At 47.5% G+C, this 67,838-nt stretch overlaps 4 protein-coding genes across 4 annotated transcripts; all 4 read left to right on the top strand.

Moving 5' to 3' along the window:
* The first annotated feature begins 339 nt into the window (after positions 1-339).
* On the top strand, positions 340-4,240 carry LOC102087790 (olfactory receptor 14A16). The gene is made up of 2 exons (XM_065070029.1): positions 340-605; positions 2,881-4,240. Exon 2 carries the CDS (start codon positions 2,895-2,897, stop codon positions 3,861-3,863), a length of 969 nt encoding a protein of 322 aa, XP_064926101.1. The 5' UTR covers positions 340-605; positions 2,881-2,894; the 3' UTR covers positions 3,864-4,240.
* Positions 4,241-30,822: 26,582 nt separating this feature from the next.
* On the top strand, positions 30,823-31,728 carry LOC135579955 (olfactory receptor 10AG1-like). The gene has a single exon (XM_065070009.1). The coding sequence runs from the start codon at positions 30,910-30,912 to the stop codon at positions 31,726-31,728; it is 819 nt and encodes a 272-aa protein (XP_064926081.1). The 5' UTR covers positions 30,823-30,909.
* Positions 31,729-44,877: 13,149 nt separating this feature from the next.
* On the top strand, positions 44,878-46,398 carry LOC135579981 (olfactory receptor 14J1-like). The gene has a single exon (XM_065070031.1). It carries the CDS (start codon positions 45,134-45,136, stop codon positions 46,067-46,069), a length of 936 nt encoding a protein of 311 aa, XP_064926103.1. The 5' UTR covers positions 44,878-45,133; the 3' UTR covers positions 46,070-46,398.
* Positions 46,399-53,208: 6,810 nt separating this feature from the next.
* Positions 53,209-54,419, top strand: LOC135579982 (olfactory receptor 6M1-like). Its single transcript, XM_065070032.1, has one exon. It carries the CDS (start codon positions 53,315-53,317, stop codon positions 54,296-54,298), a length of 984 nt encoding a protein of 327 aa, XP_064926104.1. The 5' UTR covers positions 53,209-53,314; the 3' UTR covers positions 54,299-54,419.
* The last annotated feature ends 13,419 nt before the right edge of the window (positions 54,420-67,838 follow it).

Raw genomic sequence — 67,838 nt, forward strand, 5'->3', positions numbered from 1 at the left:
CTTTTCAAGCCCCAGGACTACAAACCCAGGATAAGATGCTTCGATTGACTCAGATGAATTCCTTCTCTCAGCAGAGGTAAAGATATGGCCAAGAGAAAGTGATTCTTGGACCTAACTCATTTTCTGATAGGAGAAGTTCCACTGTTTCCCAGTGTTCTCCCCCACCAACCCCCACCCCGCTGACAAAAGGAACATCAGTGATAACTTCATCCAGTTTCAGAGCAGGTTCCTCTGGAGCCCCAGGGACACCTCAGGGGAGCACAGAAGGAACAGAGAAAGGGACATCATGGGCTGCTCCTGTGCTGCTGAGCTGGGCTGGGCTCCTGGCACAGAGGGAGCTCATGGCAGCGGCAGCGCTGCAGAGAGACAGCTCTGCCCAGGAGCAGCTCCTCTGCACACGCAGCAGGGATGAGGGCTCTGCCTGCAGCACCGAGGGGAGAGGAGCCAGAGACAGAGAGGGGAAAGGCAACGTGGGGTGGGAGGATGCTGAGAACTCACTGGAAATGAAATCTTCACAGGTATTAATTCTGTGGCTGGAAGGCATTTCATCTGCAAATCATGGTAGGATCTCCTAAAGCTGGCAGATTGCAGAGCCTACAAGAGACGTAAGTACAACTCTCAGAGATTCTCTGATGTAGAGGAGGAGGATGTGCTGTAAAGCGGCCATTGTCATCTGCACCTTCAGAGGGACAGGGCATGATGGCTGCCTTCTCCCAAGGATAGCTGCAGGGGTGTAAATGTAAATGTGTACCCAGGGGTGCCCAGGGCTGTCCTGCACAGCAGGGTCCCTGCACCCCAGGGCTGTGCCGGGACAGGGACTCTGCCACCTGCCAGGGTCAGCGCTCAGCCTGCCGGGGGAGATCCCCACGGTGCTGTGGGGAGAAGCTCTGGGTGGAAGGAGGGACCCCTGGCAGGGCAGGGTCCTTCTGCTGTTAAGAGGGTGCTGCGTGGGTCAAGGTTGCTCACAGCTTAAGATCACCCCAGAGTATTTACTATAGGAGGTTTCAAAGAAAAATCTATGCAGGGATTACTATGAAGATAAGGAGCTCTAGAGACTCTGTCGTTTCAGGAGGGTTGGGATTGGGGTTGGAAGAGGCTGGGGATAAAAGAATACATAGAAAAGGAGCTCTCTAGTTTTAAGAAGTCACTGAGACTCCTGAACTGCAATTCCGAGTGATCAATATGTTTGCCAGAAGCCTTGTAACCTCCCTTCAGCCACTCCTCTGCCTGTGGCCTGCACCAGCATCACATTTGCTGGACACATCCAGCTTAGTCTGACCTGTGTTTTCTTCTAACCTGCAAACAAGAAGATGTGCCCAGGCACTGTCCTGTAAACAGGCAGGTGTCGGTAGAGCCAGAGTGAGGGCACAGAGGGTGGGATGGGTTCTGTGAGCATTGACATGCAAAAGACATGGGACAGGGAAACATCTCCAAGGAGGAAAATCTCCAGACAGCAGGAATGTGATATGGGAAGGAAAGGAATTAAACCCAGAAATGTTGTTGGAGGAAGAATTCTGAAAACTCCCTTTGATCCCCTGCAGTGCAGACCCCTCCTCTGAGCAGCCCCCTCGCCCCCTCTACCCCCAGCAAAGTCTCTGCCCTCAGGGCCGGGGCTCCAAGGCATGAAGCAGCTCCTGTGCAGCCAGAGCTCCAGTTCCTCTGCAGAGCACAGGGGCTGAGAGCAGCTGCCTGGCAAGGTTGGTGTCTGGAAGGTGGCTGCACAGCTGGGGAAGGGTGACGCTGTCTGAGTGCCCGGCTGCCTCTGCCCTGGCCTCTCTCACACCCACCCTCACTGCATTTTCCTTCTTGCTCCACTGCTCTGTGTTCTGTTGCTGTGATCCTGTTCTTGCTGTCAGGCTCTCTGGGGATGGCAGTTTCAGCTGCAGAGTCACAGCCTGATCTTGTGGGTCCTTTCCTGCAGGTGTGTCCATGGGAACCCGTGTCCCAGCTTTCCTCTGACCTGTGGGGCTGTGGGAAATGCAGTCTGTGGGGCTGGGGAATGAGCTGAATCTCCCTGAATTAAATGCCATCATTAAGACAGTTTGCTGTCTCCTTGAAGTTTCCTTCTAAGCTGTGAGCTTCACTCCAGGATGAAAGCCCATCCTACAGCATCTTTGTGTTATCTGAATTCCCCACACATAAGCACAGAGATGCTATGATGGACAAAACACTGTTGCGTTTGTGAAATGAGCTGAATGTGGGATGCTGAGACCTTAAGGAAAGGGTGAGATATATCATGGTCTGAGGTGGTTTCCTCTTCTCTCAGCAGTGCCTGGTGGCTTTTCAGGGTAACATGGGGGTGTGATCAGCCTCCATCTCAGAAAGGTGCAAGCCCAGAGCAGCTGGGAGCAATACGGAGGGACAAACCAGCTTCCCTCACTCTGCACTAAGCCACAGGCATCCTCTTGCCTCGCAGGACTTGCTCTGTTCTCCCTGAGTGCAACAGAAATGCTGAGGGTTTCTGACACCTAAGAACACTCTCCTGGGTGGGAGGGCAGAAGGAGCCATAAGAAAGCAAAACCCCTCAAAGTGCCTGCCTTGCCATCTCAGCTCCTTATCACTGAAGTGCAGATGTTGACAAGCCATCTGCATGATGAGTCGTTCCATCTGACAAGGTTGAACCCCAGGACTGGCTGCTGCTCCCCCGTTCCCATGCCCCCTGCTGCAGAGCAGGGCTGACTCCTCGGCAGCCAGCGGGCACAGGCCCTGCTCCTCACGGCACCTCCAGCCAGCACCACCCAGGGCTCAGACACGGAGCTGAAGGAAGGTCTGGAAAAGGACAAGGGGGTGTGGAGCAGGGGGAGGGTGCATGAGAAATGGCTTTGATTTTGTTCAGAGAAGTATCCTGTAACTTGTCACTGTCTTTTCCTCCTGTGACAGTGCCCCATGCTCAAATGTGGAAAATGTCCAACAGCAGCTCCTTGACAGAGTTCCTCCTCCTGGCATTCACAGACACACGGGAGCTGCAGCTCTTGCACTTCTGGCTCTTCCTGGGCATCTACCTGGCTGCCCTCCTGAGCAACGGCCTCATCATCACCACCATAGCCTGTGACCAGCACCTCCACACCCCCATGTACTTCTTCCTGCTCAACCTCTCCATGCTCGACCTGGGCTCCATCTCTACCACTGTCCCCAAGTCCATGGCCAATTCCCTCTGGGACACCTGGGCTATCTCCTATGCAGGATGTGCTGCACAGGTCTTTTTTTATTTTTTCTCTGCTACAGCAGAATTTTCTCTTCTCACCATCATGGCCTATGACCGCTACATTGCCATCTGCAAACCCCTGCACTACGGGACCCTCCTGGGCAGCAGAGCTTGTGTGCACATGGCAGCAGCTGCCTGGGCCACTGGGTTTCTCAATGCTCTGCTGCACACGGCCAATACGTTTTCACTGCCACTGTGCACGAGCAATGCTGTGGACCAGTTCTTCTGTGAAGTCCCCCAGATCCTCAAGCTCTCCTGCTCAGACTCCTACCTCAGGGAGTTTGGGCTTCTTCTGGTTAGTATCTCAGTAATATTAATCTCTTTTGTTTTCATAGTGGTGTCCTATGTGCAGATCTTCAGGGCCGTGCTGAGGATCCCCTCTGAGCAGGGACGGCACAAAGCCTTTTCCACGTGCCTCCCTCACCTGGCTGTGATCTCCCTAGATATCATCACTGGCACGTTTACCTACCTGAAGCCCCCCTCCGTCTCTTCCCCATCCCTGAACCTGGTGGTTTCTGTTCTGTACTCAGTGGTGCCTCCAGCAGTGAACCCCCTCATCTACAGCATGAGGAACCAGGAGCTCAAGGATGCCCTGAGGAAACTAATAGCTGGATGCTTTTCAAAAGCAATAAACTGCCCATCTTCTGCACATCACTGATGGTATAACTCATGACAGTCTCTCTTTTGTATATCTTGTAGTTGTAGATTACTGTTTGTAGCTGGGGAGAGGGTTGTTTGGTTTTGCTTTTTTTTTTTAAATGTGATGATATTGTCCACGAAAAAAAGTCATTATCCATCTGACTTTTAATTCAACATCTACATTTATAGTTTGAGTCACAGACTGTGTAAATGAGAAGTCGTGCTCTCTGTGCATATAAACAAAATAAAGGACCCTGCAGTGAATTGTTTGTCTGAGATCCTTCCTCTGAGACCTTTGTGAAACTGAATACAAAGATCCCAGCACAGAAGCTCTGCCAGGGAGCACCAGCCTTGTTCTCTCTTGGTTTGTTCTCTTTCCCCTTCCCCACTCTCCTTCTCAGCCCTAGTGTCGGTGTAAGGCCTGAGTGCTCCTGAGGCTTGGTCACAGTCCTGTGGTGTGGCAGTCCCATGTGTGCAGGCAGGGACAGGCAATGGGCATTTCTGTAACAGAACTGGATTCCATATCAGTGACCTGGTGCTGTGACCCCCCCATTTTGGGCTGAAGCCGAGGTGGGGGGAAGCAATGGAAGGAACTGGCCCAAGTCATGTGGCCACGAACTGACCAATAGGGGTATTCCATCCCATTCACGATTTCGTGTATATAAAAGCAGAGCACGTGGACTAGCTTGCTCTCTTTCTTTGCATCGGCTGCTTAGTAGGTTGGTTCTTTTTCATCGGACCGCTTTCCTTCATTCTGCTGTTCCTGCAAGCGGAGATCTCGTGCTGTTTCCAGTTCAACTGTGGGATCTTGCTGGAATTCAGGACTGGTTTTACAATATTTGTTTCTGTGTTATTTTTCTCTGTGTTCGTTTTCCTAGTCTTAGTAAACATTTTCAAGTTTCCCAATTCTCTTTTCCTTTACTTTTCTCTTTTCCTTTACTTTTCTCTTTTCCTGTTCTCCCGAAATCCTAGTGAGAAGGAGGGGGAAGGAGAGAGGGGGGGGCGGCCTGAAGGGGGAAGGGGGATAAAGGGTGAAGGGAAACCATCTGTCACGGTTTTGATTGTCCCCCCACGATCAAACCACGACAATCAGCATCTCTATCAGCAAGAGGGTCTCTTTGCACAGTGTCTGAAGGTTCTTCCAAAGTTGTTCTAAAGAACATGCCTAAGAAATAGACTCTCAAGAGGCTCATTGCTTTGCTTTTTACTCTGTGGGCTCAGTGTGATGACATTAGGGTCCCAGTGCACTTTTCGTGACACTTAGGGCTGGTTCAGGTGTTGCTTGTTGGTAGCCAGCACCCATGCAGATGGTGAACAAGTCTGAGTCACTCTGAGCACCCTCCATAGCCAGCTTGAGTGGAGGTGGTCAGTGGCAGTGGCCACCGTCAGTTGGGTCTGCCTCCCAGCGTGACCAGTATGACCCTGCAGAGTCACCACAGTCCACACACCACAGCCCACTTGAGCTACAGAGCAAAATCTCCAACTTCAGGGCTGTGGGGGACATGGGGAGAGGATGCAGGAATGGCTGGCCAGGCCAGTCCAGGTGCACTCTGTGGGGAGAAGGGATGTCCCAGGAGAAGAGCAGGGCACAGTGTGTGTGCAAGAAAGACATGGAAATAGCCTGTCATGCTGCTGGGTACCAGCTTGGGGCTGTTCTCTCTTGGAACCACCATTTTGATCGTTGTCTTCTCACCACAGCTGGGAGACCTATATGGAAGGACACTAGGTCAGAAGTCCAGGTGTGCACCCAGATGAGATGTGAGCATGCACATCCTATGTGGGGGAACATGTCCTATAATAAGCACAAATGCCATCAGCTATTGCTGCAGAGGCCATGGAGGCCTGTGGGACAGGTCACTTCATGTTGAGAGTAACTTCCCTGAGAAACTACCTAAATGTAGCACTACAATGTGCTTCCTTGAACCAAGGTCCTTGTGTCCTCCCTGGAGACCTGCTGCAGCTGCACCACCCGGACCCAGTTGCTACCCAGCTTCGTGGCTGATGACAGCATTGCCTCTGCTCACAGACATGTTAGGACTCTTTCCTACAACTCTTGCATGCATTGTTTACATTTTAGAGCCGATTCTCCCCTTCCTGTTCACATGGGTATCCCATGAATGTATCACTGCTCTCTACCCCAGTGTAGACAGGCCCTCCACCACCTCCTCTCACCAAGGCCACTGTTTTCTAAAGCAATCTCATCCTTCACTGTGGAATGCCCAGAACAGCCCTCCCAAGACAGTTTGACAAAGCCTTTTTTTCTACACCATCCTCACATCCATGCTCAATCCCCTCATACACAGCTTAAGGACCAGAAAGGTTGGGCAGAAGTGGAGCACAGAGAAAATTGGTCAGTAAAGCTTGGAGGTGCACAAAGAGCCCATCAACATGTTGGCCTGCTGTTCTCTTCTGAACAGGCCCAGAGGACCTGGACAGCATTTGCTGTGTCCCAGAAACTCACCTGGAAGTTCAGGATATGGAGAACACTCTTGGTGTGGGAAGGAACAGTAAGGTGCTGGTGGAATTGGCTTGTGTCACTGTGAGACATCTCTCAAACACCTCAGAAAAGTCATGGTTCTCAGGGAGATTGCATGGTCCTCTGAGAAAGAAAATATCAAAAATGACTTATCATAGAATAATTGTGGTTGGAAGAGATGCTTAAAATCAGAGTCCCACCGTAACCTAAATCTGGCACTAAACCATGTCCCTAAGAACCTCATCTACACGTCTTTTAAACACCTTCAGGGATGGTGACTTTACCACCTCACTGGGTAGTCTGTTCCATTGCTTCAAAACCCTTTCTGTGAAGAAATGTTTCTTAATATCCAATCTGAACCTTCCCTGGCACCACTTGAGGCCATTTCCTCTTGTCCTATCACTTGTTACTTGGGAGAAGAGACCAACACCCTCCATGCTACAATCTCCTTTCTGATAGTTGTAGAGAATGATAAGGTCTCTCCTCAGCCTCCTTATCTCCAGACTAAATCCCCCAAGGTCCCTCAGCTGCTCCTCATAAGACTTGTGCTCCAGCCCCTTCACCAGCCTTGCCACCCTCCTCTGATCTCTCTCCAGCACCAGCATCTTCCTTGTCATGAGGGGCATAAAACTGACCACAGTACAAGGGGATAATCACTTCTCAAGTCCTGCTGGCCACACTATTCCTGATACAAGTCAGGGTACTGGTGGCCTTTTTGGCCATCTGGGCACATGCTGGCTCATGTTCAGCTGCTGTCAATCAACACCCTCAGATCCCTCTCTGCCAGTCAACTTTCCAGCTACTCTTTCCTGAGCCTGTAGCGTTGCCTGGGGTTGTTCTGACCCAAGTGCAGGACCTGGCACTTGTCCTTGTTAAACCTCACACAACTGGTCTCAGCCCAGTGATCCAGCTGGTTCAGATCCCTCTGTAGAGCCTTCCCACTCTTCAGCAGATCAACACTCCCACCCATTTCGGTGTCATCTGCAAACTTACTGAGGGTGCACTCAGTCCCTTCATCCAGATCATTGATAAAGAGATTAAACAGAACTGACCCCAATACCAAACCCTGGGGAACACCACTAGTGACCGGCCACCAACTGGATTTGGTTCCGTTCACCACAACTCTTTGGGCCCAGACATCCAGCCAGTTCTTTATCCATTGCAGATACACCATCCAGGCCATGAGCTGCAGCTTCTCTAGGAGATGCTGTGGGATATGGTATCAAAGGCTTTACTGAAGTTCAAGTACACAACATCCACAACCTGCATGATGGATTCACTCCCCCAGAACAGCCTTTCCCTCATCTGCTAAGCTGGTCACCCTGTCATAGAAGGAGATCAGGTTGGTCAAGCAGGACCTGCCTTTCATAAACCCATGCTGCTTGGGCTCTATTGCTTGTCTCATATGTGTGACCTCACAGTCCCTTTCCCAGCCTTGTTCCTGCTGTAGGTCTGTGCTTTCCAGAGGCAGAAGTGACATCACAGTCCCTTCCACAACCATTGGCTTCCTACTGGACTATGAGTTCCTGAGACACAACTGACCACATGACATCATACCCAGCCACCACCCGCCTTGTGGTGCAGTGTGTGAGCAGATAAAACTAAGCTGGTTTCATCAAATTTATCTAATAGATTTCCTACCAAGGGTTTGAGAGGAGAAACATTCCTCGTGCTGTATTTACACTGGGGCATTTTATATCTCTGCTTCTGCCTCTCTGTTTATTCTTCTTCCTCGGTGTATTCTGATTTGAAAGAGCTCTCCAAGGAAAAGAATAATGGAATCCTAAATAACGTAGGTTGCAAGACACCCCTGAACATCATTGTGCTGTGTCTAGTTGTCTCTCCAAGCCCCCAAAAGCTGTCAGCTCGGGGTGGGCAGGTGTTTGGGAGGAGACATAGATGGGACAACTTACCTCAGTTGACCAAATGGATATTCCAACCATATGACATCATGCTCAGCAACAAAAGCCAAGAGAAAGGAGTGGGGAGAGAGAGGGGATGACATTTGTTATTGAGACATTAGTTTTCCAAAGTTACTGCTACATGTACTGAATCATTGCCTCTCAGGAGGTGGCTGGACATGGTCTGCTGATGGGAAGCAAAGAATAAACATCCTTTGTTTATGTTTTGCTTCTGCATGTTGCCTTTGCTTTTTGTGTCTTCTTTTTTATTTTTTTTTTTTTTTAGTTTGGTGTTTTGTTTTGTTTTGCTTTGTTTTTTTTCCTTCCCCCACTCCACAAATGCCTTTATGTTGACCCATGAGATTTTTCTCAGCAGGCACCAATTCCCATTTGCTTTACTTGGAGAAGCACAGGAGGCATGGGAGGACATTTCTTAACTGCCAACACATCTAAAAGACAGATTTAGTTCAGGGAAAATCAAGCCCATTCCTCAGCTGCATTAGGTCCACATTATTTCCTTTGAATTCCAGTTCCAACAGTGGAAAATCTTATGCCAGCAGAAAACACATTTTCATGTCAAGCACAGATGCCAAAACCCCTCAGAGCACAGACTACTTGCACCTGTTTGTCCATATTTGCTCTTTACACAGGAAGGTTCAAAAACGATTCCAAGAGTGAGATTAAGACACAAACAAGGTCAGATGCCCCTAAACAATCCTATTATATTTTTATGCCTAAAGGCAGAGTAAATCTGTTACAGACCACCCAACCAGGACAAAGAAGCAAATGAAATATTTTGCAGGTAGCTGGGAAAAGTCTCCTGGTTGCTAGCCCTTGTTCTTGTGGGGAAATTCAGCCTACCAGATGTCTGCCGGAAATACAACACAGCAGAGAGGAAGCAGTCTAGTAGACTCCTGCAGTGTATGGAAAACAGCCTTCAAAAAGGGCAAGAAGGAGGACCTGGGTAACTATAGACTGGTCAGCCTCACCTTCATCCCTGGGAAACCAATGGAACAACTTATCCTTGGTGCCATCTCAAGGCATATCAAGGATAAGAGGGTCATTAGGGGCAGTCAACATGGCCTCACCAAGGGGAAGTCGTGCTTGACCAACCTCATTGACTTTTATGAGGACATAACAAGATGGATGGATGATGACAGAGCAGTGGACGTGGTCTACCTTGACTTCAGTAAGGCATTTGACAGTCTCCTACAGCATCCTTACAGCTAAACTGAAGGAGTGCGGTCTGGATCACCGGGTAGTGAGGTGACTGCGAACTGGCTGAAGGGAAGAAGCCAGAGAGTCGTGGTCAATGGGGCAGAGTCCAGTTGGAGGCCTGTATCTAGTGCAGTGCCTCAGGGGTCAGTGCTGGGGCCTGTATTATTCAATACATTAATTAACGATTTAGACGAGGGAATAGAGCGACTGTCAGCAAGTTTGCTGATGACACCAAACTGAGAGGAGTGGCTGACATGCCAGAGGCTGTGCTGCCATCCAGAGACGTGGACAGGCGGGGAATAATTGAATGAAATATAACAAGGGCAAGTGTAGAGTATTGCATCTGGACAGGAACAACCCCAGGTTCCAGTATAAGTTGGGGAACAACCTGTTAGAGTGCAGCGTAGGGAAAAGGGACCTGGGGGTCCTAGTGGACAGCACTGGCCCTTGTGGCCAGAAAGGCCAATGGTACCTGGGGTGGATTAGAAGGGTTGTGGTTAGTAGACCAAGGGAGGTTCTCCTGTCCCTCTACTCTGCCCTGGTGAGACCACACCTGGAATATCGTGTCCAGTTCTGGGCCGCTCCGTTCAAGAAGGACAGGGAACTGCTGGAGAGGGTCCAGCGCAGGGCAACAAATATGCTGAAGGGAGTGGAACATCTCCCGTGTGAGGAAAGGCTGAGGGAGCTGTGGCTCTGGAGCTTGGAGAAGAGGAGACTAAGGGGTGACCTCATTAATGTTTACAGATATATAAAGGGTGAATGTCATGAGGATGGAGCCAGGCTCTTCTTGGTGACAACCGATGATAGGACAAGGGGTAATGGGTACAAGCTGGAACACAAGAGGTTCCACTTAAATTTGAGAAGAAAATTCTTCCCAGTGAGGGTGCCAGAGCCTGGACCAGGCTGCCCGGGGAGGCTGTAGAGTCTTCTACTCTGGAGACATTCAAACCCGCCTGGACACCTTCCTGTGTAACCTCATCTGGGTGTTCCTGCTCCGGTAGGGGGATTGGAGTAGATGATCTTTTGAGATCCTTTCCAATCTCTGACATTCTGTGAGTCTGTGAATTTCTGACACAGCTGTTCAGTGAGCCTACCAGGAAAGGAGCCCCACTGGACCTGTTGTTTATGAATAGAGTAGAACTCATGGGCAATGTGTTGGTTACATGTCAACTTGGGCTTAGCAATCATGAAATGATCTAGCTTTCTATTCCTGGAGAAGTAAGGAGGGTGGTCAGCAGAACTGCTACTTCAGATTTCCAAAGGGCAGACTTTGATCTGTTTAGGAGGCTGTTTGGCAGAGTCCCTTAGGATGTAGTCCTGAAGGACAGAGCAGTCAGCCAGCTCTTTAAGCAACCTTGGATGAATCCCATCAGGCACCATCGATTTGTAGGGACCTAACTGGGGTAGCAAATCCTGTACAAGTTCATGATTGATTGGGAGTTTATAATTCTTGGAGCCATGGTTTTCTAACCCAGAGCTACAAGGGCCCCCAAGTCAATCTTCAGCATGGAAGACCAAGGAAAAGAAAGCATCAAACTTCTCGGCTTTCTCCATGTCTCTGTTAATAAGGTGACCATGCTCATCAAGTAATGGGCCAATGTTATTTCTAGTTTGCCTTTTGCCATTGACATATTTTAAAAAGCCTTTTTTATTGTTCTTCACAGTACTGGCCAGCTTCAATTCTAATTGAGCTTTGGCAGCACACATTTCCTCCCTGCAGTGGTGAGCAGCATCTCTGTAGCCCTCCCGCATTGTGTGACCTTGCTTCCACTGACCATGTAATTTCTTTTTTCGCTGTATTTCAAGAAGAAGATCCCTGCTCACCCAATCTGTCTTTGCCTTGCCTGCTAGATTTTTGGCATTTTGGAATTGCCTGGTCCTGTGCTTTTGGTGGGTGGTACTTAAAAAGTGACCGACACTGATGGACCCCAACACTTTCAAAAGCTTCTTCCCAGGGAATCTTACTATGTAGTTCTCTGAGCAGCCTGAAGTCTGCTCTTCTCATATCTACTGTTAAGGTCTTGCTGGCAGTTTTCCTCCCGTTAGCAAAGATTTTGAACCTGGCTGCTCCGTGGTCGCTGTGGCCAAGGGAGCCACCAGTCGCCACTGACCTTTCCTGGTCGGTTCCCGTAGTACCTGCACCAAGAAGTTATCATCCAGATGCTTTAGGAATCTTCTGGACCTGTTGGTGCCAGCTGTGTGCTGACGTCTGGCAAGTTGAATTCCCCCATAAGGACAAGGACAGGTTATTTGGAGGCTTCAGTTAGTTCCTTGAAGAATAACTTATCAGTGTCATCATCCTGGCTGGGTGGCCTATAGCAGATACCCACGACGACCTGCACTTTATTTGTCTGACTCTCAGTCCTTACCCAGAAGCTCTCAACTTTGCCATCACCACCTGCCAGCTCCATGCACTCCAGCCTCTCAGATACATGCAGTGTTGCCCCCCACCTCTCCTACCCTGCCTATCCCTTCTGAATAGCCTGTAGCATCCATCATGGTGCACCAATCACAGGATTCATCCCACCAGGTTTCATTAATGCCAATTATATCATATCCCTGGGACCGGGTCAAGGCTTCTAGTTCATCTTACTTGTTCCTCGTGCTGCACATGTTAGTGTAGAAACACTTCAAGTGTGGTTGGTTGTGCCCTTCACCCCATGGTGCAGTCTGAGAAGTATCGCTGCCAAGCACCTCCTCAGGTTTTGGTGTCCATCCCACTGCTCATCACTGACTGGCCTGGTACTGCCCCCTTCCCCCTTCCAATTGAGTTTAAAGCCCTGACAATCAGTCCTGTTAACTCCTGAGCAAAGACCCTTTTCTCCCTCTGTGAGAGGTGCATTCCATTGAGTATCAGAAGATCTGGCAAAGGACTGACTATCCCATGGTTGAAAAACCTGAACTTCCATCGATCACACCAGTCACTTAGTCATGTGTTGAATAGTTGGGCGTGCCTGTTCCATTCTGTATTCCTGCCCACTACTGAAGGGATGGAGGAGAAAAGTGCTTGAGCACCTGAGCCATTGACGAGCCACCCCAAAACTCTGAAATAAATTTTGATTTGCTTAATACTACTACTATTTCTTCCCTGCCAACATTAAAAACCAATAGCAGGTAATAGTCAGAGCACCTTACCAGCCTGGGGAGTTGTTGAGTCACACCTCTTACCCTGGACCCAAGGAGGTAGTGACTTCCCTGTGTGTTGAGTTGGGTCAGGATATCAGGCCTTCTGATCCCTTCAGAAGGGAGTTGCCTATCACAATTAACTTTCATTTTCTCTTAACATGTGAGGTTTTAATGGGTTTACTGTGTTTTCATGTGGGGCCTGGATTGCTTAGAGGATGCCTCCTTCCCAGAAGAGTCTTCTCCAGCAGCATCAGCTGCTTGCCCATCCAATTCCAGGGCTTCATACCTGTTTTATAGAGGCACCTGGACAGCTGCATCTTCCCTCCCAAACTCAGTTTCAGTGGCTACATCAGTTCTCGCAAACAGAGGGACTGTGAGGGCCACTGAAGGTACGGCCCTTCTCTGGGTGGATACCATGCCTCCCGGTGTACTTAGCTCCTTGCTAGCAGGTTCTAGTCTCCGCTTGAAATGATAGGGTCCTCCCCACTCACCCTTGCCGCTTGCCCTTGCACATGAACTGACATGCTAACTGCCTCAGCCTTGTTTGCTGGCCCTGTTTGCTGCATTCCTGGTTGCCTGTGCTCCCTCAAAGCCATTAGTAGAGGATGGTTAAATTCTTCCTTGAAGGGACACCTTTCCTTTATGCCCAACAGGAGTGGACTCCAGAGGCTGAGGCCTTGTGCCACTTTTCCAATTGCTTTGTCAATACCTCCTTCCCTAGACAGACATCCAAGCTGTCAATACCTCCTTCCCTAGACAGACATCCAATTCCAGGTTATTGGCCCCATTATCCCATCACTGTGCAAACCAATGATCATGTGCTCTCCTGGACGATGGCTGAAATATTTTTGCATGTCTCACAGCTAAGTCAGGGATAGAGATTGGGAGGTTACCATCTCATCTTCTTCCTCCTCCCGTTCTTGTGGTGGTCCTGCTTTTTCATCATCCTTTACTAAATGGGCCAACTTTCACTTCCAGCTTTCTTTTTTTGTACCGATGCAACTGGTACTGGCACGGGGTTGTCCTCTGGCCCATCTGCAGTGCCTGTCATCAGGGTTTGAGTAGCAACAGGACCTGTGGCAGGGGGTGGAGGAAATGCAGTTATTGTTGCATTGTTGTCAGATCCAGAGACCCTCTTTAGCAACTTTGAAGTGCTTCCCCACATCCTTAGCAGAACAAAGGGCTATGTTATGCCTTTAATGTCTGCTTTTTATTACTTAGGGAGAAAACAATAGATGGCTGTGGAGGCAGACACCTTGTAAGATAAAGGCAATTAACAGTGTTGCTGTGAAAGGCCTCATGGCCTAATCGGAACGATAGAGATGAACCCTCTGTTGGACAGCCAACCACCAGAAGTAGCCACTAACAAAGAGCTATTCCTGACGGGCAAAAACCTCAGTTCTGTTGAATACTGTGAACTTTCCCTAGTTTGAAGACCCCAGACCTATTTCCAGAAGAGTCTTCCTAATTAGCCTGAAGAGTGAACAGAAGGAGGAGATGAACCGTCCTCTCCTATCTTGCATGTAAATGAACTGGGTTATAAAAACACCTCACGTGTGATATGAGGTGGTGGCGTGTACCAAATCTTCAATGTGTCCACCCCTCTAGAAGACATTACAGGATCAATAGACCTGTGGATGGGTGATATCTTACTCTCCCTCTCTCTGATATCTTAGTTTTCCCTCTCTCTCTCTTTTCCTTTTTCTTGAACAAATTAAGGTAATATCATTCTAAGTTCTACTGCTAAAGTCTTGTTAAGCTTTGCATTACAGTTACTAATTGTCGTCAGTCCACTATTTTTAGAAGGGTTTTTGCTGTCAATGTATTGACAAGTTTTGTGATATTGTAACATACTTTTGCCAAGTCACTAATCGCTGTCATTTGTACTCCACCAAGTGCTTTTAGTAAATTCATAATTGAATTGGACCTCTGGAGTGACTGTCATTCACTTCACATTACCGTACAGAAACACCCAGAGTTAATTCACACCTGTTGCGACAGGTTGCATGTCATGTTCAGAATTAACTCATCCCTCATCCCATCTGTTGAGGATGGGACATCCTCTCTTCCCCTTGAGAGTACTGGTCAGTGTTGAACAGGGCTTGGTAGTCATGGGCCAGGCTCCAGCACACTGCAGTGATCTGTGTATCCCCAAAATTGCCAGGGTGACACCACACTTCTTCCAAATATCTTACCATTTTTCAGGATTCTGCTCTTGTTCAGGGGTGGAGTTCCAAAGCACCTGAGGCACACATGGTCCTAGGTATTTGCTGATGCTATACTCTCAGCCTTGGGGCAGATATCTGGATGATATTCTCAAATTACTTGCTAATCTTTGACAAAACAGAAACAATACTCTCAAGAAACACTAATAGAAGTATTTTAACTACCCAAGGCTGTTCACCGTACTACTGATAAGTTATTGTAATGAAGGAGGAAACATCACAGAAGAAGGCAGCAAAGGTGCTATTCTGTATTTCCTCCAGAAAAAAAATTGGAAGAAGAGGTGTAATTATAATTATCTCCACATGATTGTGGCCAAAGAACACTAATGTCTTCATTATAAAGCTCAAATACCAGCTCAAAAACTCAAGGTCAGTGTTCTAATAACAAATTTCCCAGGCAAAACATCAATAATCATTGCAGCACACAGCAAGGTGCAAACTTGAGCACCCATTTTTAACTTGTACCACAAAAACAGGAGCAGAGTTCAGATCAAATAAACTAATATCAAAAACAGATGAATCAATATTGTGACCCACAACTATTAAAAGATATAAATCCTTTAATATGCTCTGCTCAATCACTTATTATCTCAAATTCTTCTTGCACCACGTTGGGCACCAAAAAGGATTGTTGTGGTGTAATCCCAACCATCAGCTAGGACCACACAATCACTCACTCACTCTGCCTCCTCAAGTGGGATGGGGGAGAGATGGGGGAAAGGAAAAAAAATCATGGATTGAGATGAGAACAGTTTGGTAGAACAGCAAAGGAAGAGATGATGATGATGATGTTGATGATGATAATAATAATGGAATATTCCAAAAAGTGATGCAAAATGAAATCACTTACTGTCGATAACACCAATTGTTTCCAAGTAGTGGTATCTGAGCCCCATACAACTTCATTTTATATACAGCTTGGGTCAGCTTTGCTCCTTCCCAAATTCTTCTGCATCTGGCAGAGTATAGGAAAATGAAAAGTCTTTTAACATCTGGCAACAACCAAAACATCAGTGTATTATCAACATTCTTCTCATACTAAATCCAAACCACAGCTACTAGAAAGAAAATTAACTCTATCTCAGCTAAAACCAGAACAGTATCCACAAGGTCTCTGCTATCCCAGAGGAGGCCGTGGGGACCCAGCAAGATTGTGCAATGGCGACTGGAGGATGATTAACATCTCCCTCAGTAAAAGCCCGGTGTGGGCAATGGAGAACATCCCGAGTAAGGAGAAATGCTCTGAGCCCCTTCCACAGCTTTAGACCCATGGGAAAGAGCTCAGTGACAGTGCAGCCCATCCAGTTGCATCTGCCTCTATCACTGATCAGCACAGCCAGTGTCACCTATGTTCCTGCAGCCAACTTGCTCTGCAGAGCATCACTGCCAGGTTGGGGCCCTGTGGGAAGCACAGGTGAAGGGCCAGGAGCACCAGGCCAGAGCAGAGAAGGGATGGGGGCAGATCAGACAGGAGCTGACCTGGGCTGGCAATGCCTTGGAGAGAAAAATGCTGGTGTTCATCTACTCCAAGATAATACCCAGAGTTTAGGGTGCAGATCCAGGAGTCCTTGCTGTCCTGGTGCTTCACCAGGCTTGGGAACTGGCTGCCCACTACTTGCCACCTCTCAGTGCCATTGTCCCTACTGATGGGTAGTATGGAAAGCAAGTCTGGGACCCTGTGTCTTCCCTGAAGGAAGTATTGATCCAGAAGTCACATCATTTTACGCTGGCACTTCAGTACTGATGCCCAGCACATATCCTTAAGACAACCTTCCCTACCCCTTGTGTCACCCTTACCCCAAAAATCTCCCCTAGGCAAGGCTCTTTAGCCGGTCTGAGCTGGAGAACTGGGTTCCAGCTGTGACCACAGGAAGGATAAGGCCTCTCCTGGCTCCTCTGTAGGGCTGGCAGCCTCTGTGGTCCCCACCAGTACTTAGGAAACTGTAGACCTTCCCCATGCCCATTGGGGACCCTCAGGATGCCTCCCTCTGTCCAAATATGCAGCCCAGCTTGTTGCTGCATGAACACCCAGGAGAAACTGCCCCAGGACCCTTATTCCAGACCCCATCTCCTTCATCCTATACAGGCAATGCCCTCCTCCTTATCACTGTGATGCTTCCAGGGACCCAAGAGACACCTGTTGGGAGGAGATGTTGGGCAGGGATATGGTGTCCTTCAGTACTCCTCGTTGTACCTCCTGCTGGGCTTTGTGCCACTGCTCACAACCCTCTGAGCCTGGCTCTTCAGTCAGTTCTCAGTGGTGCTAAGCAGGAATATGACCATGAACTTATTGGGCTGCACTGGGAGGAGTGTGGCTAACCAGACAAGGACACCTATTGTTCATCTTGACTCAGCACTGGTGTGGTCACATCTGGAGTGTCATGTTCCAGAGTGAGGTTCCCCATTCTGGAGGAATGCGAAGGAGCTCTCACGTGGCCAGTGAAAGTCTGGGTCATGTGTGGAGATGTTGAGAGACCCTAACTTCTTTAGCCTGTTGAAGTGGAGGCTGAGGAAACATGCTGGTTTTACTGAAATTGAGTCAATTTTCTTCATGCATTTTGAGTCTCTTCTCCTTCATAGCTAGTACAGTCTTTTGTTTAGATTTACCATGAGAACAATGAGATAACGCTCCTTCTTCCCTGGGACAGAGTCAATTTTTTCTTTTAGCAGCTTTACAGTGTTTGCCATTTTGTGTGAAAGGACTGTCAGAACTCACTGATATCTCGACTGTTGTCAGGGAAACCAAGGACTTCTTTGTTCATCCAGCTGCTGGTGCAAATGGGTAGGAGGGGGCACAGACAGGACAGCACCTAGATTGACATGCAGACTGATCAGTGAAATATTCCCTATGATTAGTGTCATGCTCGGTATAAAGCTGGAGCCGGCTTTTATATGTTGATACATCCATTACTTTGGGTTTTCCAGCTAGTTTGGTTAGTTCCATTTGGAACTTTCATTCTGTTGGGAGTTCAATGTTAGCTCAGCCTTTTGCTGTTCTGCCATTTTGAAGTTGGCCCTTGGGCCTTTCTGCCTTTTGCCTTTTTGCTCTTTCTTGCTGGGATTGGCTGTTTGGGACTACGGTGCTCCCTTCTCCAGGACTGGCTGTTCTGTGTGACTGGAGTTACATGAGAGATTGCACTCAGTTTATTTTCTTAATTTAAACTACATCTATCTATCTATCTATCTATCTATCTATCTATCTATCTATCTATCTATCTCTATTTAATTTACCTTGGCTGTTGTCAGTGATACCAATGACTTCTTTGGTGTCCAGCTGCAGGTACAAATTATAGGAGGGAGCACAGACAGGACAGCACCTTGATTGACATCCAGGTCAATCAATGAGCTATTCTTTACCATTAGTGTCATGCTCGATATAAAGCTGAAGATGCCTTTTCCAGCTAGATAGTTCAGGTTTTCTGGCTAATTTGGTTAGTTCTGTTTGGAAGTTCCATTCCATTGATATTTTGATGTTAGTTCAGTTTTATGATGTTTTATTGTTTTTCAGTTGGCCCTTGGGCTTTTCTGCATTTACATTTTTGTTTTCTCATGCTGGAATCAGCTGTTTGGGACCAGGGCGTTCCCTTTTTTGTGCTGGCTGTTCAGCACAACTGGAGTTACGTGGGGGACTGCACTGGGTATCATATATTTTATCTATATTTTAGTATCAGTACATTTTTGGTAGTGGTGTATTATTATTTTTATTCTCTTATTATTTTTTTTCTAAACCCACAAGTTTCTCCTTACCCTTTCAGTTCCCTTCCTTATCCCTCCTGGGGGGCTGGGAGCAGGATGTGAGCAGCTATCACGGTCTTAGTTGGTGGCTGTGGTAAAACCATGACAAGAAAGACTAGCAGTAGCTTGAGAAATTTTGAAAATCGCTTTCCAAGATTGTGGGTGTTTTTTTTTTTTTTTTGGTAGTGGGAAACAGCATGAGAAAGGAAAACCATCAGAAACTGCAGCTCTGGAGGTCCAGAGTGGAGCTCAGGATAAAGAAATGTCATTCTGAGCGCAGTGCTGTGGTCATTCAGAGGGAGTCTGGATCAGCTATGACTTTGTGTTTCAAGGAACAGCTGGTGAGGATGGAGAGACAGCAGCACAGGCGGGGACGTACTGGGGTGAGAACAAGGTGGGGAAGTGCATGGGGTGCCTGCAGCCTGTGAGGAAACAGCCACAGGCCTGGCACAGTGTAGAATGACCTGCAGTGGAGATGGCCAAGGGTGAGACTGAATGTCCCTGAAAGACCCAAGGTCTTTGTCCCCTTGGCTATGGCTGATGTCACTGCCACTGAGCCCTAAGAGGAAACACATTGTCATCATGGCCATGGGGCCTCATTGCCCACTTGCATGCCCCAACAGAGACATGGAGGTGTCACACCATTGTCATTCACTTGGCATCGCAATCCCCACATTCCCAGCAAGAGCCCTGAGACACACATGAGGAACAGGATCTCCCTTCCTAGGTGCAGGAGGTCAAGGTTTGACCATCCTCCTTCATCAAAAAAACCAAGGGTTTTCTCAGCATCAGAGCTGCTGCACTTTGGCTTTACCTGATGCAATCACAGCCTCCGATTATCTGCTCTAATGAGTCCTTGGGGAGGCTTTTCAGTAAGGACTCTCAGTGGGACCCATTAATACTTCAAGGTACTTTGGAGTTTGCTCCTGACTTGGGCTTCTTGTGAAGATTCTTCAGTCTGTTCTTGGTGTCTGAGGTTCATGGGCTCAGCACCAAATACACCATGGGGCTCATTAAAATATAAAAAGCCCTAATGAGCCATATCTCTTCCTGTGATTTTCTTCAAGTCTTCAAGACTTGTACAAATAATTGGAGAGGTTTCAGTGGGATACTTCATGATGAAAATTTCATAAAGGAGTTCTTTATTTCAATGGTATTTTTTATTTTATAGAACAAGTGATAGCAGCATTCTACAATGGACATTGATCCACAGGGTCTCCTAAAGACATTTGGACAGGCAGAAGAAGCAGACCCTTGAGGTCAGACACTGTATGGACAACCTCACTTCTCATCCCCCAAATCCCATGAGTTCCCTCATTGGCCACCTGGGACTTACATCACTTTTCCTCACATTAGACTTCTTCACTGAGGTCTGCAGGTAGATGGTGCAGCTCCTGTACACCAGCTCCCGCCTGCTCTCCTTAGAGACAGGCACTGAAAGGCCAACAAACAAAACATAACCACTACACAATTTAATAAGCAGTGAAACACTTTCCTCAACTGTATGTCTAAGGATATAATGAGGCCCATTGTCCACAAGGGACATCTGTACAAAAAGTGTTTTAGACAAAGAAATAGGAAAGAATAGGTATAAACACAATTAAAATGTTGAGTAATGTCTTCACCAGACTTCTGAAAAATGGAGTTTCTCATTCCCTGAAGCTCAAAGCAGAAACCAGACAGCAGTGAGGAATATGAATGATCGAAGAGAAAGCTGAGAAGGGAGACTGAGAGCCCTGGGAAAGGTGTATGTCCAGACACAGTGCTGAAAGGTGTCCTTAGACATGAACATTTATTCAGTAGAGGTAGAAACTCCTGAATGATGAGGGAAATGAAACAATAGGTATTGGTAATTGAAGTACAGCAGAAGATCAGTTTCTTCTCTTGCCATTAGTACAGACTGGAAATACCCATTTCTGTCATGGTGGGAATACACTGCCAGTTTTAAAAAGTACTCAAATTATCCAGTTGATGAAAATGTGATTGTCTCTTTTTTGAAATGTAAACCAAAAATGTAAAATTGTGCGCCTTTCCAGACAGACATTATTTGTCTGACTATAAAGAGCCAGTGTCACTTTTAGGGGCCCCAGTGTCCCTGAGGTGCTGGTCTGGGATTGGCATCTACCACAAAGGACCTGGGGGAGACCAGACCACCTTGCAAGCTGCAGGTGGGGGCTGAGCAGGTGTTCCCGGGGCATCTACACCGGCACCACGTGCCTGTGTCCCTGTAACTGAAGACATTTGTGTCCCAAATACATTCCTAGTTCAAGAAAACACTTCCCTTTTCAAAGAAAAGAAAACACCGCGAAGACTTAAAAAAAACCCCCAACCTTCCTTTGCTTTGGATCTTTGTCTGCAGTTCTTCTTATTTTAATTTTCATTGATATTAACTGACATTCGATGGGCCTACAGGCATTAAGGCAAGATAATTTTGTGTCTTGCACAGAGCCCCATCCCACCAAAACCTTCCCTGCCCAGGACTCCTCAGAGTTTGTGCAGAGCGAGTCACACTGAGGTATCAACCTCTCTTCACTGCTTTAGATGTTGGTCTAGATGGTCACCTACAGCACACAAGGATTGATGCCCCATAGACATCTGCTCTGCTCCAGTTAGAAACAGAGCCCAACATCATCATATGATCATAAGAGAACTGAGGTAGAAGGGACCTCAGCAGTCTGCCATCCAACCTGTGACAAACTGCTTCAGACTAAGGTGTTCAAGGCTTGATTCAGAATTTGAAAACCTCCCAGGACAGAGACTGCTCAACCTCTCTGGGTGACCTGAGACAGCACTGAGCTCCTGGGGGAAAAAAAATGTTTTCCTTATTTCCTGGCTGAACCTCTCTTCTTTCACCTCCACCATTTTTTTGTTGTACCACACACCATAGTGAAGAGCCTGGCTCTGTATTCTCCATCACCTCCTTGTTGGCACTGGCAAGCTGTGATGAGGTCCCTGTCAGCCTTCCCTTCCCTGGGCTGGACAAGCCCGGCTCCCTCAGCCTTTCCTCACGGGAAAAGTGCTCCAGTTCCTGGCTGGCCTGAGGCCCTTTGCTCAACACATTCCAGCTTGTCAGCATCTTTCCTGAATTGGGATCTGAGATCTGGATGGAGAATTCCAGAGAATCCCTTCCCTCAATCTCCTGGCCATGTTCCTGGTCACACAGCACATCATTCTGGTGACCTCCCTTGCTGCCTCCTGTCCAGATCCCTGCCCACCCAGACCTTTCCCACAGCTGCTCCCAGCCAGGCAGCCCCAGCCTGTGCCATTGCCGGGTGAGTCCCCTTCAGGGGCAGACACTGGTGTTTGTCCTGCTGGGGTTTCCTGAGGTTCTTGCCAAGATGTGTTTTTCTCCTCCTTGAGCCCCTTCATAGAGCACAGAGGCCTGGTAGGGTGTTTCAGTACAGACCCAGGCACAGAAGGCATTGAGTCCCTCAGCACTAGTGTCAGTGTCTGCTGTTATTAAACTCCCCATCCCACTCAGCAGCAGCCCCACATTTCCCTTGTTCAGCCATAGTCCCTGACTCAGCCGTTGAAGTTCTTGGTTTTGATCTTGACTTTTCTTGCAGCCACCAACTCCAGGTGAGCTTTGCCTTTCCCAAAGGCATCCCTGCTCAGCAAAAGCGATGCACATGAACTCCTTGCCTGTACCTGTTCTTGTTGTCTCCCCTGGCAGCTGCTTTGTGGCCCCTGTCTGCACCTTGTGCTGTGACAGCCCAGCCCTGCTGTCCCACGTGTGGTCCCACAGCCCCATGGTTCAGGCTCAGCACAGGACAGGGTGCATTCGGGATGGGGAATGGTCTCACAGTGTGATGCCCACATCAGTCCTTGGTGCTTTGTCACCCCATTGCTCTCCTGTTGTGCAGCCTCTCCAAGCTGCTGGAGAGGCCGTGTCAGCTGTGGGGTCACAGACAGCGCTGCCCCAGGCTCTGCCAGGGTCCGGGCCAGGAGAGAGGCTGGGCAGGGCTGGCCATTCCCTGAAACAGGCCCTGAGCCCAGCAGGAGGATGGACGTGGCCTCACAGGGAACCTCACCCATAAACCTGGGCTGAGCGGCCAGTGCTGGAAATGGCCCATGAGAGATGGCCAGTGGCTGGGGTGACAAAGGTCCTGGGCCACCTTCCTGGTCTGTCCAGGCCACCAAGGTCACAGAGCAGCTTCCTGCATGTCTTTGATCCCTCCCACAAACCCTGGCTCTGCACCACAACCCCTGGTGTGAGTCTTCACCCTGCATGGCCACGCAGCATGAGATACAGGCTGATGTTTTTCTCTCCCAGGTACTTCCCAGCATATCCCAGCTCCCTCGAGTCTCTCCCACCTCCCCTGCCCTGTCTCTACCCCCAATGCCCTCTGCCCAGCAAAGCCCAGTTTGGGCTGGTCCCACACCAGTGCCCATTGCAGGTGCTCTGGGCAGTCACCCCACAGCCTCTGCCCCTCTGAAGGGCACAGCAGCTCCTGGGGGTCAGAGAGGGGTCACCCCAGAGGTGGGTGAACATGCACAGCAATAGGGAAAGGAGGCACCTGTGTCCTTTGCTCTCCTCTCCAGCAGATCCTGAGAGGTCCACAGCCTCTCCGTGCCATGACATCTCCCCAGACCAGCACAAAAGCCCTGGCCCTTGAGAGCTCTTACTCAAGAGCTCTTACTGCTCCAGGCACAGGCAGCCTTCCCAAAGCTGGTGTTGCCAGGAAGGTGTTTTCATTTCCCATTTATCCCTCATGCAGTAAGTATGGATCTCAGGAAAAAAAGAATAAATTGCTGCAGATTAATTTATTTCACTTAAGTGCAATGAGAGACTGCAAATTTATACAAAGTCTCTGGGTCAAACAAGATGGGTGGATAATTAAGCAGGAGGGGATGAATAGTGACATTTCTTTGAAGACATCAACAGTGCAAGTGGAAAAATTTAAAAAAAAAATGTAATCAAGGAAAGACAGACTTGGCATGTCAAGACATACACTGGGAGCAATTTTCAGAGGAAATTAGTCAGCCTATGGCTGCTGAAAACATCCAGTCATCAGCTTCCTTAGAGCATCCTTGGGCTCCTGGTTCTTCATGTTGTAAATGAGGGGGTTCAGTGTTGGAGGTACCACTGAGTACAGAACTGCAATCATCAAATCCAGGGATGGAGAGGAGATGGCGGGAGGCTTCGGATAGGCAAATACACCAGTGCTGACAAACAGGGAGACCACGGCCAGGTGAGGGAGACATGTGGAAAAGGCTTTGTGCTATCCCTGCTCAGATGGGATCCTCAGCACGGCCCTGAAGATCTGCATGTAGGACAGCACAATGAAAACAAAACATCCCCAAAATAGAAAAGCACTAAAAGCAAGAAGGCCAGCTTCCCTGTGGTAGGAATCTAAGCAGGAGAGCTTGAGTATCAGGGGGATTTCACAGAAGAACTGGTCCACAGCATTGCCCTTGCAGAGTGACAGTGAAAATGTATTGGCCGTGTGCAGCACAGCATTGAGAAACCCACTGGCCCAGGCAGCTGCCGGCATGTGCACACAAGCTCTGCTGCCCAGGAGGGTCCTGTAGTGCAGGGGTTTGCAGATGGCAACGTAGCAGTCATAGGACATGATGGTGAGACGTGCATACTCTGCTGATATTGCAAAGAAAAAGAGAAAGACCTGGTGTCCTGGTTTTGTTAAAAACAAGTTTCTCTTTTCGTGAATTTGCCTGTCAGCTAAAGCCTTTGTATTAGCTGCATTTTCCTGAAAAGACAGATACATGTTTTGGTAGACATAACAATGGTATGCTAAAGGGGGAGAGGCAGGGAAGAGTGGGTTAACAATACATCTGCCACAATTTTATTGTCACCCTGCAATCAAAATCTTGACACCATTAACACTAGGCAGGATGCATCCCATTCCTTGCAGAGAGTGTGCATAAACTGAAGAAACTCACCTCCAGCTGCCCAGCACGGTGAGCACCTTCCTGGCCTGAATGATCAAGCACGGCTGTGCCCTGCCGGCAGAGCTGAGGAACTGTTCTCCACATCTAAAGAAAATATGAGCACATTTTTGGTCAGCTGAACTGCATTGAACACTTTTCCTCCCCAGGCAATATTTTCCCCTGATGCCAACATGGACATTTGCAGCACATGTGCTACACTCAGGAGAAGAAATATTGATTGTTCCTGCTATACCCATGACACTGGTCTGCCCAGAACACTGTGTGGTAACTCTCAACACTTTTTCACATGTTTCCACAGATCCTGCTCAGCCTTACCACTTCTAAAGGCTTCTGTTCTGCTGACTGTCTGGACTTAAACATTTTCCAGTGTCTGTCCAGCTTTTTTCAGCTGTCCAGGTGCTTCTCTGAGTTTCAGGGAGTTAAAGTTTGCCCTGTCTGTCAGTACTCTGTCAGAAGGGCTCTTTAGACAACTCCTTAATCGTGTTTGTACCTTCCCTTTCCTAGGTATCTCACTGAAGGTTATCCTCTGAAGTTATCCACTGTGGAAAGGAGACTTCAATGGAAGCAACTTTGACTTCATATAAAGCTGAGGAATGTGTCTTATTTTTTACTTTACTATTAGTTTCCTTATTTTTTTTCTTTCTTTCTTCTTAGCAAGTAAGAAACATCCTTCTGTGAGTCTACATGGCTGTTGGTTTTTTTTCAAATGAAACAGGTGGGAAATGGTGCACGAGTTGAATCATGTAGCTGCAGACTTCAGTGGGAAAAGCTTAGATTTGAGAAAGCATGATGCAAGTCCCAGGTGGCAGATGATAGAACTGAAAGAAGAAGGAAAAGGGGAGGTGTCTCGTAAGGAGACACTCCAGATCCAGGTGAACTGGAGAAGGCTGATACCTTTTGTTCTGTAAGAGGAAAAGTAAAAGAACACTGGAGGAATTTCCCTTTGAAAACCTGGTTTACTGTTGTTTATTACTGAAGTCATGTTCTGTGTTTGGCTACACTCCTGAAATCTCTCTCTCTAATCAGCCACATAAGTCTTGAAGACTGAAGCCTTAAGGAAAATTATGCACAGACACTTGGCTTCTTAGTGCCTTTTACATGTCCATGAGCTCTCTAGTGCTGAATTCTTGAACTGCAGATGCTGAAAGAATGAACAAGCCTGTGAGGAAGCGAAAGGCAGAAGCAAACCTCAGTTTCCTGAGGGCATTGGGAGCCCCACTGAGGGTCATCACTGACAAAGCTGTGAAGGCAATGACCAGCTGAGGTGCCCATTCCCAGGGACTGGTTAAACAAAAACTTGGAAACACTGGTTTCGGGTGGTAAATGAAACATACAGGTGCCTCTGATGCCATGCAAGTCCTTGATGTTTGTTTAGCATCAGAATGTCCAAGCCCTGACCCCCAGGGCCTGGTAAAAGAGATTCTTTCCCCCACTTGCTGCCCAGAGACCTTCCTGGGGTCAGTGTGAATGGAGAGGGGTGGTAGCAGATGCTATTGCTTTAACCACAAATCTGTGGTTTTCTGGGGATTTGACAATGCCTGTGAATTCCCCACAATCAGTCTGGTTTCTTTCATAGCCCTGCTAATGCTCCTTGGTCACCTAAGATGCCCCAGTCCTAAACTTCCCTGCATCCTCAGAGGGTGACCAGGTTTCTCTATTCACCATTCATGGATCCTAAAAGAAAAAACAGTTGAGGAATAGCATCGTGGGAAGGAGAGGACCTTTCTGAGGCACTGCTGGGCTCTTTGAGGTCTAACTACTTATCCGAGGCTATCAGAGGAGTTCGGCACCCACATTTGTATTGCAGATGGTTGGTCTGCAATGGGCAGTGAATGAGACAGAACTGCTATCAGAAATGCCCAGAAACGAAACACTCGGCGTGCAGGAGCTGGCTGGGGTAGAGTTAATTTTCTTCATAGCAGCTGTATGGTACCACCCTTCAGATTTGTGACCAAAATAATGTGGGTGACATAGGGATGTTTTAACTACTGCTGAACAGTGCCTGCACAGTGTCAGGACCTTTTCTGCCTCTCACGTTGCCCTGCCAGCAAGTAGGCTGGGAGTGGGCAAGAGGCCAGGAGAGGTCACAGCTGGGACAGCTGACACCAACTGACCAAAGGATCTTACAGACCATATGACATCATGCTCAACAATCAAAGGTGGGGAAAAGAAGGATGAAGGGGGACATTCATGGTAACTTGGGAAGACAAATGCTTCCTCACCTAACCCCAAACTAAACTTTTTATCTTAAACCCTACCCTAACCATTATCCAATCGTCACCCTACACCAACCGTAATCATAAAACTCAGCTCTAACCCAAATGCTAACCCTAAATGAGCACTAACACCAACCTGAAGTCTAACCGTAAAGCAACTGTAATCGTAACTCTAACTCTAAATCAAACCTGAACCCAAATCCTAAGTAACCTAACATATCTTAAACCATCTTGCAAATCCAGCAGCACCTATGTAACAAAATCTGTAGTATCATATCAGGTGATGATTAGTGTGGTATCAGCATTAGAGAAAAAAAAAGGGGAGGGGAGGGGTACCTGGGATGGACAGATGAGCACCCTGGTATCATCTCGTCAGTGCTGGTTCAAGGCCTGATGGCTTGATGTAAGAGTCAGTCCGAAGAACAGTATTTGCCTCAACATCACCATCAGGGACTTGGGAAGATGCCAAGAAACAAATGACCAGAGAGAAAGAGCTGCATGGTACAGGTAGTCTCCAACCTGGGACTACAAGTAACAATAGCTGCTGTCCAGAAGGTGGATTTCACCTGCTGCCTCAGCCAAACCTGCCCCACCTCCTCCCTGTTACTAAGGCCAATGAAGAGGAGCATGCACAGAGGCTCACAAAGGGTCTTGAGGTCACCCAGCAGACAAGTAAGAGACCCCTGAATGCGAGGCGATACAGGCACACTCAAGATTTGGCAAGCGAAGTGGGGACTTTTTGGGCCTCTCAGTTAAGTCTGGATTGCAAAACAAAGGCAGAGATTTGCCTCAATCCATGGGAGTGAGGAGGTGTGAGGTGAACATAAAAGATGGTTCCTAACCAAACCTTGGAGAGATCTCCCCATGGATCATGACGAAGGACCGACAGGACGCTGTTCAGGACCTGGGACCATAGGCACACCTTTGGACCCATGGTGGTAGTCATAATCCTCTTTTTTTTTTCTTTCCTTTTTCTCCACTTTCTCTATCATGTGCCGCTTTATGGGCAAAATAATAGAATTACACTGTTTGATTGAATTATAACCCCTTGGCATTTTGGTTGCCTTAATTTTGCTCTTTGAGATCAAGGTAAATGAACTATCACGAGTCCACCAAATGGACCGTGACATATGAGCAGCTGCCCTCTGCTGCCTCATGAACTGGAGGCTGTAGGCACCACTGTCACCCAAATCAGACTCATAGATCAGATGACCTGTTTTATACTTCTCATATACTATGTCCATTGTTTCTTTGATGATTGTATGAAGAGCTTAGTTACCTTGACACGTAAGTTTGTGGGTGGGATATTTCTTGTGCAATGACCTCTTGGAGCAGCTCTACTGGCCCCAGTCACTCTCTGTGTTTACATTCCTACAGCTCTGACAGGAGAAAATCATCCTGCAGTGCCTGAATTTGTTCAAAAAACAGCATTTCATGGCCTTTCTCATTATTGGGTATTTTGGTCTTGCTGGGAGGCCATCTTCTTGTCTTAATCCTGACTTTGTTAGGTCACCCCAAAGGACAGACTGGAAGCTGTTGAGTTACATGGAGGGTTTCAGAGCAAGGAATCAGGGACAGCACTAACCTCACACAATGGCAGGAGTTACTTTCCTCTGGAGTGGTTATTTGTGCTATTGGCTATGAAGCCACCAAAGCTGTCTAGGTCAGACTCAGTCAACGATTCAGACAAGTACAGGCATTGAGGTCGATTTTTTCTATACAAATATAGAGACCTGCAGTGTAGTGACATGACATGGTCCTTTTTTCCTTCCAATGCACATGTCTCAAATCCAGCCTTCATCTTCAGGCCCTTTCTAGATGTGAACCAGCATGCAGGCACCACAAGCAATTGGAGTTCAGCCTCTCAGGGCCACCTCAGTCTTGGGGATAACATGGGGCACAGTCACATGTTGTGTCCCAGGGACAGGGAGGTACCAAGAAGCCTTTTCTGTTGCTGCACAGTGAAGTTAAGCACAGATAGAATTGGTTTCTTTTCCACTGCCCTGCTTGCCTTTGTTTTGTTTTTTTCTCCCACAAGTTTCGCACTTTTCTTTTGAGCAACTAAACCTCATGTTCCAGTTTTTTAAAGACCTATGGTTATATTGGCTGTTGCTCATCAGACCAACGCCCATGATTCTGATGATCTTTCTAAAACTGTTTGTGGTGCTGTGGGTGTCCATGCGACATCACCAGCATCCCCGCCTTCTCTCCTGAGGCTGCTTACTAACTGTCTTATAACCAAGAGTGACAGAGAGGTGCCCAGAAAACCAAATCCAGGTGGTTTTCAGGGGAACAACGGAGAGAAAAAGAGATCACCATTGCCTCCTGCAGCATCATGGACTGAGGAGTGTTCTCCTGCTTCTCGGCTCCTGGCAACGGTAAATCCCTTCTGGTAGGCTCTGAAATGTGGGTATAGTCTGGCAGCACAGACACTGCCAGAAATAGGTGCAGGCATCTGTCCAGCTTGGCTGGGCTCACTGGAATGTGTTCCCTTCAGCTTTGAGAAGTGCTGCCTATGGGTTAATCACAATATAAGAAGATCTCTGTCAGCTTCCCTTGAGCAAAGCTAGCCTGAACTGTGTTCTACCTCCGATCTTGTGAAGCACTGAGAGTTAAAAAGAATAGGCTGTATGTTTGAAGACATTTTGAAACAAGCAGGAAATGTTGGTATGTAGATAATCTGAAGGTAAATGGTTGCTTTGAGTTAAAGCCTTAATTTAAAATAAATGTGGTATCTTACAGCTCTTTCAGAAAATAAAAATATTTTATTTTTCTTCACATTTATATTAATAAATAGGTATGTTCAAAAACTATCATTGTGACTTTTCCCTTATGCAAACCCGAATTTTATCTTGGAAATTTTAAATGGCATCTCTATGAGACAGAAAAAAATCTCATTGGAAAAAAGCAAGAATACCTTGAAAAAATAACGGAACTATTAGGACCACGTTTTTTTTTGTGAATTCAGGTTTTTCTCTTGAGAAAACCACCCTGTGTTTTTTACTTAGCTAACCTGAATACTTTTACCATGTTTTCTGATCTGTTGTTCTCATCATTAATACATTGGAATTTAAGACTTCTCAAAGGGAGATGGTGACAGCCGGAGAGACACAGCCAGCAGCCTCAGTCCTCTGCCTGGAAGAGGACATTCCTTCCTCATGTCAAGCTGAGATTCTTAAAAAGATTTCAGCTGAGCCCCTTCTGCATAAGAAGCAACTTGCTATTGCAGTCCTGTTTGCTTGTAGCTCACACCCTTCATCTGTACCTGGCAAGACATTCTTGTGCTCTGGGAAGGTGGGGAATGTGAAGGGAAGGCTCAGTTCCCCATTGCTCTGCATCTATGAGGGCTTGTAGCAATCTGGGAAGCATTGCAGGGTTGGGACAATAGCGAATGGCCCGTCAGCTGGATTTGTAATCTGTCAGAAATCCAAGTGACAGAGCAGCAAGTTTAGGAATGCTGAATTATTCAGGGTTCATTCAGAAGTTATAAAAACCTGACCTGTTAAGGAAAATTGGGTGTCGTAGGGAGATTACCCACTTTTAATCACTTTCTTCTCTGTGTGACTGAAAACTGCATGAAGAAGTTCTATGGCTTACACAAAGAAGTCTTTTTAGCACCCTGAAAACTTGTGATTCATGCATAAACTACTGCTTATCTGTCTTGTTAAAATGTTGCATGGATGCATCAGTGTCACTGGATTCATTGACAGATAAAAGCCTGTTTTACTCCTGATGGGATTCACTCTTAACCATGTAAGACTGGTTCTTAAGCAAGACTATTCTTAAGGGTGCTAGTATTTATCAATTTTCTTCCATTTTTCTCATCCATCACCAGTTAATATATTTAATAAAATCACCTCTAAAAAAGGAAGTCAAGTTTCTTTTAAGCATATGATGAAAAAGTGTCATTCTGGCTCAAAGATTCTGTTCTTTCCTCTCTTTACAAACCCATCTGCAGCAAATAAATGATGTTAGATTTCCAAACATTTATGCAGATCTTGGTCAATGTCACCTAATCCTGCAGTCACATGTATGCTGATGTTTGGAGTCTGTCTCTGGGCTTGAAGGGTGTGTGGTGGTGGACAGGCCATCAGCATCTTCTAAGAGCCTGTTGTTTGGATTGCTCTTTATAGGGAAAATGCCCCCGGGAAAAGGCTTGGAGAATCACACCGCTGTACTTGGATTCGTTCTTCTGGGATTTTCTGACCGCTCCAGCCTGCAGGGCCTGTACTTCACAGTTTTACTGACCGTCTACCTCATGGTCCTCACAGGGAATGGCCTGATAGCACTCATCACAGTAGTGGATTCCACCCTCCACAGCCCCATGTATTTCTTCCTGAGGAACTTGTCCATCCTGGAGATCTGCTACACATCAGTCACTCTGCCAAAAATGCTGGTGGGTTTCCTGATGGCAGATGGCAGGATCTCCTTCCTTGGCTGCGCTGTTCAGCTGTATTTTCTGGTTTTGTTGGGCAGCATCGAATGCTTTATCCTGGCTGCGATGGCCTATGACCGCTATGTAGCCATCTGTGACCCCCTGCACTATACCCTCATGATGAGCAGAGGTCTCTGCATCAGGCTGGTGGTGGGGTCATGGGTGGTTGTTGCACCGGTACAAATAGGACAGACCTACCAGGTGTTCACTTTGCCCTTCTGTGCATCCCATGACCTTCATCACTTTTTCTGTGATGTCCCTCCTCTGCTGGAACTGGCCTGTGCAGACACTTTCTGGAATCAAGTGATGCTGTACACCATCATCGTGGTATTTGTGATCCTTCCTTTCTCCTTAATAATTCTTTCTTACATTAATATTATCAGGGCAATTCTAAAAATACCTTCAGTTCTGGGCAGACACAAAGCCTTTTCCACCTGTTCTTCACACCTTGGAGTGGTGACGCTCTTCTATGGCTCAGCCACAGTGGTCTACTTAAAGCGACGGTCAAGGGATTCTGTAGACATCGACAAATACCTTGCCCTGTTTTACACAATTGTGACCCCCATGTTTAACCCTCTCATCTATAGCCTGAGAAATAAGGAAGTGAGAATTGCCTTGAAGAAACTCCTATGGACAAAGTGATACTACAGAGTATGTAAAATAGTTCCAAATAGTACCAGAAGTCCCACTGAGGTACATGGTTGCCTGAACAAAGCATCCCATATTTGCTCAAACAAAACCATATGTCCACTCTGGCTTTCATCCTCCTCAAGAAGGGGAAAGGTCTCCTGAGACATTCCTGTTATCTCATGCCCCACCATGCTGTCTTTGTACTCTAGAGCATCTTCAGTGCCCCTAAATTGCTTAATGCCAACAGCTACTTCAAGCTCTGTCTGACCAAGGTAACATTAAAGGGGAATAGTCAAAGCATGGCCAATAGTAAATGGGGCCCAGAGGGTGACACAATTGACGAAGAGATGACCATCTTCAGGGCTGAGAAACCCCTTGCTAGACCCCATGGATTACCTACAATCTCCCCACATGGAATTAGCTTAAAAAAGATAAAAGACCTGCAGGTCATCTTCTGTTGCTGTGAGTCTTGCACTGAGTTGTGTAATGGTAGACAAACTTGACATAAGGAATAAAAGACCAGAAATCACCTGATGAACAGTCCAGTACTGGAACAGGGGCCCAGAGACCTCTGGAATTTCTGTTTGTCATAGTTTAACACCAGGCAGCAACTAAACACCACATCTGCTCACTCACTCCCCCCCGCAGTGGGATGAAGGAGAGAATTGGAAGGGTAAAAGTGAGAAAACTTGTGGGTTGAGATAAAGGTATTTTAATATGAAAAGCAAAAACTGTGCATGCAAACAAAGCAAACTAAGGGATTCATTCACTGCTTCCCATCAGCAGGCATGTGTTCATCCCATCTCCAGGAAAGCAGGGTTATATCACGTGTAACAGTTACTTGGGAAGACAAATGCCATCACTCTGAACATCCCCCACTTCGTTCTTCTTCTCCCAGTTTTATATGCTGAGCATGACATCATGTGGCAGTGAATCTCCCTTTGGTCCACTGAGATAATCCGTCCCAGCTGTGTCCCATCCCAGCTTCTTGGGCACCCCCAGCCTACTCATTGTTCTGTCACTGTGAGGAGCAGAAAAGACCTTGATACTGCGTAAGAACTGCTCAGTGATAACAAAAATATCCCTGTGTTGTCAACACTGTTTTCAGAACAAATCCGAAACACATCCCCAAATGGCTACTGTGGAGAAAATTGACTCTATCTCAGCCAGAACCAGCACAAGCATTCGTGTGCTGAATCTACTTTGCTGTTTTGAAACTGCCTCTTGGAAAAATGTGACCAGTAGGGTTTTTTAAGCCAAAAAGTGTATGCAGCACTGAAGTGTGTTTCCATGTATGTAACAGCTTTACTCAAGGTCTGCTCCTGGGGGGGAAATATCTCAGTCTGCAGTCAGAAATGGCTGGAGATGTGAGGGACAGATGTGTTTCCTGAGGCAATATTCGTTATGCGTACAACATAAAAAGGTTGTGAAGGTGAATGGGCATGAAAGAAACAAGAAAACTGCTCATCCCATAGAGCTCTGCAGAAAGAAGGTGGAGCTGTACACAGCATGAGGTGCTACCAGTGGGATTAGCATGTAGAAAAGATTTTTGAAGAGAAGGCTTTGCAAAGGAATATCCTGACTTCACCCGCATGAAGTATAGAGACCAGGCAGTGTATTGAAATGATGGCGAGAAGTGCCCTGGGGTAAAAGATCTTTGATGAGACAAGGTTTGAGAGATTTGGGTTACAGAGATTTGAGGTAGTCCTTTGATGATCTGAGTAGGCTGAACTTTGGAAATCAGAAAAACGAGGAAACTCTCAAGGATGTTTAAGGAATTAGTACTACTATCACCAGTAACAGAAAAGTGCCGTAAGGGAGTTACTTCTCATTCTTCATTATGATTAATTAAAGCACTTTAATTCCTAGCATTCATTTTTCCTTGGCAAAATAGCCATAACTTCTCAGTAGTTGGCTTCTCTCATGAAGTTTTTAAAACAGTGCTGATTCTCTCTGCTATGTTTTTTGTGTACAAATACGCAGGCATGTCACAAGAAGAGCAAGAGGCCACGAATGCATTGCAAATAGCAAGTTTTATTTTAGTTACCTCTCTACCAGGGGATCTCTGAAGTCACATCTAAGCTCCCAGGTGGAGGTGACACAAATGGGAACGCAGGCGCTGGTCAGTTCAGCCCTGCTGGAAGATCACTGGCCCTGCTGAGCTCACCTGTATTTCAAGGCTCAGGCAGGTGCCTCCTCCTGCTCTTTCTCACAACAAAGCAGGAATCTCAGACATAGTGATAAGGTGCCTAGAGTTTCTCACAGGCCTGTGTTATCTAACACAGAGGTTCTGCTCATCAAGCACACAAGGTCAGTAGAACAATTAGTGTGATGTATGTGCTTTTTCTACAGACGGGTGCAAGTCACTTCAGCATATTTACATTTACATTTAACTAACCTCCTCGCCAAATCTTCCGCTATATTCCCATGCCTCTTTGTTACAATTTAATTATTTAAATTTAATATTTAAATATTACACTTATTTAATAATATTGCCCTTAAATCACCCTGCTTCATATCTTTTCTCCACATTATGTGGAGGACAGGTGGAAGATGGCAGCTGTTTCTTTTCTAGCCAAGGAAGGTAAAGGGTCAGATCCCAAATGAGTGCAAGGGCTACAGCCATCAGCCACCCCCTTCTTTCTCTCTGACACCCTCCTACCCTCTCTCCCACACCTACACATGGTGAGTCACTGCTGGTCAGAACCCCTTGCTCTTCAGAAGTGGCTTTGGGATTCCTGGATCTTCCTGTTGCTTACTATATACTTATTCTCTCCTTCCAGAACTCAACATGAGTTTTCCTGGCTGTAACAGGGACTTTTTGACCATCTCCTAGGAAACAGTTGTTTCTTTATGATTTTCTGTGCTGAAAGAGTGATAACAGAAATGCACCAAATTTTGCACTGCTGCAGCAGAATTTCCTGCAGGTGAAGGCACCAGTGACATGACCCCTTCTAGTTCACTGTCTGCTTTTCTTTCCTGAGTTGCTGCCTAAATGAGGAGCCATGGTCCCAATGCTTTTAAGCAAAATAAAGAGCCTTCAGCTTTTTTTTTTTCCTGAGATCATCCCTTCAAGGGCTGTTTGGTGGTGCAGGGACAGTTCCCGTGTACGTGGATGAAGGGGAACAGATCCCAGCATGGCAGAACTTTCAGGGAGCATCAGAGCTTGGCTTTCTCCAGCTGTTCTCTTTGAACTTAACTAGTCTCTTTCTGATCCCTTGTGTTGGTGCAAGGCCTGAGTGCTCTGGCAGCTTGGTCACCGTCCTGCTGTGTGGCAGTCCTGTGACCACAGGCAGGAACAGGCAATGGGCACTTGCGTGACAGAGCTGGACTCCATAACAGGCTTTCCATAAAGAAAGCTGATCTTCTCAGGGCAATACCTGAAGGTTTAGATCTTCTTCTGAAGTTTATCTGAAACACATGCCCAAGGAAGTGGCCCACAGATACAAACAAACACCAGTGTACAGCTGAACATTGTGGGTGTGCAGGGCTAGGGTGCGCAGCAGTGTTCTCTCACAGCCAGCCCCCCTGCCAGAGACCTGCAGGACCAACAGAGCAGGGTCTGGTGTGTGCCTGTGTGTGCTGGACACCACATAGAACTGCCCTAGAGCAATTATTACAGACTGGCCCCTCACGACCGCCATTTCCAGCCCGCCAGCCCAGCTCAGAGTTTGTTCTTCCCTCCATGGAGGGACATGAAATGAGTAGATCACAAGTCCACGTTAGCATTGTACAGGTGAGATACACACATGCACATCATGTATCTGAGGTGAGATGAACCGGAGTGAGCACAAACATCATCAGCTATTCCTTGGAGTTCCATGAAGGCCTGTGGGACAGACAGTGTCTCAAGTCACTTTAGGTTGGGAGTAACATCTGTGGGCACCTGGCTGAATGCAGCACTGGGATGTGCTTCCTTGAACTGAGATCCCCATGTCCATTCTTCATGAAATGGGAAATCTCAGATCAGTGCAGAGCAGGATGATACACTGTGGGGCTGAAGTACCTCCAATCAGTTGGGAGTGTCAACAGCAGGTCACAGAGGCACCATGAATCCTGCCTATGTATGAAAAAGGGAAATGTCTGTCTCTGAACATCCCTGGGTACATAAGGAGTCCACGAGGCCAGCCCAGATGTGGATGCCCAACAGAACCCTGACATTTCTGTGTGTGACTCCAGGAACAAACCCCACTGGCCCAGTAAGATTCTTCTCAGCTGCCTTGGACAGGTTCATTGCAAATGCTCCTGTTTGCTATGTCACACTTGCCCTTGATTCTGGGTTGTACTCTCAAAAGCACCAGAGCAACGAAAGAGGTTCTAGGGTCCTTGGAAAAGGCAGACATCAAAGCCATCTTCAGGAAGAGCAGGGATGAGAACTGGGAGAATTATAAGGCTGATCAGCCTGACTCTGTCTCTGGGAAGGGGATGGGCCATGTTCTTCTGCATCCATTTCCAGGCCGTTGAAGGACAGGAAAGGGATTGCTGAAACCAAAACAGCCTGGGGAAAGAAAGGCATGTCGTGTACATAGTGGTTTGCAAGACCTCAGACGTGGTGTCCTGTGGTGTCCTTATAGCCAGACTGGTTCTCTCTGGGCTGAATAAGAGGACATTGGGTAGGAAATTGGCTGAACCATCAAGATCAAATGTCACCTGTGGTAAAATATACTCCATGCAACCAGTTACTAGTCGCATTCCTCAGCGACCAGAACCCAGGCCAAGACTGTTGAACTTGTTTATATTCCCACTGTATGATGTTTACGAGTGCACTTTCAGCACCTTTGTGGATGATGCAACACTGGGCGGAGCACTTCGATACCCTCACGTGGTTCACCCTGCCCTGAACAGCAGAGTGAGAAAAGATGATTTGGGCTCTCTTCAAACTGGAGTTATTTTGTGATTCAATGACTCTTTCCCTTTGAGGGGTTTTTGAAGAAAGAATACAGAGAGGAAAAAGAAAAGAAAATTTAAAAAGAGTCAGGAGATATAAAAGATGTCAGCATAAATACAGAAGTTCCTGGGAAGAATGTTTCTCAACTCAAATCGTTAGTAGGGTTTGATCAATTTGATAAAACAAGCACACTTCTATCTGTTCAGGTCCTGGGCCATAAGAAGGTTGATGGATGGCTATGGTATTATGAGGCCAGTTGTGTCTCAGAAACTCATACTTCAGTAAAAAGCATGTGGTTGTGAAGGGGACTGTGAGGTCAGTTCTGTCTCTGGAGGTGACAGGCCAGCAGCAGGGACATGGCTGGGAAAGAACCTCTGACACAAAGTGCCCCATAGGCCCTACCCAGGAAGAGGGCTTAGAGATGGGTTGTCATCTCCATTCTGTGACAAAAGTGAACACCTGATAAGTCCTCAGAATGAGTTCCTGAATAAGAAGTACAAGGGGCTGTGAAGACTTAAGTCCCCCACTGTGATGACTGGGCCCTATGAGAACCTTGATGCTGACAATCAGGAAGACTGTGAAGTGCAAGCTTCACAGATGGATGTGGTCAGAAAATCCCAGAAAAAAAGAAATCCAAGTTCAGCACTGCCATTTTCCACACATCTTTTGAGGGTTATTGTCTCCACATAAATTAATCCAAACAACAGGCTGTTGGTGGGTGGTGATGGCTCATCCACCTTCACATACAGCTCAAGCACAGAATCATAGAATCACAAAATAGTTTATGTTGAAGAGACATTTAAAGATCATCTAGTCCAGCCCCCCTACCATGGCAAGGGAAATCTTTCGCTAGATCAGGTTGCTCAAAGCCCCATTCAACCTGACACTGAACATTAGCAACGATGGGGCATCCACAGCTCCTCTGTGCAATATGTTCCAGTGTCTCACCACCCTCATCATACAAAAATTTCTTCCTTGCATTCAGTTTAAACCTACTGTCTTTCAGTTAAAAATCATGCCCTTTGTCCTATTACTGCAGGCCTTGGCAAAAAGTCTCTCTCCATCTTTCCAATAAACTCCCTTTACATATTGAAAGGTCATGAGAAGCCTTCTCTTCTCCAGGCTGAACAACCTCAACTCAGTCTTTCTTCATAGCAGAGGTGTTCCAACCCTGGTGTCGTTTTTGTGGCCTCCTCTGGACACACTGTAATTGGTTCGTGTCTTTGTTGTATTGGATAACCCAGAGCTGGATGCAGCACTGCAGGTGGGGTCTCACCAGAGTGGAGCAGAGGGGAAGAATAACCTCTCTCGACCTGCTGGCCACGCTGCATTGGATGCATCCCAAGATATTATTGTTTTCTGGGCTGCACCAATGAGGGACTTGGGGGTCACATAACCCTGGGTTAGAAAACCATAGCTATGAGAATTATAAACTCCCAATCAATTCGGAAATTGTACGGGATTGGCTACTCTAGCTAGATCCCTGCAAGTCGATGGGGCCTGATGCGATTCACCCAAGAGTGCTTAAAGAGTTGGCTGACATCACAGAGGGAGCTCTCTCCATGATTCTTCTATGCTCTTGGGAATCTGGAGAGGGCCCGGATGACTGGAAGCTGGCAAACGTTGTCCCAATCTACAAGAAGGGCAACAGGGATGACCCTGGCAACTACAGGCCTGTCAGCCTCACTGATGTTCCTGGCAAAATTATGGAGAAGATCATTCTGGGAGTTGTTGAAAAATATCTGAATGACAATGCAGTCATTGGTCCCAGCCAGCACGGGTTCATGAGGGGAAAGTCCTGCTTAACAAACTTTATTTCATGCTGGAACAAGGTTACCCACCTAGTTGACCAGGGGAAGCCTGTCAATGTGATCTTTTGGAATTTCAGTAAAGCATTTGATGCTGTCTTTCACAGTCTCCTCCTGGACAAGATGTCCAGCACACAGCTGAGTAAACACACAATGCAGTGGGTGAGCAACTGACTGATGGGCTGGGCTCAAAGGGTTCTAGTAAATGGGGTCATGTTGGGCCGGCGCCCAGTCACTAGTGGGGTTCCACAGGGATCCATCTTATGGTCAGCACTCTTCAATGTCTTTATAAACGACTTAGACTCGGGACTTGAGGGGTTGCTTAGTCAGTTTGCTGATGAAACGAAACTGGGGGAAGCTGTCAACACTCTGGCGGGCCATGGCTCCAGGGAAGCGGCAGCCATTATGACCATCAGGCAGCAGAGGCACAGCCCCTGCTGAGTCAGCATGATGCAGCCTCCCGTCCCATGGGCTGCCTCTCCATGTGTCAGCTGGAATTTTGACTCCATAACCCTTTCTTCCTGCTGGGGCTGTATCCGCAGCTCCAGAGAAGATTGGAAGAGATGGGAGCTCAGACAAATTATTTCCTGCTGGTTTCTTGATCTACAGAGTGTCAAGGTTTGATTGCAGGGTGACAATAAACCACGGTGGCAGATGCTTTGTTAACCCCCTCTTCCCCCCCAGATCCTCTCATCCTCCCTCCCCACTAAGTACAAGTGATAGGAGGGCAAAGAGAGACAAAGAGAGAGAGTTGGAAAAAGTTAAAAATGTTTTACTAATTCTACTAATAAAACAGAGAAGATAATACAAAATATACAAAACCAATCTTGAAATTCTCCAGCAGCAACAGAGCAGACACCCAGAAGTCCTAAGTTGGACTCTGCAGCAAACCAGAACTGGATTCAGTATGTCACTAGGCCTCAGTTTGCAGGGACGACTTGCAAGGTCCTTACCAGGTGCCAGCCATAGCTGAAGAGGGGAAAAAGGGTTGAGACCCTCATGATCTCCCACTTTTATATGAAGCATCACATGAATGGGATGGAATACTTGGTTGGTCAGTTTTAGTCACCTGTTCAGTTTGCTCCTCCTTGCCCCTTTCACTTACAGGATGTGCATCCTTATCAGCGACCTTGCATTCTATTGCTATGTCTACCAAAACATGTATCCAACTTCAGAAAAGTGCAGTTACTAAGAAGGGTTTAACTGAAAGAAAGAATCACTTAAAGAGAAACTTCTCTTATTTTTAACAAAACCGGAACATTCTACCCCTTATCACATACCATTCATGGCATGCTTAGGCTTTATCAATACAATCTAATTAATTCCTACTACCATATATATATATATGTATATACATATGTACATATATGTATAGATGTAATTCATCATTCTCTTAGTCCATGGACCATCCTTTTGAAAAGCTCATTCAGTTAATTTAGTTAATGACTTTAAGCTTCATTTATCACAACAGTCTCCCAGGGCAGTGAAAATGGTACATCTAGTGCATCTCATGCCCACAGTTTGTGGGTTAAAGACATCAATTTCAAAGAAGCTGTCAGGCACCACTTATTGAAGCAGGTCTGGTTTCATCACCACTGTCTTGATCTGAAAGACACTTACTGAACACTGTTAGTATGGCATATAGCATCATGTAGCAATTGACATCATACAGTTCACTATTGAATATTCTCACCTAAAATCAAATCCCCTTGAGGTACACACCAAACTTCTCCATCCTTAAGCATCACCCACCAGGTGATGCCATGTCCTTGGGCAGAAACAATCCCACGAATGGGCTTGCCTCTGACTGAGGCAGGAGTAACCCAAACTACTTTTCCTAACATATTTTTCATGTGTACTACAGGGACTTTATCTCCTTCTACAGTACGTAGAACTTCTGATTGAGTATGCCCAGCTCAGTTGGTTGATCCTCTAGTGTTGACCAACCAAGTGGCTTTTGCTAAATATGAATCCCAGTTTTTAAAGGTTCCACCACCCATTGCCTTTAGCGTAGTTTTTAACAGACCATTGTACCTTTCAATTTTCCCAGAGGCTGGTGCATGATATGGAATATGATATACCCACTCAATACCATGTTCTTTGGCCCAAATGTCTGTAAGACTGGTTTTGAAATTAGTCCCATTGTCTGACTCAATTCTTTCTGGTGTGCCGTGTTGCCAAAGGACTCGATTTTCAAGGCCCAAGATAGTATTCTGAGCTAGGGGTAGCATGAGGTACGGCATATGTTTGCAACCATTCGGTGGTTGCTTCCACCATTTTAAGTAGATAGCGCTTACCTTGATGGGTTTGTGGGAGTGTAATATAATCAATCTGCCAAGCCTCTCCATACTTAGATTTCAACCATCACCCCCCCTACCATATAGGCTTTAACCGTTTTGCTTGTTTGATTTCAGTGCATGTTTCACATTCATGAATAACCTGTGAAATAGTGTCCATAGTTAAGTCCACCCCTCAATCATGAGCCCATTTATATGCTGCATCTCTACCTTGATGCCCTGAAGCATCATGGGCCCACCAAGCTAGGAAAAGTTCACTTTTATGTTGCCAGTCTAAGTCCACCTCAGCTACTTTAATCTTAGCAGCCTGATCTGCTTGCTGGTTGTTTTGATGTTCTTCAGTGGCTCAACTTTTAGGCATATGAACATCCACATGACCTCTTACAGGCAGGCTCTCTAGCCAAGCAGCGTCTTGCCACAGTGTGGCAGCCCAAATGGGTTTACCTCTGTGCTGCCAGTTGCTTTTCTTCCATTGCTGTAGCCACCCCCACAAGGCATTTGCTACCACCCATGAGTCAGTATAGAGATAAAGGACTGGCCAGTTCTCTCGTTCAGCAATGTCCAAAGCTAGCTGGATGGCTTTCACTTCTGCAAATTGACTAGATTCACCTTGTCCTTCAGTGGCTTCTGTAACTTGTCGTGTGGGACTCCATACAGAAGCTTTCCACCTTCAATATTTTCCTACAAGATGGCAGGATCCATCTGTGAACAGTGCATACTGCTTTTCAGTCTCTGAAAGAGTATTATACAGTGGTGCTTCTTCAACACGTGTTACTTCCTCCTCATCTGGAGACATCCCAAAGTCTTCGCTTTCTGGCCAGTCTGTAATCACTTCTAAGATCCCTGGGCGATTGGCATTTCCAATTCAAGCTCGTTGCGTGATCAGTGCAATCCATTTACTCCACATAACATCGGTTGCATGATGCGTAGAGGGTACCTTCCCTTTGAACATCCAGCTCAGTACTGGCAGTCGAGGTGCCAGGAGGAGCTGTGCTTCAGTACCGATCACTTCTGAAGCAGCTCGGACCCCTTCACATGCCGCTAGTATCTCTTTTTTAGTCACTGTAGTTGGCCTCAGATCCTTTGTATCCTCGACTCCAAAAACCTAAGGGTCGACTTTGAGTTTCTCCTGGTGCTTTCTGCCAGAGTCTCCAGGTAAGTCCATTATCTCCAGCTGCGGTGTAGAGCACATTTTTAACATCTAGTCCAGTCCAAACTGGCCCAAGGGCCACCGCATGAGTTATCTCACGCTTAATTTGTTCAAAGGTTTGTCGTTGTTCAGGGCCCCACCCAAAATGGTTGTTTTTCCAAGTCACTCAATAGAGAGGGCTCACAATCTGGCTGTAGTCAGGAATATACATTCTCCAAAAACCTACAACGCCTAAGAAATTCTGTGTCTCCATTTTATTATTAAGTGGAGACAAAGCTGCAATTTTGTTGATCACATCCATTGGGATCTGACATCCTCTATAGGCTGCCCTGGACATAAGGAATTGTCACAGGTTCAGTTGTCCTACATGTGGGCACTTCCTGTCATTTAAGTTGGCCAAAGGAATTTCCCACCAGCCTCCAAGAAGGTGCTCCCAGGTGCTGCCTTGTCTCTGTGAACTGCTCCATTAGAGCTTGCAGTTATCTGCGTGCATCTTGGTCACCTCTGGAACCAAATATGTCACCAGGTGTCTGTGTCTGAAAATGTTCCCCCTGCCTTCCACCTCCATTAATTAGCAAGAGAGCTGAGACAAGGAGCTCCTGTGCAGGAGCCTGTTTTGCACACATCTGATCTGAGGAAAGATGAATCCCACCTCCTGTGGGTTTGTGGTGTGCATGGGATAGAGCTACCTCCTCTTTTGGCTCTAAGGACTGCAAACTCAGCATGAGAAGACTTCATTGACTCAGCTGAATCCCTTCCCTCAGAATAGATAAAGAAGAGTCCTCCCTGACACTCTCTGGTGTCCTGTCTAAAAGTAATAAAACAAAAAGGGTGTTCCTGGAGCTAAAGCTGTCTCTGATTGAGAAAATCAGCTGCTGGGAAGAAGTTTTTCTCCCCAGCTGAAGGTCAGAAAATAAGTAGTTATGTCAGCCTATTTCACAGCAGGTCCCCCTGGAGCCCCAGTGACACCTGGAGGGAGCCCAGAGGGGACAGAGAAAGTGCCCCCTTGTGCTGCTCCTGTGCTGCTGAGCTGGGCTGGGCTCCTGGCACAGAGGGAGCTCATGGCAGTGGCAGCGCTGCAGAGAGACAGCTCTGCCCAGGAGCAGCTCCTCTGCACACGCAGCAGGGATGAGGGCTCTGCCTGCAGCACCGAGGGCAGAGGAGCCAGGCAGAGAGAGGGTAAAAACCATGTAGGGTGGTAGGTTGCTGAGTGCTCAATGAGAGGCAAATCTTCACAGTCCTAACATGGTAAGTCTCTGCATGTAGGACAATGCAGCTGCATTTCCTGGAGAGATCTCCAAAAGCTGAAACATTACATGACTGGTGGGACTTGTAAGAACGGTTCTCCTTTCTTTTCTGGCGTGGAGAAGGAGGACATTCTCTACAAGAGGTGTTCCCTGCTGCAGCATCAGTGGAGAGGCCATGAAAGCTGCTTTCTCCCAGGGGTGGCTGCAGGGGTGTGAAGCTGGGTGAGCACCCAGGCATACCCAGGGCTGTCCTGCAGAGCTCAGCGCTCAGCCTGCCCGGAGAGATCCCAGGAACACTGAGGGGAGAAGCTCTGGGTGGAAGGAGCGACCTCTAACAGGACAGGGTCCTTCTGCTCTCAAAAGGGTGCTGTGTGTGCCAGGGCTGCTCCAGATCACCCACAGGGCACTTCTGACAGTTCCTTCCTCCTTCTGAGGACCTTCCACTTGAGAGCAAGGCCCAGGCAGGAGTTACCTGGAAAGGAAGGTTTTGCTTTAGCCTTCAGTTCATGCTGGGGGGGTGTAAAGGGGAAAGGAGCTGGTGACTTCAGAGAAGTGACAGGGACTCTTGAACCATTAAGCGGTGTGATCATTAGGTCTGCTAGGAACATGATAAACTGCTGCACCTATCTCTCAGCCTACAGACAGTACCAGCATCCACTTTGCTGTCAACACCACAGTTTGTCTGACCTGCTCTTTACCACCTACAAGCAGGGAGGTGACTTTAGACAGTAGCCTCCCAGGGGGAGTTTTGAACACATAGATGGTGGGATGGGATCCCTCAGAAATTACTGTGAGGAAAAGGATGTAGAACAGAGAAGCAGGTGGAAATGGTCCATGAAGCAGAGAGGTGGGCAGGAAAGAAGGCAATACAAAATGGTAAAGTCGTGGAAATGAGAACTGGGAAAACTGCCTGTCATCCCCTCCCATGCAGAGCCCTTCCTCTGAGCAAGCCACAGGGCCTCTTGTCTGACCCAGCCAAGTCTGTGTCCTCACGGCCGTGGGCACAAGGCAGCAGCTGCCCACTCTGCAGCCAGAGCTCCGGCAGAGGAGAGGTGCCTCTCTCCAGCCAGCGCCCATTTCCCTCTGCAGAGCACAGGGTGAGTGGGATGCCTCACAGCATTGCTGGTTGAGAGGCTGTCTGCATGGCTGGTTATGGTGATGACTTTCTCAAGTGTCTTTGTCTCTCTTCTTGCCTCCCTTGGCAGAAGAATCCTGGTGCTGCTCCTCCTTTTCCCACCTGTCCGTGCTGCTCCTGCTCCTGCTCTTGGACTTTGTGGGGTTGGGGGAATTTCAGACACAAACCCTTTGAGCCTTGCCAGAAAAGGGTCTGCATGGGAGTGAGAAGCCCCAGCCTCCCTCTAACCTGTGAAGCTCCAGGAGATGTGGGCTGTGGGCTTGGGAAGTGAATGTCTTTCCCCAGAGGAGATCCTGCCTGTAGGACACTTTGACCATTTCCCTGCAGTGTCCTGAGAGGCTGTGTGCTTGACACCAGACACCATTATCTCACAGCATCTTTGCCCCTAAAGAAGCCCCAGAGGTGTGAAGACTGTGGAAATGTTGTCGAGCAGCTGTATGCAGGCAGCTGAAAGGTGCCCTGTGTGTCTTGCCGAGACGGGGAGTGTGTCTTCCACCCTCAGGCACTCTGTGAAAGAGGGAGACGTTTGGAGACCTGAGCCTTAAGTCCAGATATCTCTACCCTCAGCAGGGTCATGTTTCTTTGAAGGACAAGCTGCGACTGTGATCATCCTCCATCTCAAGCACATAGGAGCAATGAGGAGCTGGGAACAAGACTGACAGATAGCCCAGCTCCCCTCAGACTGCACTGAGTGACATTGAACATTTTGCCACTCAGGTCTCATGAGGGAAATGCTGAGGATTTCTACCTTTGAAGAAGACTCCACAGGTAGGACAGGACTATCTAAAAGAAAAAAAGGAGGAAAAAAAATTACTTTCTGCCTTGAAAAGTGTCTCTGAACTTTTCACTTGCTTTTCCTTCTTCACCAGTCTGTCATCATCAGAGGCAGCAAATGTCCAACAGCAGCTCCATCACCCAGTTCCTCCTCCTGGCGTTCACAGACACACGGGAGCTGCAGCTCTTGCACTTCTGGCTCTTCCTGGGCATCTACCTGGCTGCCCTCCTGGGCAACGGCCTCATCATCACCACCATAGCCTGTGACCAGCACCTCCACACCCCCATGTACTTCTTCCTCCTCAGTCTCTCTGTTCTTGACCTTGGATCCCTTTCCACCATTCTCCCAAAAACCATGGCAAATTCCCTCTGGGACACCAGGGCTGTTTCCTATGTAGGATGTGCTGTACAGGTCTTTTTCTGTCTGTTCCTGGTCACAGCAGAATATTCTCTCCTCACAGTCATGTGTTATGACCGCTACATTGCCATCTGCAAACCCCTGCACTACGGGACCCTCCTGGGCAGCAGAGCTTGTGTGCACATGGCAGCAGCTGCCTGGGCCAGTGGGTTTCTCCATGCTCTGCTGCACACGGCCAATACATTTTCACTGCCACTCTGCAAGGGCAATGCTGTGGACCAGTTCTTCTGTGAACTTCCCCAGATCCTCAAGCTCTCCTGCTCACACTCCTACCTCAGGGATTTTGCACTACTTGTGGTTACTGTCTGTTTAGTCTTTGGGTGTTTTGTGTTCATTGTGGTGTCCTATGTGCAGATCTTCAGGGCCGTGCTGAGGATCCCCTCTGAGCAGGGACGGCACAAAGCCTTTTCCATGTGTCTCCCTCACCTGGCCGTGGTCTCATTGTTTGTCAGCACTGGCATATTTACCTGCCTGAAGCCCCCGTCCATCTCCTCTCCATCCCTGGACCTGGTGGTGTCATTTCTGTACTCGGTGGTGCCTCCAGTAGTGAACCCCCTCATTTACAGCATGAGGAACCAGGAGCTCAAGGAGTCCATTAGGAAAGGGATTTCATGGATATTAGTTGATGTTGAATAAATTTTCAGTGATTCTACACAAATGACTGCTAGTGTATCCCAATTAGGCCTGTACTCTATTTCTTGTTTTATCCTTTTTATTTTGTTAGCTTTACATATATTTTGCAGTTATGATGTTCCTACATAAGCATTTTTATTCAGCTTACACTCTTGAGAAATGAACCCAGTACAAATGATTTTTAAACACCTGAAACCTGTATAAATTTTTTTCTAGCATTGTTTCGGAGCTGACTTTTTCATTGCCTCTCTGTAATAAAATGACATCTCCCCCTTGCAGTTTCTCTAGATTTGGCTGTTGTTCCATAAGCTGATATCAACAACAAGCCCAGGAATTTCACCCCCCAAACAACCAGAGTGAAAAGCTCATTGTCACATTGGCAGCTATTACAGAACAAGGTTTGGATTTAGGCCACATCCCTTCTTGTCTGTTGACAGAGGAGATGGTGAACGTTCACTGAGATAGGGTCAGACTGCACTGTCCCAGTGCATGATGGGGCAGAGGACATCCTTCAGGAGAAGAATCAGGAGGTGCCCAGAGAGCCCATGAGATACACGTGAACCACGTGTGCCTGAGGTGGGCAGCGACTGGAGTCCAAAGAGTGAGAGATCACCCAGTGTGGCCTCAGCCAAAAGGAAAGCCAACCTGACACAGACCAGCTCCAACAGGCAACAGCACCTTCACAACCACCACACCAACAGCAGCACTTACACAACCATGAGCAGCACAACTGACCCTGTCCTGTTCTTCCTCTCAGACTGATCTGGTGTGAAGGTTGCACAAGTGGTCCATATATCCTGCGCAGAACTTACCTGCTGTCTCACACATTTCAGTGGTTCCTCCACTGTGGATCCGGGCTTTGGGTCTGCCCAGACTGAGAGATATTACCGACTTGGCCATTCCAACCCTGGGTCTCTCCAGATCCTGGTGTCCTCCTCCTCCTTGCTATCATCACTTAGAATTGACCAGGAAAGCGTGTACGTACCTTCATACCCAAACACACACACAACAGAGAGCCCAATCACACAGCAAATAGCCAGGAGCAGAGTTTAGTTTTGTAGTTTAACCCTGACAGGCAGCTCAGCACCACACAGTCTCTCACTCACTGCCCCACAGCAGGATGGGGTGGAGGATTGGAAACACAAAAGCCCCTGAAGCTCTGGCAGTTCAGATGCCCTGGGCACCTCTGACCAGGCTCCACCCGCAGGTCCCAAGGGTCTCCGGTCTCCTATGGGTTCTAGGCTTATGGTTGGACAGTGGAGCTCTGTCTGGAACCCTGAGAAATTTCAAAAATTATGAGCACCTTTAAATCAACTTAAATGATTGAATTAGTTCAATAATATGTCTGAGCTTTTCCCATTATTTCAAACGGAGGATTTTTCAGGACGTGTATTAGCAATGGGAGATGAAATATTGATATTTCCCTGTTCTTGCATCGCCAGCTAAACAGGGAGCTGCTGGGTATGCTCAAGTGGACGAGAAGAGTTTATAGATCATGGAAGGAGGGTCTGGCCACTTGCGGAGGATATGAGGCTGTTGTCAGAGGGTGTAGGGAGGCAACTAGAAGGCTAGGGCCTCTTTAGAATTAAACCTGGCGAGAGGGGTCAAGGACAGCAGGAAGAGCTTTTTCCAGTATGTGGCAGATAAAACTAACACCAGAGGCAATGTAGGCCCACTGAGGAACGGGGTGGGTGCCCTGGTGACAGAAGATACAGAGAAGGCAGAGTTACTGAATGTCTTCTTTGTCTACTCCGCCGGAGGCTGTCCTGAGGGGCCCCGTACCGCTGAGGCCCCAGAGGAAGTCAGGACAATGGATGAGTTTGCCTCGGTTGATGAGGACTGGGTTAGGGAGCAGTTAGGCAATCTGGACATCCATAAATCCATGGGTCCGGATGGGATGCACCTGCAGGTGCTGAGGGAGCTGGCTGAGGTCATTGCTGGACCACTCTCCATCATCTTTGTCAAGTCTTCGGAAACGGGAGAGGTGCCTGAGGACTGGAGGAAAGCAAATGTCACTGCAGTCTTCAAAAAGGGCAAGAAGGAGGACTCGGGTAACTATAGACCGGTCAGCCTCACCTCCATCCCTGGGAAACTGATGGAATGACTCATCCTTGCTGCCATCTCAAGGCATATCAGGGATAAGAGGGCCATTAGGGGCAGTCAACATGTCTTCACCAGGGGGAAGTCGTGCTTGACCAACCTCATTGACTTTTATGAGGACATAACAAGATGGATGGATGATGGCAGAGTGGTGGATGTGGTCTACCTTGATTTCAGTAAAGCATTTGACACAGTCTCCCACAGCATCCTCACAGCTAAGTTGAGGGAGTACAGTCTGGACAACCAAGTAGTGAGGTGGACTGCGAACTGGCTGAAGGGAAGAAGCCAGAGAGTCGTGGTCAACGGGGCAGAGTCCAGTTGAGGCCTGTATCTAGTGCAGTGCCTCAGGGGTCAGTGCTGGGGCCTGTATTATTCAATATATTCATCAGCAATTTAGACGAGGGAATAGAGTGACTGTCAGCAAGTTTGCTGATGACACCAAGCTGGGAGGAGTGGCTGATACACCAGAGGCTGTGCTGCCATCAGAGACCTGGACAGGCTGGAGAGTTGGGCGGGGAAAAATTAAATGGAATATAACAAGGGAAAGTGTAGAGTAATGCATCTGGGCAGGAACAACCCCAGGTTCCAGTATAATTTGTGGAACAACCTGTTAAAGAGCAGCATAGGGGAAAGGGATCGGGGGTCCTGGTGGAAAGCAGGATGACCATGAGCCAGCACTGGGCCCTTTTGGCCAGGAAGGCCAATGGTACCTGGGGTGGATTAGAAGGGGGGTGGTCAGTAGGTCAGAGAGGTTATCCTGCCCCTCTACCCTGCCCTGGTGAGACCACATCTGGAATAATGTGTCCAGTTGTGGCCCCTCAGTTCCAGAAGGACAGGGAACTGCTGGAGAGAGTCCAGCGCAGCCACCAAGATACTGAAGGGAGTGGAGCATCTCCCGTGTCAGGAAAGGCTGAGGGAGCTGGGGCTCTGGAGCTGGACAAGAGGAGACTGAGGGGTGACCTCATTAATGTTTACAGATATATAAAGGGTGAATGTCATGAGGATGGAGCCAGGCTCTTCTCGGTGACAACCAATGATAGGACAAGGGGTAATGGGATCAAGCTGGAACACAAGAGCTTCCACTTAAATCTGAGAAGAAACTTCTTCCCGGTGAGGGTGGCAGAGCCTGGCCCAGGCTGCCCAGGGAGGTTGTGGAGTCTCCTTCTCTGCAGACATTCCAACCCGCCTGGACACCTTCCTGTGTAACCTCATCTGGGTGTTCCTGCTCCATGGGGGGATTGCACTGGATGAGCTTTCCAGGTCCCTTCCAACCCCTCACATTCTGGGATTCTGTGATAGTCTATCTCTTACTCTGTGTGTTTCATCTCCCTCACATTCCAGTTATTTTCTCCTGGCCTGATAAATTCACCATGTCTTTTAATTGTGTTTATGTTTATAATTTCCTATCTATCTGCCAAAAATATTTCTTGTATAGTTCTCCCTTTTGGAAGGTGGACCTCATTGGAGTCAGTTTAGACTTGACATAGAGCTGAGGCGTCTGTTTTATCTTTTTGTTTCATCTTATCACCTTTTAATTTGTGTGTTCAAAAATAAGAAAACCCTTTTTGTGCCTGTTTGCAGCCAGTTCTCTAATGAGAGCAGCTGGAAATTAGTGGAAAGGGGCTTTAACATCCATTTGCAGACTTCAGTGGAGAACCCAGATGTAAGGAAAAGTGATGTAAGTTCCAGATGTGCAATGACAGAAAGGGTGGGGTTGGCAGGTGAGGAGCAAGGTTGCCCACACTGTATCAGACCTCAAGGGACTGCTTTTCCAATCTGTCCAGACCTCCTTAGGAGACACTCTGGATCAATACCAATCAGAAAATACTGCTATCACCTCATCCATAAACTGAAAATGAAAAAAGTCCTTAAATATGAAAATGAAAATGAAAATAAAAATTATTAAATGCTTACAGAACTCTTCCTCTATAACTAGACTCCTAAAACCTCTCTAATTAACTGTACAAGTCCTGAAGACTTTAAGAAAAACATGGTAGAGACACGGATCCTTAGAGCTTTCTCAACTTTTATGAACCCCATGGTGCATTTGGTGCTGAGTCCATGAACCTCAGATACTGAGAGGAGACTGAAAAAAACCTCTCAAGGACATAAAGTCAGAAGCAAATGCCAAAGTATCTCAGTGTGTTAACTGGCCCAACTGAGGGAAATTGCTGACAAACTCTCCTTGTGGACTCATTAGAGCAGATCCTTGGAGGCCATGATGGTAGATAGGCAAAGGTAACTTACAGACAATTCTGATGCTGAGAAAAGATTTGGTTTGATTTATGAGGCAGAAAGGCCAAGCCCTCACCCCAGCCCCTGGGAAGGCAGATCCTGTCCCTCATGCGTGGCTCTTCCTGGGGCAGTGGGATGTGAGGCGTGAAGGACAACAGCCTGACACCTCCCTATGGGGCTGCAATGAGGCAATAGGGCCCCCGTTCCATGAGGAAAACATGTATCCTCACAGGTCTAAGTGGCAGAGACCACTGCCATGGCCAAGTGGATGAAGATCTCTGTTCTGTGGTTGCCTTCCAGCCCTACCAGAGCCCTTGGCCATCTCTGCCACAGACTGGCTTACACTGTCACAGCCCTGTCTTCCCTGCAGGCTGCAGACACCCATCTCTCTTCCCTACCCTGCTCTCCCCCCAGCATTTCTGTACCTTCACTGATGTGTCCTTGGCTGTTCTGTGAAACACAAAGCGATTTTTATCTCCTCATTCCCTGTCTCCGCATTCCAAGAAGCACTTTGCAGCAGTTTTTCTCTCTCTTCTGCTGTTTCCTGCTACCAAGCAAAGCTCCATCATCTCAGAATCCATCCTTAAAGTATATGACCCTTCCCATCAGCCTGCTTGTGGCCTACCAGCTGGCCAGAAAGAAGTATCTTCACCATGACCTTCCAAGCCACATGCCTGCTGTTGGCCTTTCAGCTTCTCAGACAAGACTAAAGACATGCGCCTGCTGCAGATAAAAGTAAAATGATTGTCGCCCTCCAAGCCCATGCACCTGCTGGTGGTCTTTCAGCTTCTCTGACATGCCAGTCCTGCAAGGTGCCCCATGGCTACTCCAGAATAACTCTGCTCTGCCCCCAAGGGGTCAAACTGCTGTGTACGGTAGGGACAGGGGTTGAAGGTGATGTGGGTTGAGCATGAGAATGAGATCTATGGGTGCTAGGTGTTCAATTTAGGGATTAGGGATTAGAACTCACTCTTCAGGGTTAGGATTTAGGCATCTTGCGATCTGCTTAGGTGTGTGGTTAGTGTTAAGGTTACGGGCTAGCTTCATGAGTTAGGGTTTTTTTTAAGGTTGTGGTGAGGGCTAAGTTTAAGACTGGTATTTTAAGGCTAGGGATACAGGGTGGGGATTAAAGTGAGTAAAAGGATAAGAGGAAGAATAAGGGGTTATGGGTTTGGGATTTGGTTTAGAGGTACATTTTGGGGTTAGAGCTTAGTGTAGTGGATTACTGTCAGGGTGAGGACTAGCATTTAGAGGTAAGGTTAGGGTTTAAGATTACTGCTTAGAACCCAGATAAGGGCCTAACATGAATGTTTTCACAGTCAGTGTCACAGCAGCTTCACTGTTACCTGAACCCCTCAAAATCTTTCATCTTTGTTGGCCAAGCCATTCTTTTTTCTTCCAAATCTCCAGTCTCTCTTGTCCCAGTTCCCCTTGACCTTCCCAAATCTGTCATCATCTTGGGACCATCTTTCTGATGACCTTCATGACTTCTGAGTATTTGCCTTCCCGCTGCTGGTCAGTCAGGATCTGCCTGGCTCCAGGACTGTCTGAAATCCCACCTGGAGAGTTAGGAATAATTCATAATAATTCAGGCCAACAGTTAATTTTTAAGGTGACTGAATTTTGCTTATTTTGGAGGTGGCTGATATTGAAGGAGGTTGACTGAACCCAATCACTTGGTTTCAGGCTGATCCATTGTCTCAGACCAGTCTCTCCTATTGTCTCTGCGGATGGTGAGATGGGAAAGTCCTTGGACCACCCAGGGGACTAATGACTGAAGTGCTCTGGTTGCACAACAACACAGCTTTGTTTCACCACCTCAAACCCACCATCTCCTCCTCTTCCTCTCCTCCCCTTGCATTTTGAATCATCCTGGTTTTGGAGCTGTCTGCTCTACTCCTTTCTATGTCTAAAAACAAATGCAAAGACAAAGCGAAAAACACCAGTCTTTATTGTATATGTGTGATTTTTTGTGCTCCCTTCTGCTAGATGTGTAGTTTGATTTAAAAAAAAAAACAACTTAATAACTTCAGAAATCAGAGATTTGAGACTTTGTAACAGGTGCCTGTAAGAATTTGTTTTCCCAAGGCTCCCTCTATATTCAGTGGAGACAGGAGAAAACTCTCAAGGCTGAGTCCTCCCAGCCTACAACTGGCACACAAAAGAAAAGTTACGAGTCTCTTCCAGTCACTCTTCTCTTGCTCTGCATTTAGGTCAGGGCACTTGATACCAATAGCAATGAGCAACTGGAAGCAACTGCATTTCGGAGCAGATGGATGTAGAGATAAGACTGTATGGAACCATAACAAATTTCAGTCATTATTTGGAGTAACAAAGAAGACAAGTTATACTTATTCCCTATTCCACCCTCCCTTTCCCTTTCCTGAAGAAACAGAAAGAAGCTGTGGAGGAAAGCAGAGGATTACCAAAGAGATGCTTGATACTACTTATTCTGAAATCAGTGGATACTCAGGGTCCAAAAAGGCAAGTACTGAAAAGTAGCAAGAAGAGCTTTCAACATACATACATATTTGGTTTGGTTTGCTTTGCTTTGCTTTGCTTTGGATAGTTTAGTGTTTGTGCAAGACAAGAGATTACTTAGGCACATAGGTGTGACATATTTGGAACAGGTCTGCGTGAATTTGGAGTTTGCAAGGAACAGCTAACAGGCTGTTTAAAATCCTCTGTTCTGGAGAAAGAATTCTTCATGAGTGTTTGAAGAAGGTAGAAAGAAGACAACAAATTCTCTGAGACTCTAACCGAAATGTGATACAGAAAAATCAGGGTGTAAGAAATGCTTGAAGAACTATCTGTATTTGTGTAATATAGGAAGACAACAAGAAAGGAAAGAAGCAGAGAAGGAAGTGTAGAACCTTTCATCCTGCTGTGCAGTTATCACGCTTGCTTTTTGCTATGCTCCTGTCTCAACAGGATAAACTGAAATTCAGCATGGGACCAGAAAATACAACCACAGTTACTGAGTTCATCCTAGAAGGTTTCTCAGGGCTTGATCAAAGACTACAGCTCTTTCTCTCTCTGGTCTCTCTGCTCATATACCTGACAACAGTGGTGGGGAACGCTACCATCATTCTCCTGGTGTGTGTGGATCACCGCCTACAAACCCCCATGTACTTTTTCATCAGCAATCTGGCCTTCCTGGAAATCTGTTTTATATCCTCTACAAGCATCCAACTGTTTATAATCCTGAGTTCTGGCAGGAGAACAATCTCACTAAGCAGCTGCTTTGCTCAATCCTATTTCTATTCAGCACTGGGCTGTACAGAGCTTGTTCTACTTGTTGTCATGTCCTTTGACCGCTATGTTGCCATCTGCCAACCTTTGCATTATGCTGCCATCATGAAGTCTCAGCTCTGCATCCACCTCGTTGTTGCTGCTTGGGTCACAGGCTTCACACTCTTGAGTTACCGCCTGGTCCTCCCCTACAAGCTGACGTTTTGTGGCTCAAACAAAATTAATCATTTCTTTTGTGACAGCTCCCCTTTACTCAAACTGTCCTGCTCTGACACCAGACTGCTTTGGAAAATGGACTCTGTTTTCCTTTCCTTTTTCATTCTAGGTTCCTTATGTTTAACTCTGGTATTTTACATGTGCATCATTTTCTGTATTCTACATCTTCCAGCAGCCTCTGGGAGGAAAAAAGCTTTTTCTACATGTTCTTCCCATCTCACCACCTTGGCAATTGGATATGGGAGCTGCATTGCTCTCTACGTGTGTCCTTCAGAAGATGTTTCCTTGGAGAACAACAGAATCATAGCTTTGCTGAATACTGTCCTGTACCCATTCTTAAATCCATTCATCTACAGTCTTAGAAACAAGACTGTGATACTGGCCCTGAAAGAAGCCATTGCCCGTACAATAACTCAGCTTTTCCCCTGATCATGAGGCATTTCTGGACAGCAAGTCCAGTGATCTTCTATCATATGTTAAATAATACCAATGTATATGGATGTAACCTCAAGACAGAGATACCTCAGGAGATTTACAGGATCATAGAATCATTTCAGTTGGAACAGAACCTCGGGATCATTGAGTCCAACCATAACCTAACCTAACCTAATTTTAGCACTAAACTATGCATCTAAAAACCTCGTCTAAATGCCTTTTAAACACCTTCAGGGGTGGTGACTCCAGCACTTCGCTGGGCAGCCTGTTCCAACACCTGACAAACCTTTCTGTGAATAATTTCTTCCTACTATCCAACCTAAACCTACCCTGGTACAACTTGATGATATTTCCTCTTGTTCTATCTCGTTGGATTGTATTAAGTGATAAGGAGCTCCTCTGCACACACAAAGAAGGCATTAACAATGGCAGGAGGACTAAGTCAGTTTATATCCTGCCCCAGCTGCTCCCAGCACCATCGCTGGGGAGCCACCAGCTCACCACGAGCCCATCTCCAAAACCAAGAAGAGCACAAAGGCTCAATGGCAAGTCAGAACCCAAATTACAGGCTACTAAGGATGAAACATCTTGTCCCAAGGTTGTTCTGGGAAAGCCATCAGCCTCGTTGTCCAGGTGTGAAGCCCATCAAGAGGAATCACTGACCGAAGCTCTCTGGATCACCATTTGGACTAAGGGAATTGTTGCCTGGCGGTGCAGGACACATTATGGGATGGAGGGGAAGAGCATTTTTGGGTTACACAGGACTTTTCATGGGAAGCTTGGGGAAGGACCCCATCCAGTGCAGTCTGTCCTGTCTTCTCATTAAACTTAATTTCTAAGTCTTTGCTATGTGAGCAAATCTCTTCTCTGCACAAACGTGTAAGTGTAGCAACTGGAGCAGGGCCAGGGGGTCAGACAGCCTGTATGTCATTGGTGCCAGCGACCGAGAGACCAGAGTGAGTGGACATAGTGTGTCTGTGGGCATGTGTGTGACTGGGGTTGTCTGTACCAGTATCTGGAATGTGGCTGTGGCCCTGGGGGCTCACGTGTGCTGGTGTCTGCGCCTGGCCAGGCTAATATCATGGGGAGGCTACTGAGCAGATTGAATGTTTGAGCCCAGGATCGACCCTGTAAAGGTGTATGTATAAAATAGACTAGACTAAACTACACTGGAATAGTTCAGTTGGTAGGGGCCTACAACGATCACCTAGTTCAAATACCTGACCCATTCACGGCTTACCAAAGGATAAATCATGTTATCAAGGGCATTGTCCAAATGCCTATTAAACACTGACAGGTTTGGGGCATTGACCACTTCTCCAGGAAGCCTGCTCCAGTGTTTAATCACTATCTCAGCACAGAAGCTCTGCCAGGGAGCACCAGCCTTGTTCACTCCAGGGTTGTTCTCTTTCCACTCCCTCACTATCCTTCTCAGCACTTGTGTTGGTGTAAGGCCTGACCACTCCTGAGGTTTGGTCACAGTCCTGTGGTGTGGCAGTCCTGTAATCGCAGGCAGGGACAGGCAATGGGCACTTCTGTGACAGAGCTGGCCATGGAACAGCATCTCCATCAGCAAGGGGATCTCCTTAGAGCAGTGGCTGGAGGTTTAAGTCTTCTTCCAAAGTTGCTCTCAAGAACATGCCTAAGGAATAGACTCAGAAGAGGCTCGTTGCTTTGCTTGTTTCTCTGTGGGCTCAGTGTGATGACATCAGGGTCCCAGTGCACTTCTTGTGACACTTAGGGCTGGTTCAGTTCTTGCTTGTTGGTGGTCAGCACCCACACAGATGGTAAATAAGGCAGGGTTCCTCTGAGCACCCTCCATGGCCACCTAAGAGCTTGTGTGGGAGGCGGTCAGTGGCAGTGGCCAACCATCAGCTGAGTCTGCCTCCCAGTCTGACCAGTCTGACCCTTCAGAGTCACCACAGCTAAGTCACCAAGGCAAACCTGCTTTACAAAGCAAAACTCCCCACTTGGGGCTGTGGGGACCATGGGGACAGGGTGCAGGAATAGCTGGCCAGGCCAGTGCAGGCACACTCTCCTCGGGTAAAAGTTCTGTGGGGACCGGGATGTCCCAGGAGAAGAGCAAGGCATTGTGTGTGTGAATGAGAGACATGAAAACAGCCTGTCATGCTACTGGATGACAGCTTGGGGTTACTGTCTCTTGCAACCACCATTTTGATCATTGTCCTCTCACCACAGCTGGGAGAGCTTGTTCTTCCCCCCATGGAAGGACACCAGATGGTCAGAAGTCCAGGTGAGCACTGAGGGGAGATGTGAACATGCACATAGTGTGTGTGAGGGAAGATGAACCCAAATGAGCACAAATACAATCAGCTATTCCTGTGAAGACCATGGAGGCCTGTGGGACAGCGTATCAAGGTCACTTCATGTTGAGATGAACCTCCTCAAGAAACTACCTGAATGAAGCACTGGGATGTGATTCCTTGAACTGAGGTCCCAGTGTCCTCCCTGGAGACCTGATACGGCTCCCCCACCCAGACTCAGATACTGCCCAGCTTTGTGTCTGGTGAAAGAAGCATCACTGCACGCAGACGTGTTAGGACTATTTCCTACAAATCTTGCATGTACTAAGTATTGGTTTTGTGGGGATTTTTGTTGTTGTTGTTGTTTGGTTGTTTGTTTTTGTTTTCTGTTGGCCACATCCTGTGACCAGCACTGGGCTGTATGCCAGCCACTTCATTTTGAAAGATTCATGGGTTGGACCTTGGCTATGTGGATTTCTATACCCTACAGTCATCACTTCATTCTTGGCCCAGATACAGTTTTGTGGCCTCAGTGTAGTTGATGACTTCTGTGATTTTGCCCCATTGCTGGAGATCTCCTGCAGTAACACTGTGACACTCATGCTTTCATAACCTGCATTTCAGAGACATTTCTCCCCTTCCTGTTCACATGGGAGTCACATTAATGCACCACTGCTCCCTACTCCAGTGTAGACAGGCACAAGGCCTTCTCCACCTGCTCCTCTCACCTCACCTGTGCCACTATTCTCTACAACACCCTCATCCTTGACTACCGGATGCCCAGAACAGCCCTCCCGAGACAGTTTAACAGTTTGACAAAACCTTTTTTTCTACACCATCCTCACATCCCTGCTTAATCCCCTCATCCACAGCTTAAGGACCAGAAAAGTTGGGTACAAGTGGTGCATTGAGAAAAATGGTCAGTAAAGATCTGAGGTGAACAGAGAGCCCATCAACATGTTGGCCTGCTGTTCTCTTCTGAACAGGCCCAGAGGACCTGGACAACATTCGCTGTGTCCCAGAAACTCACCTGGAAGGTCGGGATATGGAGAAAGCTTTTGATGTGGTAAGGGATAGACAGGTACTGGTGGAACTGGCTGGTGTCACTGTGCGACATCTCTCAAAAAAGTCACGGTTCTCAGGGAGGTTGCGTGTTTCTCTAAGAAAGAAAATATCAAAAATGACTTTTCATAGAATCATAGAATAATTTTGGTCGGAAGAGACCCTTAGGACCATCAAGTCCAACCATAACCTAAATCTGGCACTAAACCATGTCCCTAAGAGCCTCATCTATATGACTTTTCACCACCTCCAGGTATGGTGGTCAACCACTTCCCTGGGCAGCCTGTTCCGTTGCTTCATAACACTTTCTGTGAAGAAATGTTTCCTAATATCCAAACTGAGCCTCCTCTGGTGCAACTTGAGGCCATTGTCTCTTGTCCTATCACTTGCTACTTGGAAGAAAAAGGCACCACCTTCCATGATACAACCTCCTTTCAGGTAGTTGTAGAGAGTGAGAAGGTCTCCCCTCAGCCTCCCCTCCTCTCCAGGCTGAACCCTCCAAGGTCCCTCAGCTGCTCCCCATCACACTTGTACTCCAGCCCCTTCACCAGACTTGTCACCCTCCTCTGCACTCTCTCTAGCACCTTGATGTCTTCCTTGTCATGAGGGCCCCAAATCTGACACCAGGATTCAAGGTGCGGCCTCACCAGTGCCAAGTATAAAGGGACGATCAGTTCTCTAGTCCTGCTGGTCCACACTATTCCTGCTACAAGCCAGGATGTCATTAGCATACTGGCCACCTGCACACACACTGGCTCCTATTCAGCTGCTGTCAATCAACACCCTCAGATCCCTCTCTGACAAGCAGCTTTCTAACCACTCTTCCTCGAGCCTGTAGCGTTCATGGGGTTGTTGTGACCCAAGTACAAGACCTGGCACTTGGCCTAGTTAATACAATTGGCCTCAGCTCAAGGATCCAGACTGTCCTGATCCCTCTGTATGGCTTTCCTACCCTCCAGCAGATCAACACTCCCACCTAATCTGGTGTCATGTGCAAACTTACTGAGGGTACACTCAATCCCCTCATCCAGTTCATTGATAAAGATATTAAACAGAATTGTCCCCAGTACTGAACCTTGGGGAACAAGACTTGTGACTGGCTGCCAACTCGATTTGACTCCATTCACCAGAACTCTTTGGGCCCAGCCCTCCAGACAGTTCTTTATCCATCCCAGATACACCATCCAGGCCATGAGCTGCAGCTCCTCCAGGAGAATGCTGTGGGATACGGTGTCAAAGACGTTACTGAAGTCTAAGTACACAACATCCACAGCCTTTTGTTCATCCACTAAGTGGGTCACCTTGTCATGAAATGGGATCAGGTTGCTCAAGCAGGACCTGCCTTTCATAAACTCATGCTGACTGCGCCTGATCACCTGGTTGTCTTGTATGTGCTATGTGATGTCACTCTGGATGATCTGCTCCATGACCTTAACCAGTACCAAGGAAAAGGCCTGTAATTTTCTGGATCCTCCTTCCAGCCCTTCTCATAGCTAGGCATCACATTCACCAGCTTCCAGTCAAATGGGACCTCCCTAGATAGCCAAGATTGGTGATAGATAATGAAAGTGGCTTAGTGATCACCTCTGCCAGCTCCCTCAACACCCTTCGGTGTATCCCATAGACTTGTGTGTGTCCACATGGTGTAGCAGATCGCCATCTATTCCCCTCAGATTATTGGAGCTTCATTCTGCCCCCTGTCCCTGTCTTTCAGGTCAGGGGGTGTGTACCTGGAGCACAGCTTGTCTTACTATTAAAGACTGAGGCAAAGAAGGCATTTAGCACTTCAACCTTTCCCTCATCCCCTGTCACTTTGTTTCTTCCCTCATCCACCCAAAGGTGGAGATTCTTCCTATCACACGTTTTGTTGCTGATGGATTTATTAAAGCATTTTTTTCTTTTTTTTCGGCACTAGCCAGGCACAGCTCTACTTGAGCTTTGGCCCTTCTGATTTTCTCCCTGCATAACTTCACAACATCCTTGTAGTCATCCTGAGTCTTCTGCCCCTCCTTCCATAGGTTATAAACTCTCCTTTTATTCCTAAGTTCCAGCCACAGCTCTCTGTTCTACTAGGTCAGTCTTCTCTGCTGGCTCGTCTTTTGCCACATGAGGACAGCTGCTCCTGTGCCTCTAAGATTTCCTCCTTGAATAGCCACCAGCCTTCCTGGACTCCTTTCTCCCTCAGGACTGCCTCCCAAGGGCCTCTGACAGCCAACCTCCTAAACAGATCAAAATCTGCCCTTCGGAAGTCCAAAGCAGCAGTTCTGCTGATCACCCTTCTAACTACACAAGGGTAAGAGTAGGGTCCTGCACCTGGGGAGGAATAACCCCAGGCACCAGTACAGTTGAGGGGCAGACCTGCTGGAAAGCAGCACTGCAGAGAAGGACTTGGGAGATCTGGTGGACAACAGGTTGACCACGAGTCAACAATGTGCCCTTGTGGCCAAGAAGCCAACCGTGTCCTGGGGTGCACTGGGAAGAGTGTGACCAGCAGGTCAAGGGAGGTTGTTATCCCCTCTACTGGTGAGGCAACATGTGGAGTACTGTGTCCAGTTCTGTGCTCCCCAGTTTAAGAAGGACAAGGAATTACTGGAGGAAGTCCAGTAGAGGGCTACAGAGATGGTTAGGAGCGTAGAACATCATTCTGATGAGGAAGAGACAGAGAGCTGAGTCTGTTCAGCCTGGGGAAGAAAAGGCTGAGAGGTAATCTCATCAACGTTTATAAATATCTCAAGGGTAGATGTCAAGAGGATGGACCAGATTCCTTTCAGTGGTGCCCAATGATAGGATGAGGTGCAATGGGCACAGACTGAAGCACAGGAGGTTCCATCTGAATATGAAGAGAATCTTCTTTACTTTGATGGTGACAGAGCACTGGAACAGGCTTCCCGGAGAGGTTGTGGAGTCTCCGTCTCTGGAGACATTCAAGACCCACCTGGACACATTCTTGTGCGATCTGCTCTGGGTGTACCTGTTGTTAGCAGGTGAGTTGGACTTAGATGATGTCCAGATGTCCCTTCCAACCCTAACCATTCTGTGATTCTCCAATAACAGAAAACTCAATCATTTCAGGATCCTTATGCCCAAGGCAACCTGCAACCAACATGTTACACACGTTTGGCTTACTGACCAGCTCTGGCAGTTGTCTTCCACACACTCCAGGAGTCTCCTGAACTCCTTCCTCTCTGCCATGCTTGATTTCCAGCACACATCTGGTAGGTTGAAGTCTCCCATAAGAACAAGGTCTAGTGATCGACAGATTTCTCCCAGCTGCCTGCAGAATATTTCATCTGCCTCTTCATCCTTGTTGGGTGATCTGTAACAGACCCCCTCCAGCATAACTGCCTTGTTGCCATTCCTCTTGATTCTCGCCCATAAACACTCAACCCTATTATCACCCTCATGAAGCTGCAGACAATCAAAACTCTCCCTAACATACATGGCTACTCCACCTCCTCTCCTTCCTCACCTATCCCTTCTGAAGAGTTTACAGCCATCCAGTTGTGAGAGCACTCCAGTCATGACAGTCATCCCACCATGTTTCTGCAATGGCAACTACATGGTAGTTTTTGTGCTGCACAATGCCGTCCAGCTCCTCCTGTTTGTTGCCCATGCTGCCTGCATTCATACAGATGCACTTCAGCTGGACCACTGATCCCACCACCTTTTTCTGGGAAGAAGCCCTGATTACTTTTCAGGCATCCTCAGGTGCTTCCACATTTTCTAACACATAAATAACCCTTGTATCTCTTGTATTGCACAGCTCTCTATCCCCTGCCTCTACTGGGATTGCAGACTGAAGGGCCTCTTTAGCATCCCTTCTTTCAAATGCTGGCATCCCACCCTTGGGTTTGCCTCTGCCACAGGGTTTTCTCCCCGTTCAAATCTAGTTTAAAGCACTTTCAATGAGCTCTGCTAACTCCTGCCGCAGGATCCTTTTCCCCTTGGACACAGGTGAATCCCATATGTCACCAGCCATCCAGGTGTCATGTAAACTGACCCATGATCAAAAACCCCAAAATTCTGCTGGTGACACCAGTCCCTCAATCAGGTATAGATCTGCTGGATCATTTTGCATCTTTCCTCATCGTTCCCTGCTACTGGGGGGACAGAAGAGAACACAACTTGTGCTCCTGATCCCTTAACTGGTTTTCCCAAGGCCCTGATGTCCCTTTTGACTGCCTTTGGATTTCCCATTGCAGTCTCATTGCTGCCCACCTGAATAATTAGTAATAGATAATAATCTGAGGGCCTTGCCAGAGTAGGAAATTTTCTCTTCATGTCTTTAACCCTGGCCCCAGAGAGGCAGCGGACTTCCCTAAGAAGTGGGTCTGGTCTGCATACTGAGCCTTCTGCTCCCTTTAGAAGGGAGTCTCCTAGGACAATGACCTACTTTTTTTCTTTATACCCTTGATGGAGGGTGCAGATCAACTTATCCTCTGCAGCACCTCCAACTATCTTCCTCAACATTTGTTAAGACCAGGTGTAGGTAGATGAGGTGAGATAGTGAGATAGTCTATGTCATCATTGCCTCAGTTTTCATCAGCAAAGTCTCTCAAGCCTTTGTGCCTCAAGTCAGGGCTCTGGAGAGCAGCCAATGGTGGACAGGAATCTCAGGTTACTTGACCAAACTAAACCCTTACCAGTCCATGGGACCAGAAGGTTTGCAACGGAGGGTGCTGAGAAAGCAGGATCATGCCACAGTGAGGCCAGTCTCCAACATCTAGAAAAAGTCATGGAGACTGGGAGGACTCCCTGACAACCGGGCAAGAAGTTGCCAAGAGAACCAAAGCCTTTTTCCTCTTGGCTATGGCAATTGTCTCTGCCACCAAGGCCTATGAAGAGACATGTTGTCCTCAGGCACTGGGGGCACCTCATGGCCTCCTTGCACACGTCCAGTAAGGCTGGGAACTGTCACACCATAATCCTTCACTCACCATCACACAACCCACATGCCCATGACCCAGGAAGAGCCCTGAGAAATGTGTGAGAGACAAGATCTGCCTTCCCAGGGGCTGGGGGTCAGGCCTTGGCCGCTCTGCTTCACCAAACAAACCCAGGGTGTTCTCAGTATCTCAACTGCCTGCACACTACCCTTTGTTTATCTGCCATCATGGCCTCCAATTATCTGCCCTAACGAGCCCCTGGGAAGGCTTTGCTGGTATTGACTCTCAGTGGAACTCATGAATACTTCAAGGTACTTAAAACTTCTTTCTTCTGACTTTGACTTCTGGAGAGGTTTGTGCAATCTCCTCTCAGGACCTGAGCTTCAAGGACTCAGCACCAGATGCACCATGGGGCTCATTACAGTGAAGAAAGCCCTAAGAAACTGTGTCTCTCTTGTATTTTTTCTTCTAGTCTTGTACAGTGACTTAGAGAGTTTTCTTGGTGGAATTATGGAGAAAGATTTCAAAGAGCTTCTAATAAAAATGTCTTTCTCTTGTAAAGGGTACATTTTATTATATTTCAGTTTAGAGATAAAATCTGATTGATGTTGATCCAGGGTGTCTCCTAAGGAGGTCTGGACTGGTAGGAGAAACTGTCCCTCGAGGTCTGACACAGTGTGGACCAGCTTGCTCCTCACCTCCCCAACCCCATCATTTCTCTCATTGGCCACCTGGGACTTGCATCCCTTTTCTTTACATCACACTTCCGCACGGCAGTCTGCAGCTGGATGTTCCAGCTTTGCACCAGCTCCCACCTGCTCTCCTTAGAGACCTGGCTGCACACAGGCAAAGAGGGATTTCTCTTATTTTTGAACAAACAAAATAAAACTGATAAGATTAATGATTAAAAGAAAACACACTCCTCAAGTGTATGCCAAGTACAAGCTGCCACCAATGAGGTTCAAATCCCACAAGGCATAACCATACAATAAATGTTTTATACAGAAATGAATTATACAATAAAAGCAATTAAAGAGTTGGCCAAAGACAGACTACTGAAATACAGGCAAGATTTAACTCCTTGAAGCTGAAAGCGGCAACTGTATTGCTGAAAGGTGTCTGAATGATCAAAGAGCAAGGGGAAGGAAGATCCAGAAAGAAATCACACCTGCTTGTGTGTATAGTGGCTGCTGGAAATGGGGCTTCAGACATGGTCAGTTTAGTTAGGGCAGGAGGAAATACACGAAGGATGAGGGAGATCAGATGGACAGCCTAACAGAGAGAATGCTGACAGGGTGTCCTGGTTTTGTTAAAAAACAAGTTTCTCTTTTAGTGAATTTGCCTGTCAGCTAAAGCTTCATATCAGCTGCATTTTCCTGGAGAACCAGATACATGTTTTGGTAGACATAGCAATGGAATGCAAACTTATTGATAAGCATGGATGGACACCTTGCGAGAGGGGCAACGAGAAACAGGTGACCAAGAAACTGACCAACTGTGTATAACATCCCATTCACGTGAATACTTCACATAAAAGTGGGAGATCACGAGGATCTCGTCCCTTCTTTTCCTTTCTGCTTATGGCCGACATGAGGAGAGGTTCTTGCTAGTCGTCCCTGCGAACCGAGGTCTAGTGACAGACTGAATCCAGCTCCGGTTGGTTGCAGAGTCCAGTCCAGGACTTCAGGTGCCGGCTCTGCAGTTGCTGAGACTTTCAAGATTGGTTTTGTATAGTGTGTATTATTTTCTCGATTCTTATTAGTAGCATTAGTAAAACTATTTAATTTTTCCAGCTCTTCTCTCTCTGTCCTTCTTTTCCTCCTGATCGCCTGTCCTTAGCGGGAAGGGGGGAGAGGAAGGGGCAAAAGGGGGAGGTAGGGGGAGGAGAGGAACTTAACAATACATCTGCCAGCATTTTATTGTCACCCCGCAATCTAAACCCTCGACACAGGGCCAGTCTAGTGGAAGATCAGTGGTTCTCCTCTTGCCACAAATGCCCATCCTGAAAAGTCTCATTTTGATCTCATGGAAAAACATTGCTATTTTATTTAAAGTATTCAAAACAAAGAAAGGAGAATAACAAAACCAACAATGTTTGATGCTTAAAGTTGCAATAAGACATTTCCTTCACTCTACATTTCATTTGGTTTCCTTATTCCTTCATTTTTAAAAAATGTTCTCTGCATTTCTATCATAATGAAGCTTACAGCATTAAGAAAGTGCTGAGAGCTTGGAGACAGGAGATGCAGGAGAAGATGAAGATCACAGTATCACAGTATCACAGTATGTTTGGGATTGGAAGGGACCTCAAAAGATCATCCAGTCCAATCCCCCTGCTGGAGCAGGAACGCCCAGGTGAGGTCGCACAGGAACATGTCCAGGCGGGTTTTGAATGTCTCCAGAGAAGGAGACTCCACAACCTCCCTGGGCAGCCTGGGCCAGGCTCTGTCACCCTCACTGAGAAGAAGTTTTTTCTCAAATTTAAGCGGAACCTCTTGTGTTCCAGCTTGATCCCATTACCCCTTGTCCTATCATTGTTTGCCACCGAGAAGAGCCTGGCTCCATCCTCATGGCACTCACCCTTTATATATTTATAAACACTAATAAGGTCCCCCCTTAGTCTCCTCCAAACTAAAGAGACCCAGCTCCCTCAGCCTTTCTTCATAAGGGAGGTGCTCCACTCCCTTAATCATCTTCGTTGCCCTACGCTGGACCCTCTCCAGCAGTTCCCTGTCCTTCTTGAACTGAGGGGCCACAACTGGACACAATATTCCAGATGTGGTCTCACCAGGGCGGAGTAGAGGGGAAGGAGGACCTCGCTCGATCTACTAACCACCCACCTTCTAATACACCCCAGGTACCATTGGCCTTCCTGGCCACAAGGGCACAGTGCTGGCTCATGGTCATCCTGTTGTCCACCAGGACCCCCAGGTCCCTTTCCCCTACACTGCTCTCTAATATGTAATTTCCCAACCTATACTGGAACCTGGGGTTGTTCCTGCCCAGATGCAGGACTCTACACTTGCCCTTGTTAAATTTCATCAGGTTATTCCCCACCCAACTCTCCAGCCTGTCCAGGTCCCGCTGGATGGCAGCACAGCCTCTGGTGTGTCAGCCACACCTCCCAGCTTAGTGTCATCAGCAAACTTGCTGATAGTACACTCTATTCCCTCATCCAAATCGTTAATGAATATATTGAATAATATTGGCCCCAGTACTGACCCCTGAGGCGCTCCACTAGATACTGGCCTCCAACTAGACTCTGCACCATTGACTACCACTCTCTGGCTTCTCTCCTTAATCCAGTTTGCAACCCACCTCACTACTCTATTGTCTACACCACACCTCCTCAACTTAGCTGTGAGGATGCTGTGGGAGACTGTGTCAAAGGCTTTACTGAAGTCAAGGTAGACCACATCCACCGCTCTGCCATCATCCATCCACCTTGTTACATTCTCATAAAAGGCTATGAGGTTGGTCAAGCATGACTTACCCTTGGTAAAGCCATGCTGACTGCCCCTAATAACCCTCTTATCCTTGGTATGCCTTGAGATGGCACCAAGGATAAGCTGTTCCATTACTTTCCCAGGAACAGAGGTGAGGCTGACCGGTCTATAATTACCCGGGTCCTCCTTCTTGCCCTTTTTGAAGACTGGAGTGAAATTTGCTTTCCTCCAATCCTCGGGCACCTCCCCCGTTTCCCAAGACTTGGCAAAGATGATGGAGAGTGGTCCAGCAATGACTTCAGCCAGCTCCCTCAGCACCCGCGGATGCATCCCATCTGGACCCATGGATTTATGGATGTCCAGACTATTTAAGATGACATGACTGGAGGTAGGTTTTGATGCCATTTCTATTGCAGCCACCCGACTGACTTGCGGCAGGTGGGTCAGACAAGAGGCCCTGGGGCTTGCTCAGAGGAAGGGCTCTGCATGGGAGGGGATGACAGGCAGTTTTCCCAGTTCTCATTTCCATGACTTTACCATGTTGTACTGCCTTCTTTCCTGCCCACCTCTCTGCTTCATGGACCATTTCCACCTGCTTCTCTGTTCTACATCCTTTTCCTCACAGTAATTTCTGAGGGATCCTATCCCACCATCTATGTGTTCAAAACTCCCCCTGGGAGGCTACTGTCTAAAGACACCTCCCTGCTTGTAGGTGGTAAAGAGCAGGTCAGACAAACTGTGGTGTTGACAGCAAAGTGGATGCTGGTACTGTCTGTAGGCTGAGAGATAGGTGCAGCAGTTTATCATGTTCCTAGCAGACCTAATGATCACACCGCTTAATGGTTCAAGAGTCCCAGTCACTTCTCTGAAGTCACCAGCTCCTTTCCCCTTTACACCCCCCAAGCATGAACTGAAGGCTAAAGCAAAAACCTTCCTTTCCAGGTAACTCCTGCCTGGGCCTTGCTCTCAAGTGGAAGGTCCTCAGAAGGAGGAAGGAACTGTCAGAAGTGCCCTGTGGGTGATCTGGAGCAGCCCGGGCACACGCAGCACCCTTTTGAGAGCAGAAGGACCCTGTCCTGTTAGAGGTCGCTCCTTCCACCCAGAGCTTCTCCCCTCAGTGTTCCTGGGATCTCCCCGGGCAGGCTGAGTGCTGAGCTCTGCAGGACAGCCCTCGGTATGCCTGGGTGCTCACCCAGCTTCACACCCCTGCAGCCACCCCTGGGAGAAAGCAGCTTTCATGGCCTCTCCACTGATGCTGCAGCAGGGAACACCTCTTGTAGAGAATGTCCTCCTTCTCCACGCCAGAAAACAAAGGAGAACCGTTCTTACAAGTCCCACCAGTCATGTAATGTTTCAGCTTTTGGAGATCTCTCCAGGAAATGCAGCTGCATTGTCCTACATGCAGAGACTTACCATGTTAGGACTGTGAAGATTTGCCTCTCATTGAGCACTCAGCAACCTACCACCCTACATGGTTTTTACCCTCTCTCTGCCTGGCTCCTCTGCCCTCGGTGCTGCAGGCAGAGCCCTCATCCCTGCTGCGTGTGCAGAGGAGCTGCTCCTGGGCAGAGCTGTCTCTCTGCAGCGCTGCCGCTTCCATGAGCTCCCTCTGTGCCAGGAGCCCAGCCCAGCTCAGCAGCACAGGAGCAGCACAAGGGGGCACTTTCTCTGTCCCCTCTGGGCTCCCTCCAGGTGTCACTGGGGCTCCAGGGGAGCCTCCTTTGAAACAGGCTGACATAACTACTTATTTTCTGACCTTCAGCTGGGGAGAAAAACTTCTTCCCAGTAGTTGATTTTCTCAATCAGAGACAGCTTTAGCTCCAGGAACACCCTTTTTGTTTTATTATTGTTAGACAGGACACCAGAGAGTGCAGGG

Source organism: Columba livia, chromosome 7 (genome assembly GCF_036013475.1).
Source record: "Columba livia isolate bColLiv1 breed racing homer chromosome 7, bColLiv1.pat.W.v2, whole genome shotgun sequence".
Taxonomy (NCBI): domain Eukaryota; kingdom Metazoa; phylum Chordata; class Aves; order Columbiformes; family Columbidae; genus Columba; species Columba livia.

Bases quoted from the DNA above. Each gene is read 5' to 3' on its own strand.
- LOC102087790 (XM_065070029.1), top strand. From the start codon at position 2,895: ATGTGGAAAATGTCCAACAGCAGCTCCTTGACAGAGTTCCTCCTCCTG.
- LOC135579955 (XM_065070009.1), top strand. From the start codon at position 30,910: ATGGTCCTCACAGGGAATGGCCTGATAGCACTCATCACAGTAGTGGAT.
- LOC135579981 (XM_065070031.1), top strand. From the start codon at position 45,134: ATGTCCAACAGCAGCTCCATCACCCAGTTCCTCCTCCTGGCGTTCACA.
- LOC135579982 (XM_065070032.1), top strand. From the start codon at position 53,315: ATGCTCCTGTCTCAACAGGATAAACTGAAATTCAGCATGGGACCAGAA.